Source organism: Alexandromys fortis, unplaced genomic scaffold, assembly GCF_014885135.2.
Source record: "Alexandromys fortis isolate MF-2015 unplaced genomic scaffold, M_Fortis_MF-2015_v1.1 scaffold_68, whole genome shotgun sequence".
In the NCBI taxonomy this organism is placed as follows: Eukaryota; Metazoa; Chordata; class Mammalia; order Rodentia; family Cricetidae; genus Alexandromys; species Alexandromys fortis.
In genome coordinates, this window is record NW_026067948.1 from 6,032,424 (window position 1) to 6,104,512 (window position 72,089).

The 72,089-nt window shown below is 41.8% G+C and overlaps 2 protein-coding genes across 6 annotated transcripts in view; both read left to right on the forward strand.

The window, feature by feature from the left end:
• The first annotated feature begins 15,626 nt into the window (after positions 1-15,626).
• On the forward strand, positions 15,627-46,005 carry Ptgfr (prostaglandin F receptor). Of its 2 annotated transcripts, none has more exons than XM_050149546.1 (3): positions 15,627-15,774; positions 17,269-18,138; positions 43,063-46,005. In XM_050149546.1, exons 2-3 carry the CDS (start codon positions 17,341-17,343, stop codon positions 43,363-43,365), a joined length of 1,101 nt encoding a protein of 366 aa, XP_050005503.1. In that variant the 5' UTR covers positions 15,627-15,774; positions 17,269-17,340; the 3' UTR covers positions 43,366-46,005. The 2 variants fall into 2 exon arrangements, with proteins under 2 accessions (XP_050005503.1, XP_050005504.1); XM_050149547.1 differs by lacking the exon at positions 15,627-15,774 and adding an exon at positions 16,759-16,891.
• Positions 46,006-68,437: 22,432 nt separating this feature from the next.
• The window catches only part of Ifi44l (interferon induced protein 44 like), a 13,682-nt gene continuing 10,030 nt past the window's right edge, over positions 68,438-72,089 (forward strand). The window contains exons 1-2 of one of the 4 annotated variants that reach the window (XM_050149509.1): positions 68,438-68,843; positions 69,126-69,264. The gene's annotated coding sequence lies outside the window, so the exon portion shown is untranslated. The remainder of the gene's footprint in view (positions 68,844-69,125; positions 69,265-72,089) is intronic. The other 3 variants (XM_050149506.1, XM_050149510.1, XM_050149508.1) reach the window with 3 other exon arrangements.

Genomic DNA, 72,089 nt, shown 5'->3' on the forward strand with positions numbered 1-72,089 from the left:
AACTCGGGTCCTTTGGAAGAGCAGGCAATGCTCTTAACCACTGAGCCATCTCTNTTTTTTGGAGTTGATCTTGTATCCAGCCACTCTACTAAAGGTGTTTATCAGCTGTAGGAGTTCTTTGGTAGAATTTTTGGGGTCGCTTATGTATACTATCATATCATCTGCAAATAACGAAAGCTTAACTTCTTCCTTTCCAATACGAATCCTAAACCTGTGCTGACTCCGGGTCTTGGTTGTTATGAATCATGCTTGATTAACACAGGGGGTTTCTGCATCTCTTTAAAATACTGGTTTCATTTCCTTTGATGGATACGCAGCAGTGGATCAGTGGGTCACACAATAATTTATAATCATTTTTTTAATTTTTCCATACTATGTTCACACTGCATGTGTTCATCTTCATCCCTATCAATAGTGTGTAAGTGTATCTCTTCCTCTGCATCCACACTAGTCTATTATTTTATGTCTTTTAGGGTTTTTTTTTGGTTGTTGTTGTTGTACTGGAATGACCCATGCCTGTGTACACCAGGCAAATGCTATACCCTAGGCTGCACCCTCAGCCTCTATTCTCTATGGGCATTGAGATGACGTCTCATTTTTGCCTTAGTTTTCATTTCCATGGTGACAACGGGAAGTTGTTTATATGATTTTTGGCTGTTTGTAGGGCCATTAAAAATGTAGTCCTATGATTTGTCCTCTTAATGAAATTAGCTCTTTTTGTAACTTTTGAGGGTTTGGGTTCCATACACCTGTTAGCCAAACGCTTTTCACTTTCCCTGTTCTGTTGTCTCCTCAGGCTCGACTGCCTCCTTCCCTGGGCAGCTGTCTTACTGTGATGGGATCCCTGCCCGTGTGTTAAACAGTTGATACCCCAGTTGGTGACCATAGGGTCATGGGCTATAAGAGGTGGGGCCTAATGGATGATGTTTTAGGGGACAGTGCCTTTGAAGGGGACAGTGGAACCTTGGCTTCCTCTCTACTTTCTGTTTGCTTTTTGGGTCACGAGGCAAAAGCTTTAGTCTACCATGTGATCTGTTGATCTGTTGTCTCACCATGAGCCTAAAGATAAGGGGCCATTGGATTGTGGACTGGGCCTACCCAACCTCTCTTCTTCAGAGGCTAACACTGAATAATACCCCTTTTTTGTTTAATTTGCTTGTTCTTTTGGGGGGGGGTCTCAATTCTTTGCTTGTACCACATCTCAAAGATTTTTTATTTTATTTGGACTTTCCTTACTTACCTTTCTCCCTCTCTCCTGTATCCTTCTCTTTCTTCATGGCTCCTGTATGCTGTAAGATACTGGAGAAAGGTTTACCTTCTGCCTTGTGGGTATCTGACTTCCTGAAAAGGGCTCTCTTTCATTCATTGTATGTTTATGCCACTTTTTCTGGAGCCAGCTGGTTGCAGATGCTTGAATTTATGTCTTGGGTTGGTATTTGTTCCACTGACCTATGTGTCTGTTTTTATGCAAGTGTCATGGTTTCCTGACTAATGCCTTCAAGCAATTTTTGAAACGAGGTTGTATAATGAGTTTTGCTTTGTTCTCTTTGCTCAAGGTTGCTCTGGTTGTGTGGAACATGTTGTGGTTTGCTACTTCTGTGAAGACTATCGCCGTTGTTTGGATAGAGACTAAACTGGGGTGATGACATTGGGCATTTGGAAGTATCAGCATGAGTCTTTGAATTCACAGGCCTGAGTGTCTTCCTGTCTTCTTGGGGTTCTTGTCAACTTCAGCCACTTTCTCTTAGTAATGTCTTATTACATCTTACAGGTCTTTGTATGTTGTACTTCTACTTTTATTTGTTTCAATAATTAAAAAGTTTCTTAGTTAATTTCTTCTTTTATCAATTGGATTTTTAGAAGTTGCTTAATTTCCAGAAGTTGTTTAGTTTCCTTGTATGTGTGTAATTTCTGCACTTCTCCATATTGTTTTCCAGAGTTATTCCATTGTGGTTGGAAAAGATACTTGATGTGATTTTAGTATTTAAAAATTTTGAGAAAAGTTTTGAGACAAGGTCCTTGCTACATAGCTACATAGGCTTTCCTCAGCCTCATGGTCCTCCTGCAGCTCTTGAATTCTGGGATTTTAGGACTGGTCAAGGCATGTGCTGTTGTAGGAGGCGCTTGTTTGTTTGTGGCTGCTCAGCAGACTCCTACTACAATGTACCACTACATCTAGTTTACACAACTCTTGGATACTCTGTTCCAGAGTTCACACACACACTGTTTTCTACACACTCAGTTTCTGATGTGCTTCATGAAGTCACCATTCTTTGACGGTTTGTGATGTGTATTGGTGAACAAAGCTGTTTATTCACTGAGGAATTAGGTACTTGTTCTTGTCTTTGTAGTTTGGTTTTGTACCTTTAATTCTAGTGAAGTTTTGACAGTTTCAGCTGTGTTAGTACTAGATGGCACCATACGTTAAAAAAAAGGATGGCCGCATGCATGTAAGTGGTGTGCTGTCACTGTTTGTACTGGAGGGGGCACCAAACAAGAATCAGTCCAAAAGCTGCAGTGGGTAATGACGTTCCAAATGAACTTGGAGTTCTTAGCAGGTTCATTCACACTTGAGAACTTTCACCAGGGCAGGCCCAGAGGCCACACCCACAGTCATTCATCTGCAAACAAGTGCTGCAGGAAGCTGCCTGGTTCTGGGTCTCAGTTGTGGAGGGACTTGGTTCACATTCCTATTTCCTGACTTGGTACCCAGCTTTCTTTCCTTTCACCATGTAGAGATTACTCTGCTGTGCTTCCTGAGGCTGGGCATGAGTAAGGTGGACAGTAACTTAGCCACTAATGCTGACAGTAAGCTTGGTTGCTTCTGAGTTCCATGGCTTCAGGAACCTGCACGATCTTGGGTTTGTGCCCCAGGCCCATTCCACAGCTGGGGGTGTGCAAGGTGAAACAGGAGACTTTTCTACCGGGGCACAGGTCTTTCCTTGGTACTCGGGCATGTCCAGAGACTGTTTATAAACACTGGCCAGCGGACAAAGTATCCCTGGATTCTGGATTTCACTGTAGTGAGCCTGACACCTCACAGCTCCAAGACAAAGCCCTGTTCTTACTTTTCCATCTTATCCCCAGCAGGTGTGAGTTCTGCCTGTGGTGTGTGGTGCTTCCTGAAGCTGTGAAGGGGGACTAGGAGCTGTCTTTTGTCACCTGCCTAATGTGAAACTGGGCAGGGGGTGGGGTTCGGTGGGGTTGAGTTGAGGGGCATCTGGTTCTCAGCAAGGTTTGCCTGGTACTGAGTTGTAAATTTATATCCTGAACTCACTTCCCTTCCCTCCCCAAACAGGGAAGGTTCCCAACCATCCTGCTAGTGCTTGGAGCTGGGGGACGGTCACGTGAGTAACCTTCCTATCTCTTCATGCAGCTGTCTTCTTCTTATGTGGAAACCAGGTCCTGGGACCCCTCACCTAGATTCCCAGGCTCTTGGGAAGATACTTTAGTATGTGAATGACTTCAGCTCGATGTTTCTATGGAGATCTGATTGATAGAGGAGGCTCTTACCCAGCTGACATCCTGCTCTGCATTGCTCTTGCTGTTAAACTTCTAGTTCTTCCCTTTGCCTCTGATAAACTGTGTTTTATAGCTGCCCAAAGAACATTTAATTGAAATCATGCATTGTTTTAGGATTTTCCTTTATAAGAAAATGGCTATTTATTTTTAGGTGGAAACTTTTTATTTTTCCTTTTTTTAAATTAGGAAAATGATAGTAATAATTAAGCATTTATCTGGAATCTTCTGGCCAGCTAGTTCAAAATATTTTAAGACTTGCCACTTCTCTACAAGAATGTGAGTGGCAGGACCAAGGCCATTCCAGGCCAGGCTGGCCCTGCTTAGTCTTCGGCCTGCAGCTGTAGGGAACAGCTTGACGGAGGTGTTTGGATTTCTGAATTTCTCTGAATTTCTTATTCTGCTTTTCTGGGTATTAGAATGATGTGGGTGCATGGGCAGTGTGGCTATTGTGTATTATCTGCTTTCTGGAGGAGATCCAAAACCTAAGCTTCAGATTGTATTAAGTTCTCTTACACCTCATAAAAATTCAAGATGAGTTTTTAGTGTCACGAATCAGACAATGTGTCCCGAAGTTCTATAGAGAGAAAATGATGCCAGAACGGAGTCATAGCCCAGTAACAGCTGGCAGTAGGAGAGGGCTTCTCATTGATTATTACTTAGTTTTTATAAGAACATGAATTTAGTTAAGTCATTGGGTGTTATCTGTAGCTCACAGTGTATTAGTTCATTTAGAACCTGTTTTAGCTTACTGTATGCCTTTCCTAGACACACGAACATGCTTACACACAGGTGCCCCACCGTGTGCTTTCCCCAGACACACAGACATGCTTACACACAGATGCAAAGCTTGTTTTAAGCTTAGACTTTGTTGGGTTAGATTAGTATTACTGTCATTTCAAGTATTTATTTTTTCAGTTTTGCATTGAGAATGTTTGTGATAATTTTGTAACTTGAAATACACAGCAGTCATTGTTACGACAGTCACCATGCTGTGCTATATGCTATACAGAACTTGTGTTTTGGAGGACAGATAGATGAAATAGTTTCTTATAAAATTGGAGTGTAAGCCGGGCGGTGGTGGCGCACGCCTTTAATCCCAGCACTCTGGAGGCAGAGGCAGGCGGATCTCTGTGAGTTCGAGACCAGCCTGGTCTACAAGAGCTAGTTCTAGGACAGGCTCCAACACACACACATACCTGTGCACGGGCAGTGCTGTTGTCTTTGTAAATTTTTTCTTTTAGCTTTTAAAGCAATTATTGTTTTGTATGCTGTGAGTGTGCATGTGGGTGTGTGAGTGTGATGGAACACTTTTGTGCACAGGGAGACAGTTCTCTCCTTCCGCAGAGTTAAAGACGTCTCTCTCTTGTTTCTAACATGCTTCTTGCTCCAGGCTACCTGGCCCATGAGCTCCCCTGCCTCCCATTTCTTTGCAGGAGTGTTGTTACTGCAGATGCACGCCGCCATAGCCAGCTCTTTCTTGGGGTTCTGGGGGAGCACTGGCCACCAGGCCGGCACAGCAANTCTGTGAGTTCGAGACCAGCCTGGTCTACAAGAGCTAGTTCCAGGACAGGCTCCAAAACCACAGAGAAACCCTGTCTCAAAAAACAAAAACAAAACAAAACAAAACAAATTGGGATGTAAATAGGTAAGAGACAGATTGGAAGCTGAATAAATTTCTTTCAATAATTTGCTCTTTTATTTTCAATAACATTTTGATGGTTTTCAGAGTTTGAAAACTTTGTTGAAATAACTTCTTAAATTTTTGAGCACACAGTTCTGGATGAGAGGAGCCGCATTTGGTATCACCTACGTGCATATTTGATGGATTTGAAATTGTGACTGACTCTTTGTGTGAGACCAGAATATCAAAAATAGGGCCTGAGTTTGGTTGGCCTGGTATGATCTGCTGGAGCAGCTGTCCTGGAAAGTGGAAGTCACAGGCACATGGTGGCTGCAGCCAGCACACAGCTGGCCCTGCGCTTATTTTGTATTCCAAGTACCTTGGAGCTTTCGGCTAAGACAGGGTTTACCCAATGTGTTTTCCATTCCACACCCTGGATGTGATTAAATCCTGAAATCACCTGCAGATGTGTGTAATTGGGAGTTCAGCCTCACTTTCTTCTTCTTGTGTTGTGTTTGGATTAGGTTTATCGGGCCTGTTCTATCAGCGCTAGCCTGCTCATTGGAAATCTGGCAAAAACAATCTCTGCAAACTCCAGACACTGTGTAGAGTTGCTGTATCTAGAGTTTTGCTCAAGGTAAATAAACAAGCATTTGTTGACGGCATGAATAGGCCAGTGTGAGAACTGGCTGGAGGCAGTGGGTTGGGGGGTCGGTGGGGGTGCCTGTCCTGGCTTCAGTTAACTTTTACGTCTCACAGCTTGCTGAGTCTGGTCTGATATGAAGGGAAGTCTCTTCAGTGTCCCACAGTGTTTGCAGAAAGGAGCTGGAGAAAACACTTCTTACATGGGGTATAGTGGTATATTATTTGCATTTTAATAAATAAATCTTGCCTGAAGACCAGAGGCAAAGCTGAAGCCACTAGAGGTCAGGCAATGGTGACCTTTACTCCCAGGCTTTTGGAAACAGAGGTAGGTGGATCTCTGTGAGTGAAAGGCCACCCTGGGCTACACAAGATCAATGTAGAAACAAATCTAGATGGTGGTGGGTCACATCTTTAATCCCAGTCCTAGGGAGGCTCACACCTTTGATCCCAGGACTGGAGGGAATATAAAATGAGAGGAGAGAGAGAGAGAGAGAGAGAGAGAGAGAGAGAGAGAGAGAGAGAGAGAGAGAGAGAGGCTTAGCTGCTTAGTCTGCAGTCACCAGCCTTGGCAGAGAGGTAAAACTTCTCTAGTGACTTGGCAGCTTTGCTTTTCTGGTTTTCAGGTTGAACCCCAATTTCTGTGTCTGGGTTTCTATTTTTAGTGCTACAGTGGATGCCCGTGTGAGTCCTAGTTTCTGCAGGTCTACTCAGCTGAGTCTTCTGTTACCCAACACATCAGCTGTGGACAAGCAGATTCATCTTTTGGCTTCTTTTATATGCCGAATTTCCTTGTGGATCTGGTGATACATCTGAAGTGCTGGGCCTTTTGGATCCCTGGCCACTTACAAGATATAAAGAAGAAGTTTCCTACAATAGGCTAAAGAATAGGATTGGAAAATTGTGTTGGGATCCATCAGAGAAACATAGTATTCTGTGTGTCTCTCTCTATATATATGTCCAGCTATATGCACATGCAGGCATATGTGTTTCTATGTATACACTGAGTCATTAGCGTCCTAACAGATCTGACTGCTCAAAAACCTCACTGCATACCCTCTTACAGAGACATGTGTCTTTACCCATTAAAACATTTAACTGGTATCTGTGCTCTTAAGAAATTAGTAGTGACTAGGGATAATAAGAAAAAAATCCATACATACACACATACACATTTATCTTGAAAACCACAAAGTTTTAACTTTGAAAGAATGAAAGATATATCTGTAGTTATTTTATGGTCCAGATTTCCACTTGGAAATAGGTAAGAGGAACATTTGGGTAAGGTTTGGGTGGAGAAGATGGTCACTAGATAAAATGTAAAGTATAGACAAGATTTACATGTAGAGAACTGAGGTAAGATATTTTAGGAGGAGCTGATGTGTGCAAAGGCACAGATGTCAGAAATCTAGGGTGTATTTGGAAGGCAGGTGGGTTTGCTTGCTGGTAAAGATAAGGAAAAAGAGAAGATCATGGCCTACCAGCAAAAAGCTTCAGCATGTTTGTCTCCTGCGTTGGATCCATGACTTCTTTCTGACTCTGCCTCCTTTCTCCCAGTATTGGGCTTAGTTTTTCCCACCTAAGTTCCGCCCTATCAACAGGCCAAGGCAGTTTCTTGATTCATTAGTGGTAATCACAGCACACAGACGGAAATCCTACATCAGCATCTGTACTGTAGAAGGAATCTATAAAAGTTTATTGTACTTATAAACTTAAAGTTTTTGTATGAGGTTGATATTTCAGTTAGCTACTATTAGGTAAAGCATATTGCTCTCACTAATGTAAACCTCATTTGAACCAGTGGAAAATGTAAGTAGAACACTAGGATCAGCCTCCTCCAGCAAGGTGGAATTCTCCTGGAGACTGTCCTCAGATTGGAGCTGGAATATCTACCCAGTCTATGGCTGATTGCAGTTGGGTGGGGAGGGCATCATTGATGCTTTTTGAACTCCAGTGTGTTAGGGTTTCACCTCCTTAGGTGAGTGAGCCAAATCCTTCATTTGTTTTTCCTTGTTTCACACACACACACCACACACACATACACAGCCCCACACACCATACATGCATAACACACAAACTCATACATAGCCCCCCCACCATACATGTATAACACACACATAGCTCACACATACCATACATGTCTAACACACACACACATAGCCCAGACACACCATACATGCATAACACACACAGAGCCCCCCACACCATACATGCATAACACACACACATACATAGCCCTCCCGCCATACACGTATAATATATACACACACAGACAGCCCAGACATACCATACATGCATAACAATACACACACAACACATATACACCATACATGCATAATACACACACAGACAGCCCAGACATACCATACATGCATAACAATACACACACAACACATACACACCATACATGCATAACACACACACAGCCCCCACACACCATGCATGCATAATACACACACACATAGCCCCCCATACCATACATGTATAACACATACACACACATAGCCCCCACACACCATACATGCATAACACACACACACACACACACACACACACACACACACACACACTTTGCTGCCTCTGTTTCTTAGAGAGCCTTAATAGAAAGTCTTAGGGATGGTTGTAGCTTGTCTGTCTCTCTTCCCACTGAAACAAGTTCCACGTGGCTCTCTGGGTTGCAGATAAGACATCTGAAACTCAGAGGGATCTGGCGACTTACATAAGATGATCAGGTTTTCAGGGACTGGAGAAGGTACTGATGATGACGGCTACTCTGACCTGCTGGTGATGTTGAAAGCAATGTCAGGAAGCTGTATCTATTTAAACCATTAACTGTGGCAGAGATATTGTGAGGCAGTAGACAGAGACATTTCTTGTGATGGTATCCAAGGAGAGAAAAAGATTTAACTGTAGAAAAGAATAGCTTCTACATATAAATTCATTTTTATTTCTCAGGTATAACATTGGGCATCCATTTTATTCCTTTTGCTTAGTAATTAATTGGCATGGCTAATCTTTGTAAAATGATGCTCTTTGGATATCAAATTGTACTCTGAAAGCAGAATTACTTTTTAACACATTTCAGAAACACATTTATTTTAATTAAGTGTATATGTGTGTTGTATGCGCATGTGGGTATGTGCAACTGAGTATAGGTGTCCGAAGAGGCCAGAAACAGATTTCGTGGAGCCAGAGCCAGGGGCAGTCGTGAGGCACCTGATGCAGGTGCTGGGAACACAGCTGAGACCCTTTGGAAGAGCAGCAAGCTCTCTCACCCACTGAGCCATCTTTCCAGACCCCACCCCTCTATACATTTAAAAATTTCATCACAATCTTGTGCTTCTGATTTCCAGCTTGAAATTTCCCAGTAGGAATCTGAGTTACCTTATTAGAGGAGCTGCCAGAAAGGGGTGGCCCTTTGCTACATTTGGAGAAGACACATTTGGAAAATTGGAGAATTGGCTGCAAAGTTAAGGATGAAAAGGCTTTTCTATCAATATTTTTTTTCAACCTTATTCTTTGGATGACTCAAGAATAACTTCTTTGGTTTCCATTTCTTCACTCTATACTATAGCTTCAACCTCGGGAGCTCCTTAAAAGGCTCTTGTGATAAGTTGTGGTACCCAGCCTATGCAGCTACCTAGAAGAGGTGGAAAAATTTAGAAGAGGCCTAATGGGAGAAAGCCAAGTCAATGGTTAAAGCATCATGTTACTATCATGAATTTACCGTCCGCCTTTACTGTACAATCCCAATTTAAATACAAATAGAACATTTCATTTGTTTTGAAAATCAACAGAATTTTGCAACTTTTATTCCATGGCTCCTCTTTCAAATATGCGACTCTTAACTGGTTAGAGGAGAAAGACTGAAGTCAGTGTTAAAGAATTTGGGAGGAAGAATCAGGAGTCTCACAGGCACAAAGCCAACAGCCAGCACTTAGAATGTAGGGATCCTCGTGGGGCCAACACTGATCCTCACAGGCAGCTAAGACTCCTGCTTAGGGATTTAGGCTGCATCTATGCATTGTTGAGCCGGAGGAATCATGAGTTTGTCTTCTAAGCACAGCATCCAAGGGAATGACTGTATGGGGGGCTACAGGGCCAAGCATGTCCTAATTTCTTGTCTCCATTGCTCTAACTCGTGTTGTAATGGTAACATCTGAAAATCTTCAAGCCTCTATGCCAGTGTCTAGGTGAGAGTGGACTCGAGAATCTTTCTCCCCTCCCCTGGCATGGAATTGCCACAAGGTATCTGTGGCCATGCTTAATGCTGTCCAGCTTGAGACCCTAACTTGTCCCCAGGGAAGGTCAGAAGCAGCTACTGGGCATGGGTGAGAAAGAAGAGAGAAGAACACACAGGGCTTTGGGAACAGGGAAGTCCTGGGGGCTCTAGGGAGGCCCTTCTTGGAGAAGCAGGGGTTCCAGGTTCCTTGCCCATGCTCTATTGTTCTGTTATCATTCTGCATACTTACAAAGTGTAAACTAAAATGCAAAGGATTAATATGTCAGGACGGTGACTGGCCAGTATCGACTTTAAACATAGCAACCATTGGTCTCCATGCTCATGGGCTGAATCTCAAGAATATAATAAAATTAACCAGTAAATCTAATAGCCAACAAAAGATGTTTGTTTTCTAGAGGCATGTAACCAAGTGCTACAAACTGGGTCATAGAAACCACATAAACTGAACCTAAGGATGTAGTTTAGTTGGTATGTTCATGTAACATGTATAGGACTCTGGATTTGGTCTTAGTACTGAACAAGACAGCACGCCTGTAACCCCAGCACTTGAGACATGAAGGAAGAGGATCAGAAGCTCAAGGTTATCCTCAGGTACGTGGGTGAGTCTGAGGAAAACCAAAAGTTTAGTCTCCTGTGGTTGCAGGCTAGAATCCCAAAGTGGCGGTGACAACAAGGTTAGGTCTTCTGAGAGCTGTGGTGGGAATCTGTTCCATGCCATGTTCCTGCCTGGGGCTTGGCTGGAGATCTTGGCTCTGTAGCTACATCACTCCAGTTTGCATCTAGATTTTCACTTGGGTGTGGACACCTCTGTGTTACACCCTTACTGGGTTGTCTATGGTTGAAGACCTCAAGTTACATTGGACTAGAAGTCTAAGTTATTCCAGTCATGATTGTGGTTACATCTGCAATAACTCCTGTCAGAATTACAGTAACAATCCCCTTCCTCATTGTCTCCAGTATGTTTTGGCTCTTGTCTGACATACCTTTCCACACAGCTAGATTGGTCTTTGGTATACCAGCCATGAAGGACACTGACCAAATTCATAATTCAAGTTTTTTTTCACACACGATGTTGGTATGTAACCTAAGGAAATTACCAGATTCCTTAATCTTTGTTTTCTTCCTTGTAATGATGAAAAGAATCACTATCCACACCACAGTCTTGTTAACAAGGATTAAATTAAGTAGTTAAAACGGTATCTAAAGCTCTGTCTGTAGTTGCTGTTGCTATATCTTTATATAATACCATGTGATTTTATTAGTCCCCAATTTACAATGGAAATACATTCCTGTTTCCTCCAAACACCTTCTTGGATTCTCAGTCCACAGGAGGTTAATACTTTTTCACATGTATCACTTTTGGGAAAGCTTTTAAACAAATGTTGAACAGAATTCTTTTAAAAAAAAATCAATCAAGACTGTCAATCTTCCAGAAAGTAGATAATGGTCTTAGGCCCCTCTCAACTCTAGACCCACTAAGAAGTACTATGTGAGAGGTGCTCTTGCCAATGCTTTCCTACTTCACCTAGCTTCCTGTTTAAGCCTTCTCGGTCCACCCAGCTACTTCTCCCCCAAGGCTTGCCTCTCATCCCTCACCCTTTGAAGGCTTTGCTTCACATCCTTAGCTTATGAAATATGCAAAACTTCATACAAAATTCTCTCATTTTTTTTTACAATCTTGCCCTGATCACTCAGACAATAACTGACTCCCAGTCAGTCTTCAGAGATCTGTATTGTACAGAAAGACTGATGTGTTGTAGGCTATCAATCATCATATTATTGGCACCTTTGTATGCTGTGATAGGTCTTTAGAAACAAATGAACAAATGAATGAGTTAATGAAGTGACTTAAACACAAGACATGTGACCCTAAGCACAAAGAAGTTAAGTAACTTAGCCTTTTTGTTTTGTTTTCTTTTTTCGAGACAGGGTTTCTCTGTAGTTTTGGAGTCTATCCTGGAACTAGCTCTTGTAGACCAGGCTGACCTCAAACTCAGAGAGATCCACCTGCCTCTGCCTCCTGAGTGCTGGGATTAAAGGCGTGCGCCACCACCACCAGGAAGTAATTTAGCTTCTTGAACAGCAAGCAGATTGTGAGGAAACCAAGTCTGTCTGACTACAGGCTGGTACTCTTCCCAAGTCTTCATGTAGCCCTGGGTTTATTAAAACATGGAGTGCTGTCCTCTATATCCAAGGTTGCTGCTGAGAACTAAACCAGAAGAAAGTCAGACATCTGCATTGTTTTGGTTTGGGTGCAGAAGGTTTTGTAATACCCAATCCACATTCTTTCACAACCTCTAAGGTCAGCCATGACATTTCTTCATTATTATTGTTAACTATATGTGGTGACAGTGTAGAAAGACTAAGAGATAAAGAGAAAGAAAAGTGAGGAGAAGTTGAGGAGAAAGATATTTCGGAGGGCAGGGAGGCTGTTCAACAGCGAAAAAAGCTACTTCCCCAGATTATCCCCTGAATTTCACGTGCATCCTATGATATGCTTGTGCTCAGGCAACACATCCTCCTACATGCACATAAAACAACTAAATAAATGCAATTTAAAAATAAACATTTCTTTTAAAGAAAGATATTTCGGATCTCCTGTCCTGTGGCCAGCCTGTGGTAAGCTCCTTCAGCTGACACATGACTGGCAGCCTGCACTGGTTTCATCCTCACACAGAGGGGAGATGGGGCAGAGAGCTGAGGGAGCAGAACTGTTTGCTCTGGGCCACAGCTCCAGGTGTGGAGAGAAAGGAAATGCTGACTCTTTCAATGTCAAATTGTAGCCCTTGTATCTGAAAGTCAAAAGAGTAGTGATTTCTTTGTCAAGGTCCTGCATGAACTGAGCCACTCCTCCAACCTACTTCGTATCTATTACTTGAATTACTTCTTCAGACTTTCATTCCTTGAGCCAGAGATATTCAGTTGAGTGTTCTTAAAAGTCCTGAACCACTACATGTGCCCAGACAGTGCCTTCAACTTCCAACTCTTTCTGCCTCATTCAGAGGAGAGTCCCTTGAAGGCCCTCTCTAACCTCGAACCCATCCTTTCTTCCCTACATCTGGATCCTGGATCCTAGCCACTCACTCCAGAGCCACGGATTTCTGTGTTTAGGTTGCCTGGTATGTGGTACTTGGTTCCACAACTCTAGGAAGCTAGCACATCCTTCATTAGGTTAGATCCATTGGTTAACTTTATTATGTTTTTAAAACTCACCACTCACAAATGTATTACATATATTAGTTTTTATGTATCAAGTATTTACATAATAAAAATGAAAATATTAGCTCTGTTATTTTCACAACAACCAAACTGCAGCATGTTTCCTCCTTTGATCTTGATGGCAAAGTCAAACCTTTGTGGGTAGTTTAATTAAAATGACAAAACTCGATTCTCAACATTCCTTCTTGATTTTTGTGGTGTTTTATTTCTAATTCAGTGCCACGAAGTATGCACACCTTCTGTCTAAATTCCTCCATATCTAGTCCTGAGTGATGGCTGTTCAGCACACACATGCAGTACGTTACGTCCTTGTCTTCTGAGTGGAGATATCAACGTTGTCTTCTCCATTCAGGATAGAGAGGATGCTGGTATTCTAAACCCCATCACATGCTTGCCGTGGGAGCATGTTCGCATCCTAGCTGTAACCATGCAGTACGGGGCTCTGTGCTTCCTCACATGGAGTTATGTTTGTCTCCTAGAAACAGTACGGGCAGAGGGCTAATTCTCACTGAATCTGTTATTGTATGTGCCGATAAATACCTTTATAGGAGTGTCATCTTCTCACAGGCAACAATAAGATTAGACCTCTTACCCTCTATTCTCTGGTCGGAAAGTTTTCCTTTCTGTGGATCTTCCGGTTTTCAGGAGCTATCTTTGGGGAATATAAGTAGGGGATCAGATTTGGGTTGCACATGGGCTTGGGGTGTATCATTGAAAGTTGTTCATTGTTGACTTTTCCACAACCGCTTGCCCTGATAATATTAATATGTCTGTTGGTCTCAAGAAGACATGTTGACATTTAGGACTTTTAGTGAGCACCCAGGTGAGCGATGTCTTGGGGGAAGGAACCGTGGTACTAAAGAAGGAATTCCAGTTACAGATGGAGAGCGGATTGAAAAAAAAAAAGGGTACAATTTATGTAGTACTTTGAAAAAGGAATCACCCTTGCTTTGATTGGATTAAGAGCTTCAGTTTGACACTGACTGAGCAAGCATGTTTCTTCCTTCTGTGCCCAGCGCCAGGGCAGCTGGTGTGAGATTCCCCTCTCTTCAAGCCGCAGAGCTGCGAAATAGAAACGCTGACTAGAGCATTTATAACTCAGTGGTTTGGCGGGAGGCCATTTGGTGTCCCAGGTGAGGACAGGGAGGATGGCTAAGACCTCTGTAGAGGTTCATTTCAGTGACGGAGGCACAAGGGAAACCATCCGCAGGCTGCACGGTGACTAAGGACTGTTAGTCACTAAGGGAAAGAGTGGCGCTCAGTGTCACATTTTCTACTAATTAAAATATTCAACTCTCTGACCATACCCCAGGAACAGTTTAAAACATGCTATGATAATATCGATTAAAAAGTTCTCTATCTCCACCATGGGTGGGGGGAATGTGCAATTGTTCTTTCCCACAGTTAATGGCTAATTTATTTTATCTCACGTTTGCGCTTTATGATCCCTTTTAAGTTTCAGGAATTCAGAAGCACCTCGTGGTTCTGGAATGGAGAAACAGATTTATCTCGATGTGGCACTGTTCCCCCCCCCCCCCACAGCTAGTGACAACATTTTACTGAATTCAGAAGAGCAGTAATAGAATTGCGTAAGTGTTGGGATGGGAAACGAGATGTTAACAGGTGTGGGGTGATCCGTTATCGGCTGAAAGCAATTGTAGTGGTAAAAAAAAAAGACTCGCACTGTACAAGTTCATTCAACATTACACATTTATGATATAACTGAGTTCAAGTAACAATTTTTCATGAAAAAGAAGCATGTCTTTATTTGATCATTAACGAATTTTTACAAAACCTATTAGGCGCACATCCTTTGCTGTGGATGTCACCTGATATTCTCTCAAGGTCTTTGATGCTACCAAAAGGCCAGCAGGTGGTCAGGAATGTTGGTCACACCCTCTCCTCATTCCCTTCCCAGGCTCCGGTGACAGTGGAGCCCAAATTTGTTCTGCTTACAGCAGCTCTCTGCCACGAAGTTCTCTTTCAAACAGGCAGCCCTTTCTTCCCGTACCCCTTTCTGTTTGGGCTTGGAATGAGTTTATTCTGTAAGCTGCATTCCACAACCGAACACATCAGGGTCGAGACATGCCTTGGTCCTTCTCATTCCTGTCTTGCAGACTCAGAAATGGCCCTTTTTATTTGGAAATGAGTTTAAAACAAAACTTTCCGTAGCTGTCCGGTGGCTGGAAGTATTGTCTGCTGCTGCTGGGTGGCCAAAGCATCAGAGGATCGTGCCTTAGCCTCACTCTGTGCGGAAAAGAAAAGGGGGCGGAGAGGAGAGAGAGACAAGGAAGGGGCGGAGGTCATTGAGTCCTCCACACCGCGGAGGCTGCGAGCAAGCATCGCTAGGTGCCTTGGAGTTCAGGGCACATTTGGGCAAGCAGGTCCTGCGGCGCAGAGAGAACATAGGAAGTCCTGAGCAGCGGAGCCTGAGGTTGCAGCTGCGCGAGGCTGGGTGCGCCATGGCAAGCGGGGCGCAGAGCTCTTCTACTCCGGACACTGCCACTCGGTGGCCCACGATGCCAAGGTAACCAGCAACCCGGGTGGCTGCATTCCCACGGCCGGATTCCCACGGTCCCTGGATTCCCCAGCCGAATCCAGAGTTGATAAACTCCTATGGAGACAGCGGTAGGGGTCCTGGTGGAGAGAGTCTTAATGGCAGTAATTTTGGACCCACTTCGTGGTGCACTGTGTAGAGAGTGTAGAGAGAATGGTGTTTGGGTTGGGCTGTATGGAAGGGGCTCGGTAGCAAGGATCCCTCCACTGGAGAAGCAGGCAAACCCGGCAGGCTACTCTCCTTGAGATTCCCGGCTGACCGCCCTTCATGGTACTTACCGAGTCTGCCCCAGACCTCTGGCGCCCTCCAGGGTGGGAGGGAAAAGAACTCTCGGGAGTTTGAGGAATTGCAAAAAGTTTCAGCAAGCTGGCTAGGGTTTGAGACGATGTTGCAAGCTGAGGCCCCATGGGGTGCGGGGTTTGCAACTGGCGAAAGTCAGCCTGTGAGTAAGACACGGAGGGGGTAGCCAGCCTTTCCCTGGGGCCCATAAAGCCACTGTGCTGTCGGATCCCCGGCCTCCGGGAAAGCTTCTCTGGGAAACCTATCTAATTAGCTACGGAGGAGTGGCTGTGGTCTTGTAACTAGTGAGGGTGCCTTGGGGGGTGGGGGTGGGGGGAAACAATACAGTACTTGTCACTGGGGATTGGACGAACCCGACAGCATCTTTCAGGCCAAAGTGTTGAGGGGACGATGCTTTCCCATTTGCTAGTCTTGCGTAGGGATTTCTGCCCTGGCAAAAGGAGAGCAGGGAAAAGCAGAGCCTTAACACTTTCTTCCAGGAGTCAAAGTGAGCCAGCGTGTCTCTCTCTCTCTCTCTCCCTCCCTCTCTCTCTCTCTCTCTCTCTCTCTCTCTCTCTCTCTCTCTCTCTCCCTCTCCCTCTCCCTCTCTCTCTCTCTCTCTCTCTCTCTCCCCCACCCCCACCCCCACCCCGGAATGAGTGTGTGTTTCTGTGTGTTGTCCTTTCCTGATTTAGGTTTTAGAAGCGTCCTATTTGGCAGGAGTAAGCTAGCTGAAGCCCTGGAAGTTTACATAAGCTGTAGCAGCAGGGCAAGCAGGTGCCTCACCTAGAAGCTCACCTACTTGCAGGTCAGTGCCCCATAAAGAAAATGCCAAGTGCTTAAAGGATTAGTTATTTAAATAAATGGTCCTGCTTCGAAAACTCATTGGATTGAAATCTAATCTTCACGCTTTAGGAAGACATCAAATGATTTAAGATGCCAGTTACACGTCCGAAGGGTTCTCAGAGATTTCTGTCTTTAGAGGGAAGTGAACTGACAGCTGTTAATTTGGGCGGCATCTTTACCTTGAAGAGAAAAAAGAATCCAGCAGATGCATGCTGGTTTCAAAATGCTGCCACCTGACTTATGATAGGCTGGGTAAATTCACCCCAGCCCAGGGTGCTGGGGTTAAATGTCAGATGACCAGCAATTTGGTCTTTTAAATTTCTGTCTTGTATGCTACAGATGTCTGCACTTTGAGACTACACAGTGGTGACGGAGAGATGACCTGAGGGGACTTCTTCTATCTCCACAACAATGTCCATGAACAGTTCCAAACAGCCAGTGTTTCCTGCCGCTGGACTAATCGCCAACACGACCTGCCAAACTCAAAACCGACTTTCAGTATTTTTTTCAATAATCTTCATGACAGTGGGAATCTTATCTAACAGCCTGGCCATTGCCATTCTCATGAAGGCGTATCAGAGATTTAGACAGAAGTCGAAGGCCTCCTTTCTGCTCCTGGCTAGTGGCCTCGTGATCACAGACTTCTTCGGCCACCTCATCAATGGGGGGATAGCTGTCTTCGTATATGCTTCTGATAAGGACTGGATCCGCTTCGATCAATCAAACATCCTCTGCAGTGTTTTTGGGATCTCCATGGTGTTTTCCGGTCTATGCCCACTTTTCCTAGGCAGTGTGATGGCCATCGAACGGTGTATTGGAGTCACCAATCCTATATTCCATTCTACGAAAATTACATCGAAACACGTGAAAATGATACTGGGTGGCGTGTGCATGTTTGCCATTTTCGTGGCTTTGTTGCCCATCCTTGGACACAGAGACTATCAAATCCAAGCATCCAGAACCTGGTGTTTCTACAACACTGAGCACATTGAGGACTGGGAGGACAGGTTTTATCTCTTGTTCTTTTCTTTTCTGGGCCTCTTAGCTCTTGGTGTGTCATTCTTGTGCAACGCCATCACGGGAGTTACCCTCCTAAGGGTGAAGTTTAAAAGTCAGCAGCATAGACAAGGCAGATCTCATCACTTCGAGATGGTCATTCAGCTCCTGGCCATAATGTGTGTCTCCTGCATCTGCTGGAGCCCCTTCCTGGTAAGATCCTAAAGTATTGCCCGTTTCTGCTTTCATGTTCCGTGCAAGGTCTGTTGTCTTTATCAGTGTTGCTGGTCTAGAATGCCAATCTTTTAAATGCTAAAATTGACTCCAAGCACAGCTCTGGACGACGTGTTTATTTTCCCATAGGCCCCCAAATTAAATGTGTTTCCAAACAAGGGTAATCATAGTCTTTCTTGCTTCCACGTGGGACAGTGTGAAGTAGCCTGAGTGGTAGTTTCCATATACCGGGTGTGATTATCCTCTAAAATGTTGATGGAATGAGTGGTGGTGATAGACCATTGTGTCAGAATCAGGTGGGTTTTGATAGAAAGTGACACAGATTTGAATCTGTGGGCGGAGTAGAGAAGCTGCAATGTTACTTCTAACATGTGAAGATGAAGTCACAACTTGCCAATTATGGGATGAGCTGGGCTAACTGACAGGTCAGCCAACCCTGTAGATAAAGAAGAGAAGATCACTAAGGCCGGAATGGTGCTGACAGTGTGTGTGTGTGTGTGTGTATGTGTGTGTGTGATGATTGACGGGTGATGCTGACAGTGTGTGTGTGTGTGTGTGTGTGTGTGTGAGAGATGATTGACGGGTGATGCTGACATTGTGTGTGTGTGTGTGTGATGATTGACGGGTGATGCTGACATTGTGTGTGTGTGTATATGGGGAGATGACTGATGGGTGACGCTGACAGTGTGTGTGTGGGGTGGGGGATGATTGACAGGTGATGCTGACAGTGTGGGGGGCGTGGAGAGCATGATTGACAGGTGATGCTGACAGTGTGGGGGGGTGGAAAGGATGATTGATGGGAAGGTCAGACATTCATCCTTTTACTTTTATTTCTTTAAAAGCTCTGTAGTCAACAGGTACATGTGACAGCTTGGTATTTTAATCTGGAAATAAAGGAATTTGTAAAGCTTTCATATTCTTTTCCAGATAGGAGACAGAAAAACTGTAAGAGAAGCTATGGCCCAAGCTCACTCACCAAATTCACTTTATCTTGAGAGGAATAATAATATTCAATTAGAGAGGAAATCCAAACTTCTGTAAGAGGAAGGGAGAGAGTCAGGTGGTTGCATTCCTTTGCCGCAGTGGTGGGGAAGTGGCTGGCATCCAGAGATGAGCAAGAATCCAGGTTGGACCAAAAGTCGAAATGAGGCAGGAGGAGAATCAAGGTGGAGCTAGAGGCAATGCTGGGTATGGTAATCACAAAGGATGTTAGCTGAAGGTCTGTTGGTCATGCACTGTATCCCAAGTATCCCAGCTGTCTGAGAATGCACAGCTCTGACACACAGCACAGACGGCTGCTGTGCACACAAAAGCTGGTGAGTACGGCTCATGCTCAGGGGCCAAGAAAAGAGACCTGTTTTATGACACTCATTTGTTCTCATTTTATGGCCTTGCAATCTCAGTTAAATTTCTTCAGTTGTTAAATCATTTAGGAATCTATCCACACTTTCCCTGGACTAGCCAGGTAGAATGGTCCACTTCAGAGTGCTGGGCGTATTCGTGACCATTCAGCTTCTGGAAGACTGCATGCTATCTCCCGAGTCTGGAGTCTGCTTTGTCCTTAGTAGCATAAAGTTCTAACTGAAGAACAAAGACTGGATAAAGCATTTTGAATTTCATCAGTGTTTCTTTTGAGTGGTTTAATGTAAGTATATGGTCCTTGGCAAAAGAATTTCTTAAGTTCTTAAACTAATGTGGTTTTTTAAAACACAAACGAGGCTGAGTGAACTGTTCTTAATTTGGTAATTATATGGAGGCAAAATAAAAAGAATGTGGGTAGGAATGTTAGGGAAACTTTGAGTGTGAAGGGTGAAGGCCATAGCTCATAAGCCCCGGCAACAAGAGAATTAAAGGGGACAAGCATTTCAGACAGACCAGGTGTCTTGAGGTGTGTCTGATTTGTCTCCAATCATCATGGAGGTTCTGTTTAGCTCTGGCTTTTGACTTTGAGGAACTGGAGTGGAAGATGACCTCCTGTAAGACCATGGAAGAGTGGAATCCTAGACTCTTGCCATGGATATGTTTACATTTTCTCTTTTCTTGCTGGAAATTTTGGTTTCTTTTATTGATTGGATAGATAATGTGATTTAATTTATATTTTGAATAATTTTCAATGGGTTTTATTTTTATGAGGTCGCTTTCTTCCCTCCTCAACCTCCTTCTCCTTTTGATCAGCATGCTAAGTAAGGCTTTCCTGAGGCATTCCCTTCACTTTCCTTTAGGAACTGTTGACATCCTTATGTGTTTCTGCTTCTAAGATGCTTCCCAGTGTGTAATTCCTCCTGTGTGGGGTGCAGAGGAGACACAGTGCACTCATCTCCCCACCAGCTGGTATTAGGGGTGCTTTCGGCCATTCGAAGGGTTTGCCAAGTGTCTGCCGATCACCCCATTCTGGCTTGTAACCAGGTGGTATGGGATATTTCATTTCATGGAGGAGGGAAATGAAAGTTGCTTTTCCGCAGGAATTGAGATTTAGAAGTCACGAATAAACATTGCATTTGCTTAAAGTATAACTTCCTAGTAACATTAGGTTTTGCCATATCTGTATCTCATAACCGTAATTAAGATGAACTCAGATAAATTCACTGAGTTAAAATTCCAGCCGACAAATGTAAGAAACCACACAAGGCATTTAGCTTAGAGTTCTCCATAGAAATACGCTCACTCCAATCTCTGAGAGCCAAACAACAATTATTAAATGATCTTTTGAGCGTCCTAGGCAAAGTACCTTTACCTGGAACTTCCTAGGTAGACCTGCTGTCCTTGAAGAACTTGTGGTACTGCCTGTCCTCTCCTGCTGTCACCTGAGGGCTGGAATGACAAGCATGTGCCACTGTGCCCAGCTCCAAGTAACCATTTCTTAATAATCTTTGTTTTGCCTTTGTATTTGTATATGCAATGATCCTTTCTAATGCTGTCTTCATAGAATATATAACTTTCAAAGGAGTTTAGTACAATTACTATGCATTTTTCTCAAATTTGGTAGGGCAATAAATACTTGTTAACTGGTTGATTGAAACTTAGGTAGGACGGAAGTCAAGAGATTGGCAATGATTGACCAGAATGGATTCCGAGTTTTGTAGGTAAGAGTTAAGGAAGTACCGAAGTCAAATGGTAAGTTTTACTGTGTTCTACAACGGGACCTGCGGCTTATGAGCTGCTGACATTCAGCTGTCTCTTGGTAGAGGCCAGGTGCTCATTTCACTACCTCTTCAGAAGGATAATTTTAGAGGAAGGAAAAGGAAGTATTTGAGGAACAAGATGATGTCCTTTGTATGGAGTTTACCCAAGAAATGCCTTCTTTTCTATATGTAGAATTGAATTTTATTTTTTTCTGAGGTTGTAACTCTTATGGAAATGCATCTAGTCACCTCTGTAGTTAAATATTTAGTCTTTAAGGTGATTATCATATAGATCAGTTGGGTGGTTAGTTTCACTTTGACTGAAACTGCTGAAGGTCCCAGTGTTATAGTCAGCAGGTTTTACAGAGTGGGGAGCCAATGATGGTGATGAGGATATCTACCCTGTGGCTATTTGGAAAGCCGATTCTCATCAATTTTTAAGAACACTGAATAGAAATCTCTATGTATCTCTGTCCTTGTTTTGGCACTGAAGGACTGTGGATGAATACGAATCTATATGTGTTAAGTGAAAAGAAAATATAGAAAATCCATAAACATGCATTTAGAGCTGGATCTTGGCCAAACATTTCTAATCTCTTCACATTCTGTGTAGATGACAGTCAACCAAAAATCGATTATGTGTAAACTTGTGCCTGTAACATGTGTGTATGTACATAAGTAGTGTGTATATAATGTATGTTCTTTAAAGTTTTTAGTTGTTATCTTCTATTTATTCATTGTGTGTGCAATATAAGCCATGTATATACAAGTACCCTCAGAGGTCAGAAGAGAGCATCAGAGTCTTTGGAGCTGGAGTTACTCAGGGCCTTTGGGAGATAAGCAAGCACTGGGAAATACTGAGTCATCTCTCCAGTGCCATATGTATTTTCAAACATATAAAATACACATTTGTACATCTGCATATACATATATTTATATACACATATGTATACATGCAGAGAGAGATCACACACAATTGTTAAATTATGTACAAAATTAAAACTATTAACTAATACACCTTTGTGTCTGGCCATGTCAAATAGAAGGGATTCCACTGAGATTAGGAGCAAAGTGGACACCAAGCTGCCTAACCATAAGGTATATGCAGAAGACAGCTCAGTCTCAGACAGGGTCAGTGCTTCTCAGTTCAGTGGGAGTGGGGGCTGTCTCTGACTCTGGGGAAGCGTGGAGGTGGGGGAAGGGACTGGTGGAGTGGAGAGAGGGAAAACTTTGGTAGGGATGTGATGTACGAAAGAATAAAAGTTAAAAAAAAATGAACAAACAAACGAAAAGAGCAGAATGGACTCCCACGCTGCTATTTCCTACCTTGGCAAAAGGTGTTTTGTTTTTGTTTCTGCTTGTTTGTGTTTTTTTTTTTTTTTTTTTTTTTTTTTTGTTATCATTGGAGGATTGCTGCCCATTTCCATTGTCTCAGCTGCTTTCCGTCCTAAATGACAGTGAGTCTGTAGAAGATGAGCATCACAGTCAGGTCCCTGGCAGAATCTATGACTCCCGGATTCCGATTCTCTACCGGTACCCAACACACACACCTGGGAGTTCCGTTCAGAAGAAGGAACACAGTAAGTGGGACGGGGCCAGCACCGTGTGAGCCATGCAGGTGAGGGCAGCCTTCTCACACTCGGTAGGCATGCGATGGGGAACAGCAAGGGTCACTGAGTGGCTGGCACAGCAGTGGATTGGAAACTCTAGGAGCACATTCCGACCCCGAGTCTTGGCATCTTTTGCCTAGAACACTTTCCTTACATTCCTGTGACTTTTATGCTGTTTTCTTATTGCTCAAATATTACATTTTCTGGGCAGTCTTAAAAAATAACATTTCAGCAGGGCAGTGGTGGTGCTCGCCTTTCATTGCAGCACTTGGAGGCAGAGGCAGGCAGATCTCTGTGAGTTTTGGGGCCAACCTGGTCTAGAAAGAGAGTTCCAGGACAGCCAGAGCTGTTATACAGAGAAACCCTGTGTAAAGAAATATAAAATAAACACAATAAAGCACATCTTCTCTCATCCCTTCCTCTGCATTATTTCCCTCAAAGCACTCAGAAGTATGTAATATTTCTTAGTTTGTCTGTAGTTATTTGGTTTTTGCCTCTCACATGTAAGCTCCAAAAGGTAGAGGGAGCCGAGCCTTCTTTATTGCTACATCCTCAGTTCTTAGACCTGTTTGGTGCCTGTGGTTGGTTTGTATAGTCTGTGCTAACAGAATATCATGCAAAGGAATGCTTACGGTGTGACCATATTGTCTCAGCTTTGCATTATAAACCATGAACTGGTTGGATTTAGACCTGCAATTCATGATTAGAATTGGAACATCCTGGGAGGAGGAAAACTTCCATCTGGAGGCTCCCAAGCAAGAGAACCTTGGAGAACCCCTGGACATTTTGAAGCCTGAATCTGAATTAGAACTTAGAATCTTAGCATCTAGAAGAATCTTATAGATGAATAAGGCTTGGGATTTTATTATTTATTATTACAATAATCTGTTATGTGTCATTTCCTCAACTAGTCTCAGTGGTCTTTGATGTTGTGCCTTATGGAATTTGTGTTTTAATTTATAAACACTGGGGCATTGGATTAGTCAACAAGTGTTTAACAAAAAGCTAATAAACCAAGCGCCGAATGAGAAGTACTGAGGTAAAAGAAAATAGTAAGGGAAAAATCCCAAAAGGTAGTATAATCTATCCCAATAGTTTTCATTGTCTTTCTCTTCCCCGACACCCTATAATACATGTAGGAATCTTGTCAGGGGGCAAGAGGAAAATATTACTTAGAATAAAGACTTTCAGATATGGCTTGCTCAGTGCCATAAAGTGAAATCTTTACTCTAAATGTTGAAATTTATCTAACATTGGGCTTGATATTGTCATGTCTCCACTGGCTGGTTGAATTAATATGTGTGTGTATTTATCTATTTACCTGCCTAGCTTCCTATTTATATCTTGATTTGTATATTTTTTGAGGCAGGTATTAGATATCCCAGGATGGTCTTAAACTCATTATGACTTCGAACTTCTATCTCCGCCTTCTGAATTGTAACATTACCAGTGTGGGCCACCACACTTGATTTACACAGAGGTGGGGGTCGAATCCAAGGCTTTGTGTATGCTACACAAGCATTTGGTCCATGGGTCATGTTTCCATCTCTTGGTTTGTTTAGTAAGACTAGAAGACAGGGCACATTTTATATTTAGGAACCAATCCTTAGAATAACCAGGTAGCCTGTGTCTGTGGATGGGGATGCATCCCATAGGGAGGGTCTCCTGGATGAGTCTTCCTCAGGGATATTTCCTTCAGGTGAGGGTAGCTACCGTGCCCATGATTTTTCCACTGTTTCTGTCTGTGGTCATTCTATATAGTAAATATATAGGCATAAAACTGGAGAACTCTCACTTGGGACATTTCCACAGGGCACTTCCTGCATTCAGATATGCTGAGGTATCAGCAGAGGGCTTTACTCATAATTTCTTGGCAACTTGTCTTCTGCCTAGTCTTGCTACCCTCATGGACCCACAGTTTGGAAAGGGTTTGATGTACAGACTTCCAACTCAATGCTAATTTCCTGGAAGTCTGTCTGATCCAGTCTTTTCTACATATAAAGTATTTGCCTATAGATTTGAAACAGGACCAGAAAAGCATATTGTACTCTGTATATGGAACTTAACTTGGTTGAGAAAAGTAACCTTCTTCCCCATGGAAAAATCTGCCTAGTGAATGTCAATTAGTTAAAGAAAAGACACCACGAGGCTGAGAAATTACACAAAAATCAGTTGCTTAAAATGAGCAGGGTGGTCCAAAAGATTGTGTTATTTTAAGTTCATTTGTTCTTGGCAAAACAAGATTTCTTGTTTTCAAGAAGAAAGACGTAAAAATGCCCAAAGATGTCACACAGAGACAATGCTTACAAAACATGACTTGAACCATTTAAGTATAAACAAATCAGAAACATGTGAATTATAGTTATGTCCTCGGGTTTTCTGATTTGCTGTGTGGGATTTTCATACATTTAAGGAACAATTCAAGATAAGAATGTTTCCAGATCTTTCTGGATTCACAGACATAATTTTACATGCTTGGACGTATGTGAACAGTAGGTATAGGAAATGCAATCACATCTGTATTTGTTGGGAAGGCCTTAACAGCCACGCCAATTTGTGCTGGCAACCATGTTGTTTATCTGTGTTCGGGAGGGAGTGGGAGAAATTCATCTTTTGATCCTTGTAAGTTTATCTTTCAACGCTTGTACAAACATGTCACTCTGTCTGTGCTCTGACCTGGATGTGAGGGTGTTAATGCCACAGAGGACTGGACACAGTTATGGTTTACACAGATGGGGAGACAGTTTCCTCACTCCTCCTCAAATGAGAACCAGACTGTAAGATGCTGAGAGGGGGTGGGGCTGTGGTGTGACAGTGAAGGGGATGGAGACAATTGGATTCTGTAGGTGCAATCATCCTAGCCTTTTGAGCTGTGTGGAAAACCAAGCCTTCCCTTGAGGGCAGTTAGAGCACAGAGACCGGGAGCAGGACCGTGCACATCACCACCTCTTAGCTATTGCCTTGGAGTGACCCTCAGCTAATTTTGCGCTTATGGGAACTGAATGCAATAAGAATACTTGTTTGAGATATTATTGGGGCAGATCATATGACTTGCTGAAAACCATAACAGAGCCATCGGCACACAGTAGACAGCAACAATAACAGCAGCAGCAACAGCAACAACACTCTGTGAAGCCGTTGCCGTGGTTTCTGCTCACCGTGCTGATGAAATGACTTGTGTTTAATTCAGATGGATTTTTTTCATGCTTTTTCCCCACTGAGAAGGTCTGATTGAGGCACAGGAAAAGGGTAGAAGGTTTTACAGTTTCAGGGAAGTGTTTTGGAAATTTTTACTTGTTCCTGATCCGAATCTTTATTTCAGTGTCTCATCCAAAGTAGATGGCTCCTGCCCATCACTTGCACATTGCTGGGCAAGCCCCCTGTTCTTCACCCTTGGCCGTGTGATTGGAATGATCTGCTCTCATACAAAGTGGGCATCTCAATAGCACCCGCTTTATAGTTTTGTGGCAAAGCTGGGTAGATGAATATGTGTGAAGAAGCACTTAAAAGCGTGTCTCATGTACCTGAAGTGCTATGTGTTTTCAGTTATTATGCTATTATTTTATTGATGCTGTTACTATTAAATGACAATTCTGTCATATAGCAATTTTGTTAATGAGATAACCTAAGGGACTTTATAATCACCGAGTTAATGATATGGGTGTGACACGAGGAGCTGTTTCTCCTACTTTGGAGACTCACTAGTACTTAGTACTGATTTGACAAATTCTTATTAGGTGCTTATCATGTGGCAGGCCCTGTTATATTATTCTTGAATATCAATTGCTATGATTCAACTGTTCCTAAAATTTATATTCTCAAACAAGGGTATTCAAATAAGGTGGAGGGAAGTGTCAGAAGTTGATATAAAGTAATATGAGGTATTTTATTTTGTATGAGATTATCTTTGACAATTTGTACAATGGAAAAGTGTCTAGAGTATGTCTTTTAGAAAGAAAAGTTACTTGACATGGAAACCCAAAGCCAAGGTATGTATGTGTTTAAAACCAAGAAGAGAAAAGAATGTCTACAGACGAAAGGTGTGCGTTGGAGACAGTGTCATTTGTGCAGGTTGTACATCATTAGAATACAGTAGATTGCAGAGAATTCATATTTTTTAAATTGAAAATATATTATTCTCTTATACAAGTTTCCCCTCCCTCCACTCATCCTGGCATGGGTCTGCTGTGAAGTAATATTAATAGATATTTTTCAAGAAATGAAATGAACACTAGAACAATTAAAACATAATAAATATTGAATGATAAATTAATATTTCATACAATCTTTGGATAAGTGACATGACTCAGAATGGAGAAGACACATAAACCATTTGAGAAAAGGGAACTGTAGCAGTTTCTACAACTTTATAAGCATTTAGTCTTGGAAAAGACTAAAAATAATAATTAAAATTTCTATAAATTTTAGTAATAGAAATTGTGAAGCTAAGAAAGTACTTAGATTTTTTCCCTTACTTACTAACTCCTTCACTGCCCTGTTCCTTTCTGAGGGAAGGACTGGGTGTCTCCCAGGTAGGGGCAGAGAAGGCAGTTGGAGAAACCCCCTTGGAAAACAGTTGCTGTGGACTCTCAGGAACAGACTTGCCAGCTTCTTCACAGGCTGCGCTAGAAAGTGGTGAGAGCTTTGCTCTGAATGTAGAAGGTAGAAAGTAAATCCCTGTCCTGAAAAAATATTTGTGTGTAATGAGACTAATTTCTAATGCATGTCTACAATCTGTCTAGTAAATCTAATTGCTACACACAAATCCATTTTTAATATGGGATGGGCATAACAATTTTTCTTTTCTTTCTTCTTCTTGGAACAAGCAAGAAATTAACTGCTCACCAACCATGAAGCCCTGGGTGGAGCACAGACTTACATGCCTGAGCACCAATCATATGCTCGTAGCAGCTACACAGCAGTGACTAGCTGTTGTGGCTATCGCATGTTCATCATTTGGCTTTTCACATTTTCACCTGGCTCAGGTTCAGAAAAGAGAAAGAGAGTTTGAAATGGGTGGATGGCTGGGAGGTGGAAGGCAGGGATGGAGATGGAGAACACTATGTGGGCTGAAGAAGCCTGGCAGTGCATGCGTGTGTGTGTGTGTGTGTGTGTGTGTGTGTGTGTGTGTGTGTGTGTGTGCAGGGCCTGCTTAGGAGCACTGCTGGAAAGCAAGGCTTCCCTCACATCCACAGCTGTTATCACTGAAGAACAATCAGTTTCATGAAATGCATTCTCTTAAGCTACACGGGGAGGCTTCATTAGCTACAAAACCTTTGTTAAAAGCACCGCAGACTGCAAGTCAGATTTTCTAAACCCCGCTACTCTGAGGGAACCACCTTTCATAGTCTACTTGCCTTCTTCTGCTCAGGTAGCATGGGTGGTTGTCACTTTAGGTCTTTGATTAATGGGCTAAAGGTTCTCTGTCCCACTGATTGCTAGGTCTCTTTTGTGCAAGGGCGTATGTATTTTTCTAAGTGGTTTTGAAAAGCTCTTTGGATAGCAAAGAAAAGATAATTCTGATCTTTAAAATAATTGGAAAATGAGTTACACAAGGTTCAGAAATATTTTTTGATTTTTATTGCAATTGAATTTAGTACTTATTTTGTAGGTAGGAAATCGATCAGTCTCTTTTGTGGTTATTGACTTTTGTTTGGTGCGTAGGAAGTGATTTTCTAAGAAAAACTGATGTGACAATATTTATTGTATTCTCTTTTCTAGCACGGACCCTTTATTTTTATATATACTTATCTATAGCCCCATTCATAACTATGTCTTAATCTATGTATATGTCTACATACACATCACATCTGTATCTCTGTCTTTCTATGTGGCCAGCAAGCTCCTAGACTATGCCTGCCTCTGCTTCCCAGTGCTTGGATTAGAGCCTTTTGTAGGTAGGCTGCCTTTCTCCTTCAGGGTTTGGGCCTCATGTTTCCATAGGAAGGACTCTTGCCACGGAATCCTTTCCATAATCCCCATGATGTTTAGGTTTTAAATACATTTACAGCTCAAACTGGCTTGATTTGAAAATTAATAATCTGAGTTTTATTTTGAATAGTTAGCTGGTTGTCCTCAAATAACTAGTGAGTGTATATGGAAGTTTTGTACAGTATACATTATGATCTTGTCAAACCTGCTAGCCAATTCTATTTATCTACTTTCCTTTTTCCTCCTCCTCCTCCTCCTCCTCCTCCTCCTCCTCCTCCTCCTCCTCCTCCTCCTCCTCCTCCTCCTCTTCCTTTTTACGGAAAGGTTTCCCTTTGTAGATCTAGCTGTCCTGGAACTTTCTGTGTAGACCAGGCTGGCCTCAAACTCACAGAGGTCCCCTGCCTTTGCCTCCAGAATGGGGAATTAAAGGTATACACCACTGTGCTCACACATTTATCTCCCTTTTATCCAGCATGCGCATCTTTTCATTCTTTCCTTCACAAAATTCTACGCAATTTATCTGAAGAAATCTGATGTCCTGTTTTTAGCGTACCGGTTGCATTCTGGAATTCGGTAATAGTAGTTTCCTGTGTGCTTGGAAAGAGCATGGGTTAGATGAGAAACCTCTTTCCATATGCTTTATTATAGCCAGGGTCACCTGTGCACAGCCCCTATTTCACCTTGGCCCTTGTCGGTCTGAATGGCAGCTATGGCTGCCTTTATCACACCACAGACAGTCAGGGACCGAGTTACTGTCCCCCATAGAGTGCCAGGGCCCACTTTACACTGCGGTCCCGTCTCCCTACCACTGAGGCCCTCAGCGCTCTTTGCACTTTCTTTGGCAAGGCTAGTAGTAGACGTGGAAGGTGGCACGAACTGGCCGTGCTGATGGAATCAGGGCATGAAGAATGAGTCACTTGCGTAAACCACATAGGTCGTTGTTTCTCAAAACTCACATTTCTTTCAATAAAAACTGGTTTTACAATGTCAAATTAATTTAATATGTGATTTTTGCCAATGCGGTAATTTTGTCTGTAAGTTGCTGGAACGAATAGCATAGCCACGTAGCACTGAGTTGGCTTGCAGACTGTCCCAAGCTATCTTTGTGTTTGGGATAGACATTCCTGAAACGCGTCTTTCAAGCAAAACAGGTCAAGATTTTCTTTCCTCTTCTCTCATCTCTCATGTCTTCAGTGCCTTTTGGTTGGTGCTTGAGGCTGGGAGCAAAAAAATGAAATATGACCAGAAACTTGCTTCTCTTACACAGCTGCAACCTCCTATCCCCACGCCACAGTCTGAATAGATGCTTTCTCTGCTAATTCAGAAAATGGGAAGGTAAACTAGATGGGGGTCAGAGAGCGGAAGAGTGTGGATAAATCCCATTTTAAAAGGTTGTTTTTAAAGAGCTCCGGGAGCTTGGTGCTGACCACAGTGGTCCTCAGTACCTGGAATTACCCCGTCCCTCTCGTAGTCCTGAACAGTTTGGGTTCAGTGTTGCCCAAGACCTGTGCATTAGTAAGACACTTCTGAGAATTCCTCCCAGTGTGGCACACCCTAAGGGGTTGCTGAAATAAGAAATGTTTCTTTTCAGAAAGGCTTGAATAGAATTGCTCATAGGAGGAATAAAACCGTGTGACGATCTCCATGTCCCTTATTTCCTAGTATTTCAGTTCCTTTCCTACGTGTAACTAAGAGAGCAACAGAAAGCTCTGTTGTCCAATGAATGGCGAGTGTTTCTGATGCGGTTTAGTGTCATATGTTTCCAGTGATCTATTCAACCTTTCTATTCCTGAGATTGTAATTTAATTGCATTTCTCTCTTCCCTATAATTTTACCACTAATTGTTCCCAGAGTTTACAGTGTGTGATCCTCCTTTCCCTATTCTGAGTTCATCTCAGCTCTTCATTTTTGCCAAGATTGGTAGACTTGTATGGTGTTGATGATTTTGGTCACACCAATGAAGTTAGGGCAAGAAGAAAGACCCACCTTAAACCGTAGAGGCCATATTTATCTCCAAATGAGAAGTACCCACCAACCCAAAAATTAAAAAGCAAAACAATCAGTCAAACAAAGAAACAAACATCTAAAGTCCTTATAAAAATCAGTAAGTTCAAGGACTTCTGTATGGTAGATGGTGGTTCCTTTCCCCACTGAAAGCCCAAAGCAGCTAAGGCCAACTCTTTCTTATTTCAGGGGAACACAAACAACTACTCTGGTAACAAAAAAAAGATGAAATAATTCTAAATGTGTGACTGTGGGCAGAGGGCTTTGCTTTTCAACACTGACCATTCATGCCAAAAGTGTTTTCTGGGTATGAAAGAAGACATGAAAATCATCTCTAAGAGTTTATTACCTTGAAAGGTAGAGGCAGGAGGATCAGGAGTTCATGGTCAGTCTCAGATATAAATTAAGTTTAAGACCAACCTGGCCTACCTGAGATTTTGACCAAAAATAAAACAAAAAAAACAAAACGAAATAAAATAAAACAAAAGCCTCTCCCCCAAAACTGTACCCACCCAAACCAAACCAAACCAAAAACAAAAACAACAAATAAAACAAAATAAATCAACAAACAACAAAATAATATGTTGCTACAGAACATTAAATTAATTGAATTCTTCTTTTGAATTGTAATCCTGAAATTCTTGATTTGCCTTTTATTACCTTTATTGTATTCTCTATGGAACCTGTGCTGATTTTTCTAGCTTACATTTATCTCACATTGGATGAAACAGATCAAATTTGATCTGTTTCTAGTGTGTTTGTTTGGTGACTGGCTGTCTCTCAAGTTAGTGGAAACTCCTTAGTGACAAGCCAACGTCATCTGTTTCTACTTTGCTTCCTTTGGTGCCTCGTACGTGGTTTGGAAAGGCCCAAGGAAAACACAGCTCGTCCTTTAAAATCCTTTAATAACAAATAAAAATCCATGAAGGAAATAATATCCTTATGGCAATGGTTATTAAGTGTCCAAGATGTCATATAAGGGTTTTGCTTGAAAAATATTTTTTGTAGAATGTTATAATGTTTTTGAAATATAACTATAAAACTGTCATTGCGGTGATTGTTTTGTTTGTAAAGTTCTTGTTTAGAAGTTTTGTTCTAAGAATTCAGAATTAATGAATGTATTAAGAAACACCCTGCATGCCTATCTCCTATTGTGTACACAGGCAGATGGGGCTCAAAGTACCTTATAGATGCCAACCTATTGAATCCCACAGTGTTCTCATACTTGTCCTCACACACAGAGAGCATTAGTGAGTATTTGGAGGGCTTAACCCAAAGGATGTAACAACTTACAAGGTCTGTATTTAGCACTGTTACATATTATCCAGCACATTAGTCACTCATTATATCTGAAATTTTAGTTAAAAATAAAATATCCCCAGACATAAGGCCAAAGGTGTTCTGACACAAGAAAAATATAAAAACTTTGATTTGACTGTGATTTGTGGAGAAAAATAATGTGACTAAAAAGAGTATTCATTTCTCATTCTATTGTTATGATAATTGTAGGTCTGACTAAAGGGTTGTTGGAACAAATCTGCTAAAATTAGCACTTAAAATAATTAAAAAAATTATTCTCTTCTCCTTCATAGACCATGACATTTCCTAGTCTCTCATTTTTCCCTCCTTGATCTAAACTAGCCTCTAAGTTACCTGAGCAAACCTAAAATTTCCAAATTTAAAAATAGGCAGTCCTGTTAGTTGGCAATGGATATTAAAATCACTCTTAATGTTGTAAGGAGTATTTTGGTCTTCGAGAAACATCGTTACCTCTGTAATTGGAATCTTAAAACTCCGCACAGAGGTCGTAAGTCCCTGTCATGGGTTCATAGTCACCCAGAGGTCACAGGTCACTCCTATTTGTTCACAGTCACCCAGAGGTCACCCTTGACTGTGTTCATGGCAGACCAAGACCTGCCAGACTGTGATTAAAACAGAGGAAGCTGTGAGGGGCCTGGTGTAGCAATCCTTTCTCCTGTTGTGTTCTTCTCACTTCGAATAGAATGCTTATTGACCCAAGTGTCTTGAACGTCTGATGGCTTTAGAATCAGCACACCACTGCTTGCGTTCATACCTAGATGTGTCTGTACTCAGAGAACATCATAGTTCTTTGTGTGTGTATGTCTTCTATGCATATCCATATCTGTGCATGGGGAAGCCTGAGTTGCGAGGCTGCTCTGTCTTCATCTTGTTCCCTTGAGGTAGAATCTCTCACTGAATCTGGAACCAGGATGGTGGTCCATGAGCCCCAGGGATGCTCCTGTGTCCCTCTTCTGAAGTGGTGGGTTTATAGGCATTCATGGCAGCACCCAGCTTCTTATGTGAGTTCTGGTATCTGAGCTCAGGTTCTCACGCTTTCACATCCCCATCCTGTGTGCATGCATGCGTGTATGTGTGTCTACATGCACACGAGTATAGTGTCCCTTGTAGATCAGAAGCTGGATCCTGAAGCTAGAGGTACAGACAGTTATGAACCACCCGATATGGGTTCTGGGAACTGAATTTGCAATAGCAGTACTTGCTCTTAGTTGCTGAGTCATCTCTCCAGCTCCAAGCTCTTGATTTTTTTGAGTGGATCCAAAGGTATGGCCTTAATGAAAATTTACCATTTTTAAAATAAGCCAATGAAAACACATATGTAAATTTAATGCTTACAAAAATCCACTCATTTATTCCCTAAATATTTCCTCAATGCATTCATTTGTCCGTGTTTGTTCAAGCTAAGGCTATGCCGTGAAGTGGTCAGTATCTTTTGCCTGTGAAGGGTAGGCTCTTCTGTAAGTGTTGGTCACAAAGTGTGATGGCCAGTGTAGAGAGGGACAGGGAATAGGTTAGCACACAAATTGTCAGGAAGGTTTTCAAATTATGGTTACCCTGAGTTGGGGTTGGTATAGGAATGTCTTAGGTTAGATGGCACAGATAGTGCATGTCTAAAAGAGCACAGCTCTGGATGACACTGAAGATTTATTTTTAGAACACCTTACACTATTTTAATGAGTTCCCAAAAGAAGCAAACGTTTCTGAAGAGAAAAAGAAAGATGGTGCTACCACAATTAGCCTTAGCAAATTCTGTCCTGAGGTCTCTATGGTTTCTGAACACTTCATTTCAGCTTCTGCACTGGGGAGAAAAGGCTTGTATTCATTCCCAGAGAAACAAGAAACTCTGCTTTTCCTACTTTGGTCTTGCATTCACCTACCAAACATTTGACAGTCACTAAGTGCAGAGAGACCTTAACTGTGTGATCTCTGTCACTGAGCCTTTCTGTCACTGACTCCAAGCCTATGAATACACTCAGTCCATCTCAGTGGGGGTATGAGTGAATCTCCTTTGCCCGTGTTTCAACCTCCACACCCATGATGTCAGTTCCTATAGCTTAATGTATGCTGCAGAATTTGCTTACCCCCAACTGTGAGCATACTAACCACATGTCCCTTAACAAATTATTAAGAGTCTGTGTGAAATTCAGTTTGGATAAAGATGGATTAAGGACCATATGTGTTTTCACATATTATCCAGCGAAGCATCTAATAAATTAAGTACTGCCTACTCCTTAACACTATTATGACCCTGGTTGTAAAATTCTGTGCTAATTGAAAGGCAGTGACCAAATACCTCCTGCTGACATTTTCGCATGTGTTACATGGACATATAAACATGATTAAAATAAGGTCTTAACTTCAAAGGAATGTGTAGCTTATTTGTGGAGGTATGGGCAGGACTAGCTCTGTTACAGAAGACCCATGGCCTTTCAAGGAACTCATTTTCAGAGGAAACTTCCTCCATAGAAAGTCAATACTGTGTTCTTGGCCATAACCCTTGACATTGGGCTCATTTAGCCTCTGTTTTATGAAATGAGTTCTTACCTGTGTTCTCTTTGAGAAGGACCTTTTGAGTTGTATTGTTAATTCATGAACTTTCTTTTCTTGCATGGACTAAATGGCCCTGTCTTCTCCTCATACATTTCTTTCCACAACTGTAGCAAATGCCATTAGAAGTTCATGCCGTATCCCAGTTTTTTTTTTTTTTTAATATGAGCATGCTTAATAAAATCAAATCTTCTCTAAGGTGCCAACTAGATTCCATTACCTTTCGGGAGTTGAGACTTCTGGGGGTTCAGGATTAGAGGGATTTTGTATCTCATACTAGACACTAGTTAACTCCGTCGGGGAAATCTGGATGCCAATCCACTTCATCATCCGTATTAGTTGACTGGAATCCAAGGCGTTGGCTCTATTTATTTTCTCTTGCATGTTTCTAGAGAAACCATATTGTTTTAAGTGAGGCCATTTTTGTGGCATTACTTGCAAAACCTCTTAAGAATACAATATCTTTCACATAACTGCAGAGCAAGGGCTTGGCTTTCTGTTGTCACAAATAATACCACAAGGCCTGGCAACTTGATAGAAAAAAGTAGCAGAAATAATATAACGGAAAAAGGCTGGTAGGACTTGAGGTTCAGTTTCACACAGTCGTGCAAGAAAGAAACTTTCTGATATTTATTGATTTCTCCAGAGGAAGAGAGACTTAGTGTTACGGAGTGACAGGAGAACGGTGGATACTGATTGCTGGCACTATGCTTTCGATTTGGAAATGGTTATAAAATACACACAAAGGTTTCTCTGCTGCCTTTCTTGAATGTCTTCACAATTTAAGAACGATTTGGAACTGAAAACTGTTTTTTCATGTTTATTTACACAGCATCACTGTGGTAAACCGTGTCAAGGTTCTGGAGAAAGATATTGGGCTTTGACACTGTCTTTTGATTGCTCCCTGGGGCCCTAGTGTGAACTTCCAAAAGAGCCTTTTTAACTCTGTCATTTCCCAGTCAGAGGTCAGGTCATGGCGAGGTTTCCAGGGCGCATGTGTTTGGAAGAAGTCCGAGCTCATATATAGAGAAACATCTAAGCTGTAGTTTTGACCCTGTACCCTCAGGCAGGATAGGAGGGCCATCCTGCTGGTTGGGTGCTGGCTGTATAGGTTAACTGCCTTTTTAAATCCCCTCCACCAGAGCTGTAGACCTGTTCTTTATTCTGTTATTCCTTTTTGTTCTCTGCAATCTCTGGGTTGTCTAAACCTTTGTGCCATAGTTGTGCTGTTTTCCCTGACTACAGGAAAATCCTTAGATGGGAGAAATTATTTTTTCTTTAAGAAAGTGTATGTGTTGGGTATGTTTATATATGTGTGTCCACATGTATGTAGGTGCATGTGCACATGTTACACACCTGTTTGTGGAGGTCAGAAGTCAACTCAGATGTCATTCCTCAGATTCCATCCACCTTGGGTTTTTTTTTTTTTTTGTAAGATAAAATCTCTCTTTTATATCTGGCTAGGCAGCCTATTCCTCCTGCGTAGACAACTGCCATTGCCCTCTGCTGGGTGCCACCAGGACTCTGCAGCCCAAATCCGGACAGCTGAAGTAGTGCAGAGTGTGCTCCTTTGCTCCTCTGCACACTGTTGCCTAGAGGCAGGGTATCTCACTGAACCGTCTGCTCTTTCCGCTAGGCTGGTTAGCTTGTGAGCCTTCAGGATCCACCTCTCTCTGCCCTCAACTTATGCTAGAGTTAGAAATATGCCCAGATTTTTGAGCGTATACTCAGATTTGAACTCACGTCTTCATCGTTGCTGAACAACAGTGCTTTTCCCCACTAAGCCATTTTCTTAGCCCCCAATGACATTTCTCGGAAAGCATTGCTATAATTTGGATCTTAATGTTACCCCAAAGGCCTATTTGTTAAAGCTCCGGTCCATGGTAAAAGCTTTGGGGATGGTGTCTAGTGGAAGGATGTTAGATAATTGTAGGCATACCTTTGAGACTCTAATCCCTGTTCTGTTACTCCTTGCTCCTAGATGTCACTAGGTGAACAGTTTTCTCTGGTTTGCCACCAAAAGTCTTGGTACCTTATGACCATGGATTGAAACCTCTCACCCATGTCTGTACTGTAGTAACCACTGTGAACTTAGATATTTCATGGAGATAGACTAAGGGTAGTATTCCATGGCCAAGTATTTTAGACTATATGTACTTTATACATATATAAATTTAGACATCTATCTATATCTATACATAGATAGATAGGATGAGTATTCAAAGTGCTGAAAATTACATAGGCAAAGGCAAATTTTATCAAAGATTCAAGTCAGCAAGTAGTAATCTAGAAAACATTAGAATCTATCATGAGTTATGACTCTCAAAGAAGAGGGATTTCAGCTTGCTACTCCCCTCTGAAAAAAATTAAAAGCACAGCTGTAGGAGTGCATGGTAACACTCCTGAAATCTCAGCATTTGGGGAAAAGAAGCAGGAGGTAGACACAAAAAGAAATTCAAGGCTAGTTTCAGTTACATGGTAAGTTTGAAGCCATCCTTGGCTACCCAAAACCTTGTGAAAAAAATGAGAAATAATCAAAGCATAACTATATGACCCTAAATGGGTTAGTTCAGATGCTAAACACCAATAGCTTATATTGTCTTATCATAGTTACTCATTAAGTAAATGGATGAAATAATCTGAAATAATCATAACTAAAATTATTTAAATTAGTTTGGCTGACTGATCAGCAAGGGCCACTTCCTGGACAGATGCTTGTATGTATTTTGTTTTTCACTATACTTCAGTTCTGTTTTAGAGTCAAGCAGTCCTCATGTCTCATCCTGGCCCAGCTCCTTCCAGCTGTGCAATCCACTGTTCCATTTCCTTGTCTGGAAAGAGAATATAAAATTACCCAGAGAGCTGTGGAGAGCACATGTGGTCTCTGAGCTTGGGATGGCTTTTTGAAATCCTTCATTTCTCTAAGATTTATGACTGTCTTTTTATTTTTAATGAGACACCCATTTCATTAAGAGTGCCCATCAAACAACAAATGATTGTATTAGAGCTTAGAAATGCTTTGGGCAATTTTTTTTTCAAACTACTGCAATAACAAACCACTGGGGCAATTGGAAATTTCTCTCTGGAAAAACATTCTGTGTTTCAGGACAGATGGCTTACCAAAACACCTTATTGGTACCGTCTGCTTTTGCTATACAAGGCATGTTGTAAACAGTCCAATACAGTAGGATTTGCTCATGAAACAAAGCCTTTCTAGTCCTGTGACCAGCTTCCAGCTTGTCATTTTCATCGTAATTCATACACATGGTGTTTGTGATCGCTCTGGTTGTGCCATAAAAGATAAACACTTCTTGGTTAGGATGAAAATGCCTGTGTCTATATTTAGAATATAAACAGATTTTTATATTAACTGTGGGTTTAATAGCAGTCAACATTACTGGAAACCAGAATTCACAGTGCCATAAAATGCATGGTTAAAAAAAGTGCCTCAAATTCTGGTAGGATATATGCTAGCTTTCTTCTACTAAAACTGATTTTTTAATTGGCTTTTATTGAGCTCTACATTTTTCTCTGCTACCCTCCCTGCCTCTTCCCCACTCCCTTTAGCCATCCCTCAAGGTCCCCATGCTCCCAATTTACTCAGGAGAGCTTGTCTTTTTCTACTTCCCATGTAGATTAGATCTATGTAAGTCTCTTTTGGTGTCCTCTTTATTTTCTAAGTTTTCTGGGATTATGATTTTCAGGCTGGTTTTCTTTGCTTTATGTTTAAAAACCATTTATTAGTGACTACATGTGATAATTGTCTTTCTGTGTCTGGGTTACCTCACTCAAAATGATGTTTTCTAGCTCCATCTATTTTCCTGCAAAATTCAAGCTGACAGAGAAAGAATGATCTGCTCAGGTTAAGATAAACTATGATGTGAAGTCAAGCCTGGCGAAAACTCCAGTCTTACTTATATTTTCATTGCTGTGAAGAACACCGTGACCAAAAGCAACACAGGGAGGAAAAGGTTTATTTCACTTACTTTTCCATGTAACAGCTCGTCACCGAAGGAACTCAGGGCAGGAATTCAGAGGAGAGGACCCAGTGACAAGAGCTGATGCAGAGGTCACAGAGGGACGCTACTTACTGGCTTGCTCCCTATGGCTTGCTCAGTCTGCTTTCCTATAAACCCAGGACCACCACCCACAATGGGCAGGCCCTGCCCCATCAGTCACTAAGAAAATGCCCTATACGCATGCCTGCTGTCAGATCTTACGAAGCGAATTTCTCAGTTGAGATTCCCTGCTCTCAGATGACGCTAGCTTGTGTCAAGTTGACATAAAACCAGCCTGCCTAATCTGCTTCAATGACTAGATGAGAACTCTATGTAATTTTCACAGACGTCATTCATATGGAAAGCACTCTTGTGACCATTCCACGAAGGCCTTGGTATCTAAGAATAGGGCATTTCTCCAGGAAATGATTTGATTATATATTCACTTAAATCATTTAAAAATGTTGTGCCAGGGAAAAAAATCAATTCTACATCTGAAGGATGCGAAGTTCAGAACGGCTCAAACAATAGCGGCATTTTTTCTTCTCATGTGTGCTGGTCAGTTCCAGGATCTCATGCTTGCTCTGTACGTGTCTAACCACTCAGCTGCAGCTCCAGCTCTTTAAATTAGTTAAGCGGGAACAACTGATGAGCTAATGCAGTACAGCATTCCAAAGACAGATGTACTTTCATGCTGGTGTTTATAAACAGCTCTCCTTGTAGCAACTCCCATGTCTTTACCGTACTACATGCAGCATTTTTATTTGCTTGTTTGCTTTTGAGACAGGGTTTCTCTGTGGAACAGTTCCGGTTGTCCTGGAACTCACTCTAGACCAAGCTGGCCTTGAACTCACTGAGATCCGCCTGCCTCTGCCCCTGAGTGCTGGGATTAGAGGCGTGCGCCACAACCGCCCGGCCACGTGCAGTATTATAACTGCGTCATGTTGGTCTCTCCACTTAGAGACGTTATATGTCCCAATTCACCCAACCAAACCCGATTATCCTACCATAAATCAGGTGCTAGATGAGAGTCCCAAATTGGTCAGACAAAAGAATGCATATTTGAGATGACAATAATTTAGTGTGATGATTGGCTAGATAGCAAAGCTAAGTTAATCATTTGTTTAAAAGGATTTTCCTTAAGTGTTGCTTCAGTATCATGGCAATCTTGCAGAACACCTGGACAGTCTGCAGTGAGATCCATTCACTGCTAGATTAGTGTGTTTCTTGGAAGCTCGAAGAGACAGAAACGTAAACACACTTTTGAAATTTGCCGTCACTGTCTGATTTTGTCTTCTGTTTTGGGGACAAGGCTTTACCACATAACTCAGGCTTGCTTACACTTGTGATGTAGCCCACGCTGCTCTCACACTTGAGATCCTCTGGGTCCAGCCTTTCGAGTGCTGGGATTGTGTGTCATCACGTCTGCTTTACCACTGCTTTCACTTCTAAATGGCCATTGGAGTCCTGACTCAGGTCAACACACATGCAGACACAGAATATATGTTGCTTTAATATTTTCCATAGCAAAACTTTAGCTAACATGGACTCAGTCCCCACGTGTTCTTATTCTTTAGTAAAATTGTTATTTCCACGAACTCCCAGAGCTGCGAGAGGTACTGCTTAGTAAAGCAATGTGTGAGCCCACTAAAATATTATTAAATTACACAAAAAACAAAGGAAAACCAACGAAACATTGATAAATACCTCTATAGTTTTTATTGCATGCATAAAATGCCATTTCTTTTTCAGAATTGAGATCATATAAAAATCATTTGGTGACTTACGTTCTTTATGCTAACACTAAATCCCAACACCAATTCCTGCGTGTAGTCCATTATGACCACAATTTATCCTTTGTTGGACACCATGATTGCTGTAAACCATCAGTGATGTGCTATTATCAATAACATCATAATTGGTGTTCTCGTTTACAGGAATAGTCTGCCTATATTTTTCTTGATGACTACCTAACTAATGATCCAGCCCTGGAGTAACTGCTCTTCGTGGCTGAGGCTACCGTGTAAAGCGGAGTTACGGATGGCTGGGCACTGGCTCTGTGTTCTAGAGAGAGGCTAGGACACGGGCCCTTTCTGCAGATGACTGACTGCCTCTTCGCAGTCACCTGGTGGCCAAACTACTGTTCCAGTAGAGAGGCGAGTCAGAGGGGGGCCGCCATGTCACAGGCTCTCTCAATGTGCGTGTCTCCAGCACAAGGCTGGCTCTTTGATGCGATCGCATGGAGAACATTTGCTCCTGGATGTACAGGGCTGTGTCTGGCTGAGCTTTGAGATACCAGGAGCACAGTTTATTCGCTAATAGAGAGCATATGCTTTTTATATTTGTAAGGCAAGATAAATATTTACTCATTCGTTCTTGAACCAAAACCAAAATGATAAAATTCCCAGACAGGTGATAGATTTCACAGTGTCTGCATTACTCAGCCTGTGCTCAATGCCTGGCCGAAGGAGGTAAATGGGTTTTGGATGAGTGAAGACGAAAAGCAAAGTGAAAACACCGCATTCCAATGGCCCATCAAGTCTTGGCCCTTTTCTGTGAGGCTTGAGACCCCTGTAGGTAGGTTTCTTCGGTCATATTGCATGGTTAGGGGAAGCAGTAATGGAGGCTGCGTCTGATCCAGGCGCTCTCTGCAAGATACACTTTTCATTTCGTTTGATTGCAGCACATTTAGGTCTGCAGCTGGATTCATTATTTTCCTGGAAAGGAAGCTGTTTCCCAAAGGATCTGCTTGGGATGAAGATCCTGTTTCTTTTGAGGGGTATCAAACCACCCTGCAATCCCCATTAGTTTATGCTGCTGCAGAAGCACTTAGAAAGTTTAAACAACTCAAAATACTGGACCTTTGTGAGGAGTGGGCCAAGGTTTCTCGGGTGATCAGTTGGCCTGTGAGGTACAGCCCCGAGGAATAAAAATGTGAGTTTATGAAGTACATTTTAAGTGTCTACTTTGTACTCAGTAATAGAAATAAAAAGAACTCAAAGGTGCATAGATCAGTTCAGGATTGGCATGTGTTGTGAGTGGCTAAGTAGGCATGGATAGGAACCAGAACTACCTCCGCTCCAAATTCATTTCGATGGGATGATGAATGGGAGGTGAGACTACTCTCAGGTGGAGGTTGTAGAATGGGTAGGAATTAGTGACCAGAAAAATATGGCAGTATTTTAAAAGAAAAGCAATTTGAGCTGATGCTCAGAAGGGTGCTATACCCCTGGGACCAGTGAGGCCTCCCAAGCAGTGAGAGCAGAGAGTTTGTCCCTGTGATATGAGGTTGTGAGGGTCAAGTTTTGGGTGCATCATGCAGCAGCCACTGTGGAGTGTGTTGTGAGGACAATGAAGGTTTGGTTGAAGGGCCCCACTCTTCAGACATTGATGCCATTGATGTGAACAGAGACCTCTCTCTCCTACAACAGTCTTGATATTTTTTTCATTTAGAATGTTCAGGTTTGCTCTATAATCTTGTAATCCAGATGGCTCAATGGACCAAATGTATTTATACTTTTTTTCTGAATTCTCTTCTATTAATTTATTTGTTACCCATTTTCATAGACAGGATATTTTCAGTATTCTCTTATTTGGTACTTTGTGTGTGGTAGTCAAAGCTAGACTTGGTGATTTGTCTTATTTTAATATATGGTGACGACCAGTCCCACAAATGGTCTTTACAACAATGTGTACGTGAAATGGACACAGGACACCAAAATAGACGTTGTTATGGCCAAGCCACCATTGATGTAGGTAGTTATTTCTACAAAGCCTTTGGAAAGTTCCATGCAAACTCCTGGGAATGTATGCTGAGTAAAGATGGGAGATGAAGAAAAGTAGGATTGGTGGTATCAGGTGAAGAGGCTGGTAATATTGTAGCTACTAAAGGGAAATTCTAAAGTTCTTTTTTATTTTCTTCTTGAGACAGAGACTCTTTATGCAACTCAGACTGGCCATGAGCTCATGATCCTTAGAATACCAGTATTACAGTGTCCAGCAAAGTTCATTGTTTTAAAAACTTATGTATAATTTATTTGTTTAACTATACTTTCATTTTCTATTGAATAAGCAAATGTGTATTTATTTAAAATTTGTATTCCCAGAAGTATAAGGCTAGTTGCTGATATCAATATTTGTTCCCCCATGAGTCTGTTTTATACAGTGGAATATCATTTTTGTAGTGTTCACGTCAATTTGAATTAAAATTGCATGCACAATTTACACCATATTTCCCCAGTATTTTTCAACATAGCAGCGCTTTGTGGGATGCGGTACAAAGGTCATGTCACATCTGTAGTCAAGTTGAAAACTATGGGACCAAAGCAATGCCTGTGACCAACAGCTTTCCCTGTTTTTCTTGTTTTCTAGGTAACAATGGCCAACATTGCAATAAATGGAAACAACTCCCCAGTGACCTGTGAAACGACACTCTTTGCTCTCCGGATGGCAACGTGGAATCAGATCTTAGACCCCTGGGTCTATATTCTGCTGCGGAAGGCCGTCCTTAAGAACTTGTATAAGCTTGCCAGTCATTGCTGCGGGGTGCACATCATCAGTTTGCACATCTGGGAGCTCAGCTCCATCAAGAATTCCTTAAAGGTCGCCGCTATTTCTGAGTCTCCAGCGGCAGAGAAGGAGAGTCAGCAAGCATTTAGTGAAGCAGGACTGTAGGTCGATGCAGAGCTGGAAGGAAATCCGGGGGAGTTTGGAAACATCTCAGTCGATCAGATCCATAGCCTAACTGGAATATTTGGACCGCGGTGTATAGTTCGGGAGTACACTGGAGGGACGCAGCTTCTGGGTTTTGTTGTACTGGCTGCTGCGTGGTTGTGTATTTTCACTTGTTTTTGTCAACAGGAGGTAGACGGATACAGTGCGGTGGAGTTGAGTGGAACGCAACTTTTGAGTTTAGTTGTGTGACTTGTGTTTTGGAATAAATGAATCTGTTGAAGCCCGATGCCAATGAAATTTACCTATTTTCTAAGATACCTTAATGCTACCTATCCCATGAAATGGTCATTTCATCGACTTATAGGCGAGGCTCAAAATGACAAAAGACTCAGTTGTTTGTGTGTGGGGTTCTTTTGGTTTACCAGCCCACATGCCCTTGGTCAATGTCTGCGTGACCATGACGTGTGGGATGCACAGTGACTTGTGAAGACCACTACACCTGCCGGGTCAGCCTGACCCAGTGAGGCTGGTGAGCATGGCCCTTTTTGTCACAACTGGCACGTGTCCTTGCTTGCGCTGGTTTTTATGAAGGCCAATTATTGTTTGAAGAATTTTTTTTTCTATAAAGTAATTGATTATCAGTGTTTAAGTGATCTTCTTTTCCTCTGAAAATTGTAGAGAAACATAGGCTTGATCTTAGCTCAGATTCAGCTCCTGGTAGCACACCCACTAAGCCTTATCGTGGTCTCTGTAAACCATCTAGATCCCAGTGGTACATGCCAAACACAGGGCAAATATTGCTTTATCTGAGATGTCATTTCTGTGTCAGAGAATAAAAGAAAACCAATCAAACAAAGTCTGTCTGCAGCTAGTGTGTTTCTGCTTCACAAACACAGGCATAGGGAGTTCTGCTGACGGCAGTTCCACCGTATCTGCTGGATCACATTTTCAAAGGCCCGTGTTATCAGTGTTGGAGGGGAAGGATCTGAGATTAGGCTGAGTTGGGGACCTATTGTTGTAGTTAACCAGAGACCAAGGGACAAGACTCTGTCCCCAAGTTTACCAGTCATAATTCACACTTCTTTACTTGTTTGTGGAATTCAACAGAAAGAGTTTTGTTTTCGGTAGTCATCTGGAGCATTGTAGTTTCACTGGTCACTAGGGTTAGTGGTTATGTTTGACAAAGAAATGCATTTTTATATTTACAAGTCCTTGCTTTCATCAAGTTTGGCTGTTTTTAAAAATATGACTTCCTCCTCCTTTGCTATGTGTATGGGTGTTTTGCTTGAATGCCTTTCTGGGCATTATGTATCTTTCCGGCGCCTATTGAGACCAGAAAAGGGCATCCAATCCCGTGGGACTGGAGTTCCAGATGGTTGTAAGCTACCATGGGGGTGCTGGGAATTGAACCCAGGTTCTCCGGAAGAGCAGCCAGTGCTCTTAACTGCTAAGCTGTTCCTCCAGCCTCCAAAACTTGCTTTTATCTGTAAACATGATTTCGGATTCTAGAAATTCTGAGAATTTAATAAAACTAAATTAGTACCTTTATAAATTTCTTCTTTTGATTGATAGTTTACATTAGTTATGATTACTGATTTTGGTAAATTCTCATGAGTAAATTCAAAGAAAATCAGCAAATAGCCTTGTTGAAGACATAAAGGAAATTATTTGTAGTGAATTTACAAGGAATACATACTGTAATTATGCAACAATCGTAACTTAAAGACAATAAGAACATCAACAATACAATTGATTCTCATGTAGAGAATGTGTCAGATAATAGACAACAATGTCCTTGTGCCAATTGGACCTGACTTTGTAAAAGGTTGTGCCCAGTTTAAACTTAAGCTGACAACCATGTGTTGGTTATTGTGGTGTACATATGTATACATGTATGTATGTGTGTTCAAGTGTAAATGTATTGTGTGTATGAATTTGTGTGTCTATGTATTGTATGTGCACATGTATATATAACACATATGATTGTAAAAAGCCATTACAATTTGTGATTGCTGTTACATTACATAAATGTTATCATGTTGAATTTCAAGAGCACTTACAGCTTGGAAAAACTTCTGGATGGTTCACTTATTTTCAGAACCGATATTTGTTTCCGATAGCAATAAGGTATCGGCATCCTATAAACCGCAACACGAAGAAGCCAGTCTCCATCTGCCCTCGGCGTAGTTGGTGAAGCTCTGCAGCACACATGTCAGTGCATTTCAGCTGGGGAAAGACACAGAGAAGAACTTGCTCTGAGGCCCCGGGTCCCTTCTCTGTGAGCCCCTTTCATGGCTGTGCTGTCCCCCTGGCCGTGTGCATCTGCAATGAGACCATCCTGGAACATCGTCGTGTGGTGGAGGCAAGGCTCCCGGAAGTGGCAAAGGAGTTAATCTCTACAGGTTTTGGATAATTTATCCATACTCTCTAAGCCTACTTTTTGGGCAATTTAACTGATCTTAAGATGAGGCTAAACACACAGTGTAAATATTAAAAATTGGAAAAAAAATTAATGTATACCTGAATCCAAAACTGTCCTTGTCGCTGTTGTGTTGGGTAATGAGCTGAGCTATCGCACAGTGTGTTGGGTAATGAGCTGAGCTATCGCACAGTGTGTTGGGTAATGAGCAATGGAGAGAAGCGGTCACTGGTAACTCCTGAGTTATCAGTGTGTAAAGTGAGTTTGTTCTTATTCATATAATAAATAGTAGAAATGTCTCCAAGAAGCTCACAGATGTGAGTGTGTAAGCTCTGCTTTGACATTTACAATCTGTCTCATGAGGTCACCTACTGTACGTACCTTCACACACTATCCAAACACTGGTTTCTGCAGAATAACATTCTTACAGGCAAACAAGCACTAAACATGTCCGATCTTTTTGGAGTCTTTGTAATTGTTTAATGAAAATGGGAAAAGAGGCATATATCACTTTTTTTCCCAAGAGAGCATACTGAATTGAATTAGTTGTGGGTACTGACAGAAAACTTGCTACTTGCTGGTGGGCTTCATGAGGTGACAGAAATACTCTAAAGACAGAACGTGCTTTTAATTGTCTATGAAGCAGGAAATTCCTAGATACCAACTTGCACATAAATGAGTATCTGTTATGCAGCAAATAGTTTTATTTTCTCACTTTTAGTCTTAAAAGTCCATTCTGCCTTGTTTTTGTGCTGAATGTGAGGTTAGGAGCTAAATAAGGGTACTCACTAATATATATATGGTGAGATTTTATGGAAATGCTGGGTTGCCTGCTTATGAACTGCTTTCTAGGATCTGAATATAAAAACTGGGGTTATGCATTTTCTTAATTATTTACCCGGTTATCAGAAGGATTTTTCACTTGGTAAGTAGTGTTGGACTTCAACTCATTACTCACACGTTCCAATTGGAGAAGAAACGAGTGGTTCCTTTGTTATGTGAATGAATGGGTTTTGTGCTATTCACATTTGTTGTAAAAGAGTAAACGATAATGATATGCATGTACTATTACTTGCATCGTTAATGCTTACATACTATTACTTGCATCAGTATGAGCTGCATGCTGTCTAAAAGCTTTGGCTGGCTTGAAACTTTAAATGGCTTTGTGATAAGCATGGGCTAATATTCGTCACAAAAGGTTAGTTGGCTTTAGGAAGACATACAGATGTGGGACTCTTGTAGGGGAATTTCCATTGATATTTGTTGTTACGTGGTGAGCACTTCAATTTTCTTTTTATGCTTTAGTTACTAATTCCACGCCCACTCATCTGTGTCATTTCTGGTTCTCTTATCTGAGCCTCACTTCCCCTACAGAAGTCCACCATATCAAACAGCTTCAAATGTCAGTGCTATAACCCTTACAAAGGCTTGCACCTTGCCCGTGGCTCCTGTCTAGTAAGCAATCTAGTCATTGGACTCACTTCAGAGAACTCAAACTTGAATTGCCACCATTATACACTACTATTCACATCACATGGTTTGTCGTGAGACAGGGAAGTATTTAGCTTGCTGGACCTGTTGTAGCAAAGAGCCACACTGAGCCGAGCCAGTGACGTTAGCTGGACGTTTTCTTATGTTTGCAGAAGCTTAGAAGGATCAGTGTATGGTTAGGGTCTGTCTCCTTGTCTTATAGATGTGTCTTTTCCCCTTGTCTTCATGTGGTCATCCCTCTTTGAACATCTATGCCCCTGTTTTTCCTGAGGAGGACAGCCACAGACAAACTTTAATAGCATTCATTCTTGTTATCTTTTTGACCTTAGTTACCATAGAAAGATCCTACTAACAAAAATAATTATAATATATGACAATTGGAAGGTCACAATTCAGTTTGTAGCAGCAGTACAGACAGTGACATCGAGATGCAGCTACAGTGACTGACACACAGGGACCGAGTTTTAAATATTGGTGTGCATACCTTGGAGATCTGCTGTATTGACTGGTTTGGTAAGTTTGGGGTTGTAGAAGAGAAATGTATTTTGTAATTGGATTTCAGATGAGGGTATCAGGCAATGCTAGTCTGAAGAACACATTTTGGGAACCATTGGTATATTTCTCCTTGAGCATGCAGGTAACCAGCCAAATGTTGCAGCCTGAAATGCACAAAGAACAAATAAATGATCTATGCAACAATGCGAAATTTCATCGCTGTTTCCATACTGGCTGTTTCATACCTAGCCTAGTTTTCTCCCCAACTCTAAGCAAATTGATTAGGAAAAAAAAAGTCTGCCAAAAGAATATGGACAAGAAGTTGTATAAAAACAACCCAAGCAGATAGTGAGACAAGGTTTAGCTGGTCTCTGGTCTCTTACTAGTTTTAGAAGGATTGTTCAGAAAACAGATGAAATTTCATTACTAAACTCTTAGACTATTATTTAAAGTTTGACTTCATAGCTAAACGTTTCCTTTTTGGGTCTCTCCCTCCTCCTTCCTTCTTAAAAGAATCCAAGGCCATTTGGATTGATTTTATGTTTTCCTTCCTATGATTCCAATGTTTACAATATTTCTATTCTTCTTTGATCATGGTATTTTCCACTCTTGTTTGAGTTGGTTTTAAAATCACTTCCCACCAAACTAAAACATTTTTTAGTTGGTTGTTGGCTTTCTAGATGAGGTCTGAGTATTTATTTCCAAATAAGATGAGAAGGGGGTTAATACTTTTGCTCCATGGCAAGTAAATTATTAAAATGGATTCTATTCAATGGGATTAAAATGGCAATTGAGATTAAGTGGATAAGAACAAAATAAAAACACATTGATAATCAGGTCCATTTATTTACTAAAGATTTGTTTGTTCGTGTTCTCCAAACAGGATTTTTCTGTGTAGCTCTGGCTGTCCTGGAGCTCTCTCTGTAGACCAGGTTGGGCTTGAATTCACAGACACACATGCACATACACACCGGAATCTATAGACTCAGAAACCCAGGCTACCCTTTTGCAAGACTCCACTCCTCTGGGGATGTTCCTCCTCCTGAGGGGAATTTATAGTTGGTTACTATGCATTTTCAAAGTTTTTTTTTCAAGATGAGGTTTCTTTGTGTAATAGCCCTGGCTGTTCTAGAACTTGCTTTGTAAACCAGGTTGGCCTTGAACTCACTGAGATCTGCCTACTCTGCCTACCAATGCACTGGGATATCACCTGGCTTGTTTAGGAGTTTTTTTTTTCTTTTTTTTCTCACATCCACCTGGGATCTCAGGGCCAAACACACTAGCTTCTAAGTTTGAGTGATTAGGATAGCTGAAATAGCAATCAGAGTTGTTTTTCTAGAATTGTGACATTTGTGAGCTCAATTTATAAGGAGATTTCCTCACAGAGACACCGAAAAACAAAGCTCAGGAGTGACCTGGGAGTTAAAAAGGCTTTTTTTCATCTAAACTAGGCAGGTGGTAAAATTTAGGATGAGCAAAAGTTTTCTACAAAGAGCCCAGTACTTTGGGCCCAAGGAAGAAAGCACAGGATTTGTGTAACAATGTCCACCTAGAAAACCAACTGGGTTTCATTTTCATGTTTCCTAAATACACAACTGTTGTAGGAGGCTGTTTGTTAGTTTCCAGCTACTTAGTCCTGAAATAATCACACAAAAACCATATTATTTGCAATACTGTTTGGCCAATAGCCTGAGTGTATTTCTGGCTAACTCATATCTTAAACTAACCCACCTCCATTAATCTGTGCATCACCACAAGGTCGTGGCCTACCAGCAAAGTTTCAGCACGTCTATCTCTGGCAGGGGCTCCACGGTTTCTCCCTGACCCTAACCTTCTTTCTCCCAGCATTTAGTTTAGTTTTCCCGCCTAGCTCTGTTGTACCCTATCAGGCCAAGCCAGTTTTTTTTTTTATTATTATTATTAACCATGGTATTCACAGTATACAGAGGGGAATCCCACATCACACAGTGAGTTCATCTTTGACCCCAGTGAGACAGGTCATTTGGATCTTCATAAATTTACTCTTATTATAACTTACATCCAATGAAAATAAAAATTTATTGTGTACCAATTTGCCGAAATTTATTTCAGAGTTAAGATAGAAGTTTCTTCTGAACTAAGGAAGTAACAACCACCAGTTAGCCTGTTGACTAGAATTAGCATCACCCACCTGATCTGTGTTTAAGAACTTACTAGATTGCTGAGGTACAGAGAGGGAAAGCATTGGAGAGCAAGCAGGGAAGATTTTAATGTCAACAACTTCTGAAGAAAACATGAAATCTGAGAGCAGAAGCTGATCTAGCATTGTTAGAAATCATTTGTTTCTCAGAGGCATTAACAATAACTCTTTATAACATGATAAGCTCTCTCTAAAATTCAGTATTTTTACTCTAATTCTGAATATTGTTTACAAGTTAGTATGAAAGCCATCATGATAGAGGTTGCATTTAGAGCATCCGTGTTCAGTGGTACTTTGATTGATGCCAGCCATCCTTTGCTCCGCTGTTGAGAGAAAGACTTCTCTACTCCCTCTTCCTTGCTTTGGCCACTGCAGGTCAGGCATGGCTACATTTGCTTGATGTGTAGCTGTGGTTGTTGTATTTCCTCCTACTCTCTCGTGAGCAGTTAGTACTTTGACTTTTCACAACAAATTTAAAATTTGATTCATGAAAATAAGAATTGTTTTACACCTTTGCTTTGAAATTTGTTTTTATTCTTCATTGCCCACAGGATCAAGTTCAAACTATTTAGTGTTTGAAGACAAAGAGAGGTCTTCTTTTCTTTGCCTCGGCGTATCATCTTGGGGGAGTAAACAGCCCCTGTCCCAGGTATATCAAACTGAAAGTCATGGACCCACATGTGGTTGAGGGCAGCTATGAATGTGACCCAACACGAAACTGTGAGATTACTTAGGACATTAGTTTTGTTTTGTTTCACAGCTCCAGTGTGGAAGCTGTGAGCATAAACCTTGTAGATGTCATTGCCGTGTTGCAATGACAGTGTAAAGCCTCCTTTCCTCTGTGAGATTCCGGTCTCTTTCATCCGTGCCAAGGGTGTTCACCACTTCCCTGCTTCTGTGCTAAGACGAAGTCGATTTCCCTCAGGCTTCATGAAGCCATGAAAATCAACCTTTTCCTCCGAGAATTTTAGATTCATGTGCTTCCAGTTCTCTAATTTTATCTTTATTATGACGCCATTTTGCCATTGTAACCTCATATCACTTTAAATAGACGAAATAGGAACTATTACCTAAAATCACAGCTTCCAAGAATCCTGGCTGCACTACAGGTGGGAAAAGAAATTTAAACCATCACAGTTTAACTAAAGTGTCAGACAAACTGCCTGCCTCGTAAGGCTCAAAAGGCTCTTGTATAAGAACCATTAATGAGAATTCCAGTTACCTAGTGTTGGGAAAAAGTGGGGTTCCTCACCCACAGACTTCACAGCTGGGTGTTTGGCCAGTCAGAGATCTAAAGCATTCTTATGAAACAGTGCCGATGTGTTGATCATTGTGTATACATCTTTTTTTTTTTTTTTGGTGGGTACAGTAGAGGCTATTATTATTATTTAATTATTTACTAAAGATTTCTGTTTCTTCCCCGCCACTGCCTCCCATACCCCTCCCCGTCCCCCAGTCAACTCCCCCTCTCTCATCAGCCCTGAAGAGCAGACCAGCAGACCTGGTCTGTGGGGAGTCCAAGGACCTCCCACCTCCTTCCAGGTCTAGTAAGGTGAACATCCAAATAGCCTAGGCTCCCACAAAGCCAGTATGTGCAGTAGGATCAAAACCCAGTGCCATTGTTCTTGACTTCTCAGCAGGTGTAGACATCTTTTTATTGATATTATTTCTAAGCAATACAATTATATAAAGACATTAAAAAAACCTAGAAGCGATTTAAAGGATGATGTCTTGATATGAATATTATTTTGTTTTCTACATGATTCTTGAACACCTGAAGATTTTGGTATCCCTTGTGAACACCAAGAAATGACTATGTCAGAATTAAGCAAATCTCTTACGTTCAAAATCCTGACATAGATGTTACTGTGTAAAGAATATTACATAAACTCTCTCTCCCTCCCTCTCCCCCCCCCCGTGTGTGTGTGTGTGTGTGTGTGTGTGTGTGTGTGTACGCCGGGAATTAAACCAGGGTCCACATATGCTGAGCAAGGCAACATAACATTGTGCTATGTGCCTAAAGCTAACTAATTTCAATGCTGCCCTGTATTCACATCAGAGTTTCTCTTCTTTGTGATAGTTGTATGACCCTCCTCTGATTATGTAAATAAACGCCGACTAATCCCAGTTAGGGCACTGAAAATAGAAAAAGGAAACGTCTCTAGCCACGTCTAACTTCCAACAGATAACTTTGTTGGGATTTTTCACTGTAGCACGGGTGAGAGGTGACCAACAGGAGCATGAGTCACTCAGAGACGTCCATGCTCACAGCATGGGTGGTGACTTGAGAAAGTTGTATCCTTGGGAGACCTGCTTAGTGGCTCAACATCTGGAGAGTCTTGTTCTCCTTGCAGTTGGCCACTGCTTTTAAAAGCTTGATGAATTGTGTCACTTCTGAGCCAGAGAGGTCAAGGACACCTTGGGAAGGCCCACACAATCACTGGACTAACCTGGACTAACAGAGGCTTGAAGTGATTGAACCGACACAGGGAGCCTGCATGAGACTGACCTAGGCGCTCTGCAGATGTGTTACAGCTGTGTAGCTTGGTCCTCCTGCTGTAACTGTTTTACTGGCTTTTGGGAGCCTGCTTCTCATACTGGGTCGCCTTGCCCAGCCTTAAAACATGGGCAGGTGCTTAGGCTTACTGGAACTTGATATGACATGTTTTATTGATACTCATAGGAGACCTGCCCTTTCCTTGATGGAGACAGAAGAGGAGGACATTGGGGGATGGGTGGGAGGAGAAGAGTGAGGGAGAGGGTCTGGGAGGGGAGGATGGCGGTGGGAAGGCTGCAGCCAGGATGTAAAATAAATAGATAAGCAAAACATATAGATAAATCAAAAGAAATCCTAACTAAGATGGTTGTAAATTACATGTGTATGGATAATGGATTTATAAAAGATAAATCCATGTGACTTCATGTAGCTAATCTCCTTATAAAGTAATTTTGGTGTCTTTGTACTGTTCCTATTTAATCATTCATGAGAAGATTTATGCAAAATATGTTTTAGAATACTCATAAAGGTGCATGAGTGTCTAGCCTGCTTGTCTACCTGGCCCAGAAGAGGACAGCAGAGGGTGCTGTATCTCCTCAGAGCAGAGAGAAGATGCTTGTGAGATCCTGTATGGGTGCTCACACGTGTACAGCATCTAATGTACAGTAATCTAAAAGCCGGAAGACTGAACCCTCTCTGCTGGAGAGCAGCCAATGCTGTCAGCCGCCGAGTCTCCTCTCCACCCCTCTTTTCTCTTCTTCTTTTCTTTTTTCACTTGGTTTTGTAAGACTTTAGAATGATTTTCCCGAGTTCTCCTTCAGTGGTGCCCTGTTAAATGATCCCTTTGTGTATAACAGTCCTTGTGCCCACCTGTCCTTCTTACCCTTTTCGCACAAAACTGCAGCAAAATCTCGGGAGTCATAGGAAGCCAGCTTTTCAGAAAGCATCGTGCAGAGTCTTATAATAGTCATTTCTGAATAGAGTCTAGGGAGCTTTCGGGGACCCCATGAAGTGACAGAGGCAGAGCCTCCTACAGAAGGTGAGAAATATTAATAAATACAATGTTTTTCCTCATCAAATAAAAGCTCGCCACAAAGAACCATCTTCTAACCTGGAGAGAGAATATTAATGTCTGAAAGCTCTACATGAAAACTTATGCTACTTTTATACCTCAGTAATGTTAGGTCAGGGAAAACTCAAGATAACTCAATGTTTAAAATAAAATACATGTTTAATATGCATAAAATATATGAAAAATAAAATATCAAGATATTCTCTAGTTTGTGAGTGGACATAAAGGACTTTTAGTGAGTTTGTGTTTTTCCATCTTTATAGTTTTGTGGATATCAAAGGGCTGTATTGATGGTTACATGGCTGAAATCCCTATGTGTAGTCCTATGCAGTAGACAACCCTAGAAACTTGGCCTCTTCATTTTACTTTAAGTTACTCAGCTATGAGAGAAATATATAAACAAAACACCATAATCTGTAAACCTGAGATTTCAACCAAATCTATTTGGCATACTACCCACTTAACTGGTCTGTTTCTAGAGAAGCTTTGGGAAACCAAAACTTAAAATAAATATTGCTAAATAATACCAACAACAGTGTTATAAACTGAACCTTGAAATTTCCCTAAATTCAGGTACTGAAACACCAAACCCCACTCTGACCAAAGACAGAAGTGGGGCCTTTGGTGGTAATTAGTTACACAGGAATGACCAGGGTGGAGCCCCTAGAGTGGCTTTAGTACCCATATAAGAAAGGACAAGCTGGGCAGTGATGGCACACACCTTTAATCCCAGCACTCGGGAGGCAGAGGCCAGCGGATCTCTGTGAGTTTGAGGTCAGCCTGGTCTATAAGAGCTAGTTCTGGGGCAGCTAGAACTGTTACACAGAGAAACCCTGTCTCCAAAAACAAAGCAAAACAAGGAAGGGATGAGCGAGGAATTGCTTTTCTCTAGCCTCCTCTGTGTGAAGAGTCATGAAGACGATAGCTATCTTCAAATATGGGCACAGACCTTCGCCAGACACAAGATTTATGTGTAGCTTACTGTCAGGTTTTCAGCTCTCAGATGTGTGAGAAGTGATTTTTTAAAATTTTTTGCTACCATTCTATAGTAATATAGTACAAAATCTTTAACAGACTAAGAGGAATAGTCTAAATAAAGATTTAGTCCGAGGTTTGCTACTGAGAAACAAAAGGAAACAGTTGCAGAGAGTAAGGGAAGCAGAGGACGGGGTCAGTTCCTTCATCATTCAACCAAGGTCTGCTTCCATTGCAGTTACACAAATAGTCACACAGACGGGTGGCCTGCGCCCACATCCTCACATAGCCCTCCCTCTGTGTCTGTATTCCTTCTCATTTATGGTCACCACTCACGTCTGGGTTAGGGTCCACCTTCTCAATCAGCTTTAACTTACTTACCGCATTAAAGACCTTTTCCTTGTATGATTATACGTATTTCTTTCCTCTTCTCTAAAGAAGGGGTAATGTCAGCACCCAGAGTAGTCCATGCAGACATATACTGAAGACAGTGCAGACTTCCTCTTTGCCCCAGTCTCAGGATGATTATATGCACCAGGGTACACTGCTCCTCCACACCTCTGTCAACCGTACTGGATATTTCACAAAACAAAAGATACACTTGTTTTAACCATGAATATTTCAATTAATTATTTTTCATATATTATATTCTGATCATGGTATTCCCTTCCTCCAACTTCCTACAGATCCTCACCACTTCTCCATCCACCCAAGTCTATGTCTTCTTTCTCTTTCTCTTTAGAAACTGAGTCCCAAATGGGATGTCTTCATCAGACCTCTCCTCTCGGGGTTCAAGAAGCTATGGAAGAGGGGGAGGAGGTGGAGAGTTTTGAGCTGGTTTTGAAGTTGGTTTTTGTTTTTTATTAGGCAGTTATTTACCAAGAGTACCATCAGGTTAACTGAAGCTTTTCAGTAAATAAATTGCCGAAGAATGCAAAACCTCCCGTTCCTTAGGAATACAGGGGCATACCTCAGTGTGTAAAAGATTTGGTGGTGCTTTTGTAAACTGCTTTAAGTCAAAATTTAAAAATAGAAGAGCTTTATAAAGCTTTTCCTTGCTATAAAATAGTGACATTTCAGGCAGACCCTCATAGGAGGCACAACATACATGACTGTTATTCTATTTTAGAGATGACGAAACCCAGATCTGTGACCTTGTCCAACTTCCCAGGCTGGAAAGGAGCTGGTATGACGTCAGCAGCTTAGCCTGGATGCCCTCGTTGTCCTGCCTCTCGTTGCTCCACAGTATGGTTCAGAGGTTGGCAAAGCATTCAACAACAGTCCTCTTGCAGCCGCCAAAGCTCTCAGGTGTCCTTTTCAAGAAGAGATAATGACAATAACTCGAATCCTGTCATTAATCACTTTATACAAAGCATCCTAGCTTCAGGGTTTTCCGATGCTTCATTATGCCTGGGGACCTCTGGCATCCAGTTTGAATTTCAACGTTTGCAGTCTCTCCTTCAGAATACCCAGCATGACTTAGTCTCTATCTTTCACCACAAGTAGGAAGTTTAGACTTTCAAACTAGCAAAACGTAGTAATAATTCCAGTGCAGCTGGAGACTCAGAGACATGCCAATGCCAGACGTTTGTGACGTTCATGTCAAAATGTTGACTGATGATTTCTTTCTAATTTGGATAGAACAATTAACTTGGATGCAAATTATCTCAAGTAGCATGGTACTCTTCCAACTTTCCTTTATTAACTAGGTATTTATTGGAGGGGGTAGTGAGATGGCTTAGTTGGTAAAATCCTTTCCAAGCAAGCATGAGAAACCAAGTTTATTTATCCTAGCATAAATAAAAACAACAGCAAAACAACAACAACAACAACAACAACAACAACAACAACAAAACCTCAACCATATTCATAGACTTGGTAGAGTTTGCCTAGAATCCCAGTCTGGGCAGGCAGAGATTGCAGGATCCTTGGGGCTTGCTGGCCCATCAACATAGCCAGATCAGTGAATTCCAGATCTAATAAGAAACCCTCTTCAGAAAATAAGGTGACAAGAGATTGAGGAAAGGATCAGATGAATTTATTTGGTCCTGGTTGCCATGGTACCTATTTGTAGGCGGAGGCTGCTCATTTGTTTCCCAGCCTCCCAGACCTGAAATAATCACACAGAAACTGTATTATTACAACAGTGCTTGGCCTATTTTCTCACACTTCTTATTGGCTAGCTCATATCTTAAATTAACCCATTTCTATTAATCTGTGTATCGCCATGTGGTTGTGGCCTACCGGTAAGGTTCTGTCCTTCGGCATCAGATGTCTGTCACCTGCATGGCACATGACTTCTCTCTAACTCTGCCTACTCTCTCCTCCTCTCTCTGCTTGGAATCCCTGCCTTGCCCTATTCTGTGCTGCAACAGGACCAAAGCAATTTTATTCACTAACCAATGGTATTCACAGCATACAGAGGCAATTCCACATCACCCACTGTTGTAGGTACTAAGGATTTTTTTTCCTGAAAAACAATGATTCCAGTTTTAAAGGAACAATCACATGTTTTCCTGTGAGCAATCAATTATACTGCCACAGGAAGAGGTCTGAGCACATTGTCTGTCTCTTCATTAGTTCTTGCAAGATTACTAAGCATATGGTTTTTATTTCAATCGCATGTCTTAGAGGTCATAACACTATGTGTTTTGGTTTGGCCATAGTGTAACTCCTGGTATACAGTTTTCTGTTGTACCGGGTAGGTTTTGTAACTTGATACAAAGTAGGGTCACTTGGGAAGAGAGAAACTCAACTGAAAAATTGGTTCCATCATATTGACCTGTAGGCAAATCTGTGGGCATTTTCTTGATTGATTTGGAAAGGCCCAGCTCACTGTGGGTGGTGTCACCCATGTGCAGGTAGTTCTGTGTTGCACAAGCTGAGCAAGCCATGGGGAGCAGTCTAGTAAGCAGCACTCCCCCATGGCCTCTGCATCAGCTCCTGCATGCAGGTTTCTGCTTTGGCTTCTCTGATGATGGATGTTCCTCCTCATACTGCTTTTGGTCATGGTGTTTATCACAGCAGTGAAATATAACAAAGATGTCTGCTTTTAGGATAATAAATCTCTTCTTAGGCACAAAGGTATTTTTTTTTACTGGGCATTGAAAGTGTTGAAAGATTTATAATTATTTGAAGATAATGTTTTATCCATAAAGTTGAAGTGGTGGAAGGAATGGGAGAATCAACATCTGTGTGAGTAGATAAAACCCCAGAAGGTGTCCTTTCACTAAGCAAGTGTAGAAACAGATTTCTTGGTTGGTTTCAGTGATCTGCTTCTACTCCTTTCACAGAACTTCACACAGCTAAGCATGCCATGAGTAAAGTTCTCTGAAAGCTCTGGGAAGCAGTTTAGTCATTATTAAGAAAGGAGTTCATTCATCATTTGAAGTCAGCTTTACTGGGATTGCCTACAGGAAAGGCCAATGATTACACCTTAGCATTTCTGCTGAATCCATTCCCACTGAATCTACTGGAAGATTCGGCAGTGGACCAGAGCATTAATAGAGGAGTTGTCTTTTTCCACTAGCAGAAACAGCGAATATTAGCTACTGATCCGCACATGCCATACCTCTGAAACCAGATGCTCGGTTCTACTAATCACCCTGTATAAATTGTAAGATAATAGCATCTCTAGGGGAGTGCCGGTCCTTCCTTCCCTTTTAACAAATATTTGCTGAGCTACTTTCAGTCCATGCTAGTTTTTAAAGGGACAGATTAAAACTGCATATTAATCATTAAGCTGTGGGAACATTCCCTTCATAATAATCCATAAAGCAGCAGTAGGAAAGTATAGATTGACTATAATTAATTAGAAAATGCATGATAGCCTTTATCCTTGATGAAGTTGTACTTAGATTTTTGTAAATTTTCTGAAACTCGCTGATTAATCTATGAATACCTCTTTCTTTGATTTGTTCAGACATAAGTACATTATTCAAACTCCCAGGAACTATTTTTCATATATAAATTAGGATGTTCCTGATTTGCTGATATTGCTCCATATTTTAATAAATAGTAAAGCTGTATAATATATTAATGTCATGAAAATGTTCCCCCCTTTCCTACTGGTGACCTCTAAAGTGTTTCACATAGTTTTCTGGCAGTTTCTCTAGGAGAAGATGAGAATGAAGACCACAGGGAAAGCCCAGCCTGGGCACAGAGATGGGCGTGTTCACCGGTGACACTTGGGCAAGCATGTCGTGTTACGGTACTGTAACGTCGGGGCTCAGGTGGGTACAGTCAAAGACAAGTTTGTACAGTCTGATGGGACTTGGGGCCTTAATAAATTTGACATCGTTCCCAAACAATAGAGGGTCACCCAAGTAGTTTACAAAGGAAAACAACACAAGCTTTGGATTTTTAGACAGACACTTCTCAAAAACTAGCAAAATGGTTCAATGGGTAGAGGCACTTGCAGGCAAACCTAAAGATGGAGTGTTATTCTATACAATCTATTCATGATTCCTTATGCAGGCTCCATGCAGTCTTAGCAAGGATTTAAAGTCAGTAAAATCCAATGAAGTATTCGCAGAACTCTGAGATTTCAACCTCTGAATTTAAAATTAGAAATGAAATGGAATCTGTCCTGCAGTTAGCAGGTTAGTCGCGTCTGTGTTGATTATATAAAAGGGAAAATTGGCGTCCACATTTTGAAAAATCATAACAAGAGCTGTGCTGAATAAGAATTAGTCATAGATATGCTGAAATTTTTTATGGAGTGCTGAGTATCAAGCTTAGGATTTTAGGCATGCTAGGGAAGCATTCTATCAACTTAAACCCAGCCCATCCATATATCGAAATTATAAGGAAATTAGTCAAATATATCACATAACTGTAATACTTACTATGTCATATGCTTATAGTATAGCATATGCTATACACTATAAAATATTTAAAATATAGAGTATGAGCACCCTCCAATAGAATTGTAAGGTGCCACGACATTTCATTAACTGATCATTATGTTGAAATATGAAGAGGCATTAAGATTATACTGTGTTGAAACATACAGCCCACGTAAAAAGTTGGACTTTTCCTGGATAAATTCTACATCAGACTGCTCTTCATTAATTCTAGATACAGGACTGGATGTGAGCCAGAAATCATGTTAGGGGCTAAGATGTGAGAAATCTAGATGGAGAACAGAGTCAACTTAGCTGAACATGCCTGTTGTGCACCCCTGAGAGTCAGGGTCTTGAGAGAACACCGTGAGGTAGAACAGTAAGCAATACTGTCAAGTGGCCGGCTGCGAGGTGGTTACAATCATCTTATCATGCTCCATAATTTACCAGCATGCTATTCTCTACAGGCATGTGTGGGGGTCAAAGGGCAAATATTAGGAGTTGGCTCTTTTGGTTCAGGTAATGAAGTCAGGTCAATAGCTTGGGTTGTCAGTCTAGGTGTAAGGGCTTCTTCTCATTAAGCAATGTCATCAACTTTTATTAGTCTCTCTCTCTCTCTCTCTCTCTCTCTCTCTCTCTCTCTCTCTCTCTGTGTGTGTGTGTGTTTGTGTGTGTGTGTATTTAGGGAACAGTGTTTGGTCTAGAAGGGTCTGATTTTTCTTTTAATTCCAAGAACTAAATGATTTCATGCCAAATTTTTAAAAAGAAAAAAGAAACTTGTATAATAGGAATTACGTCTTTCTGTTTCTCAGCTCATATGTCAAAATCTTCACCCCAGGGTGAGGGCGTTAGGAAATGTGGTCTTTGGGAAAGGCTGCGCAATAGGATTGGAGCCCCTTGTGAACAAGCCCTTTCCAAAGAGGCCTGGAAGAGCCCTCAGTTGGAGGCTACTGGGAAAACAGCTGCTCCTGAGAACACCAGCCCTCAGCACACAGCAAGTCTGATGGTGCTTTGACCAGGGTTTCTTAGTTTCCAGAGGTGGTGGAAATAGATTCCTGTGGCCCATAAGCTGTTGAGTCTATATGTCCTGTTCCACCAGCTGAGAACTGGAATGGCTAAGACACTGAGCTGAACGTCTACAACCCTGGCTACGCATGTCCTGTCCTGCGGTCTCTCTCCCTGCGAGCCAGGCTCCCTTTCCTCTTGCTTCTCCCCATGACCCCATTCCACAGTTGACAAAAATCAACACATGGATCACTACAGTTCTCCCTCTAACGTGAAGTGGAGTCGTGTGGGGAATGGACCTCCCGGAGTGGTTCCAACTGCCCTTCAGTGAACCTTTCTCGTTGTCAGACAGGTTTAGTGGTGAGGTTTGATGTGAACTCAGAGATTAGTGGAGAAAACAAACACAGAGGCAAACAATGGTGATCTGTCATTAAAAAAGAAAAGCTTGATCCCCTTCTCCTCCTTTTTTTTTTTTTAAATTTGTACTGTGAGTTGGCTTTAAAAGTTTTTAAATTGTATTTTTAAACTAATTAATTGTTCATTGTTGCTGCTTAGAGACGGTCTCACCCTGCATTCCTGGCTGGCCTAGAACTCTCGGCATAGATTGGGCTGGTTCAGAAATTGCTGTAACCTTTTGACCTCTACTTTTCCTCCCGTGTGTGAGTGACAGGACAGCAGGAATGTGCCGTCGCATCTGGCTACTACTTGACGTTTTGAAGGTGCTGTTTTGTTTACATGCTCTCTGCACAGTGGCTACGTTCTATATCGTTATTAGCAGTGGTTCAGGCCTTCAAGAACAGTCAAGAAATAGTGTCTGCCTATTGATTTTTTTTGCTGTCTGTGGCGACAGAAATGGACGAGCCTGTCTGGCAGAAGTGACACTGCCCTCTGCTGGCAGAAGAGGTTCAGGGAATGTAGGCTGTGAGACAGGGGAAGACTGGAGTTGTAAGAAAGTGTCTCAGGGCTCACTGGTATTTAGGAGAGAGAGAGAGAGAGAGAGAGAGAGAGAGAGAGAGAGAGAGAGAGAGAGAGAGAGAGAGAGAGAGAGAGAGAGAGAGAGAGAGAGAGAGAGAGAGAGAGAGNAGAGAGAGAGAGAGAGAGAGACAGAGAGAGACAGAGAGAGACACAGAGAGAGACAGAGAGAGAAACACAGAGAGAGACAGAGAGACAGACAGAGAGAGACAGAGAGAGAGACAGAGAGAGTAACTCCAAAAGCACCTTTTGGTCCTGTTGCTAAACCTCGTTTCTTCAGTTTCCCTATGGTTCATAAAACAGTGAGTTTCTTCAGCAAAATGTTTAGTTGGCCTTTTTCCCCCTTCCTAGTCCCATATACAAACCACTGCAGAGTTTTTGCTTTATGTCCAAAATATTTTTGTGAGTTTTCACTTGTTTTTATCCTTACCACTATGACTCTAGACCAACCCGTCACAGCCCACTTGAATTGGCACCTACTTTTGCCAATCCCCTACTTTCAACCCACTTTCTTCCAGTAGCCACAATGATGTATTTAATAGGAAACCATAGCATGTAATTCATCCAACTGGAATTAAATGTAAACTCGCTGATGTGGCTGCAAGCCCCCATCTGGGCTGGTGGCACTGTGCTCTCCTACCACATTGCTCCCCATCTTTAGCTTCTCTCTCTCTCTCTCTCTCTCTCTCTCTCTCTCTCTCTCTCTCTCATTTTCTACCACACTGAAGACGTTCTTTCTCTTCTGATCTGCTTGCCACTGCCTCAGAAATTGATTACCATTTTTATGAAACCTTTTCTTGGCTTACTTTCCCAGACAGTTTCTCACTTTTGAAGTCTTAAATGCTCCTTTCTCAAAGAGATCATCCTGGACCATCTTATCCAAACAATTATTTATCCTTGTAACTATACAGCAACACAAGCTTGCTTTTCCTATTGTGACAGATCTATCTCCTATGTGAAATTATCATTTTATTCTGATGTTGAAAATGAAGTCTCATGACAGTCAGAATGGTGCCACAGCCAACCCTTGCCTGCTCCATCTTTTATAAGGAGGACTGCACACCATGCTGGTGCTCCGTATTTGTTTGGTGAACCAGTGAAAAAACATCATCATCATCATCAGCAGCAGCAGCAGCAACAACAACAACATTAATGAAAAACAAATTGAAAGTTGTGAGTAATCCTCATTTCTGAAACCAGGATCTGTCCCATTAGACGAATTCTCTTCGTAAGCAGAATTTAGTAGACCTTAAAGAAAGCAATTCTGCAAAGATAGCAAGTGTACATTGTAGAAAAACAAACATATTTTAAAATATATTTGGACAAAAAGGAGAACAAAGAAAAATAAGTCAACTTGATGGTAGCTCGGATGTGCTGCTTCTGATTAATGCTATTGAAGCCCTGTCACATACTGGCAATGTTACGAGGTAGGAAATAGTGTATTTGTATATAACTCAAGACATGAGGAGCCCAGCTTACTAAGAGTCATGGTGAAATTGCTGTGCTAGATAGGAATTACCTAACTTTAACAGAAAGTTAATAAGGATTAGTGGAGCTCTGAAATGTGAATTCTATAAATGGTTTAAATGCAACAACATTTGAAAAAAGTCACAGGTGAGTGCTAGCAGCTAGAGGTTAAGAATAGTCAGAGGCATGAGGCCAACAATGAAAACGCCTCTCTTGTTGAACTGGCCTTTACACCTGTCAACAACACAGTCATTGGGTTCTAAGAGTCAGAGCAAATACAGATGTCAGGAGTTACACTGGAAGACTTGAACATCAAGTTAAGATGAACTTTTTAGCAATAAGAAGACAGTTTTCAGAGAAACCAGTTTCAGTACTTGTTGAATGGCCATCTGCCCAGTCATCGTGGGGGAAGTTTTACCCTTCATAGTGTGTAAATTGTATCATGTAGATGACAGTTTCAGCAGACTGTGGCCTTGTCCAGCTGTCAGTCAATGATAGACAGGCAAAATGTACCCCAACACTCTCTAGAGAAAAGTGGTCATCATGGGTAGTGGAGTGTGGCAAGGGAGCCCCCTTGTGGCAGGACAACATTCCTCTCAGGGGAAAAAAAAACCTGAGCAGTTGTTTTTTGCTTTTGTTCTTTTTCTTATCTTTGTTATACCCGGTATACACGAATTTTAAGTTAATTAACCATATTCATCAATCCTGTTTTCTTGTAGTAGATGATTTTCTTTTCGCTCTTTTGAGCAATGGTTTATCGGTATGTAAGATCCACTGTTCAGTTGAGAAGTGGTAATTTTTCTATAGGTTGATTTATAGGTGTCTTAAGTACTCTCCTTGTAAATGCTTTATGCAGTTAATCAATAGAGCGGGATACATTCTCGGACTTCTGCATGCTGCCGAGTATAAGGTCACAGAGATGACGGACCCAGCCTCTAATAGGGATCTACTTTAGGTTCACAGCTGGCACCTTCTATCTGTCCTCACAAGACGCTAAGGGGGGCGGCTCTCCAGAATCTCTTTTCCATAAGGGGAAACGATATCATTCACGAGGTGCACCTCTAAATACTATCTCACTGGGGGTCAGCTCCCCTCATTTAAACTGACAGGGAACAAATGTTTACCATAGCATATATTTATGATGCTTTTCTGCTTTTCCAGCTGCTGTTCTTCCAATATTCTCACTTTTCCTCCTGCTCTTCCTCCCCTACTCCTCCCTCTCCTTTTCTCTCTTCTCTCCCACTCCTCCTTTTCCTCCCTCCTCCTCCCTCCTCTTCCTCCTCCCTCTTTTCCTCCTCCCCCTCAACACCATCATATCTTTCTCTCCTCCAGTTATCCATTGATTGTCTCCCAGCTCTATAGCCACTCTTCATCGCTCAGGCTCTAAAAATGTCTCTAGGTTCTTCACATGTATTTTAGTTCACATGCTCACATGAGAATAAGCCTTTCCAGCAGAGGGCGCTGAAGAGATGCTGCAAGAGAAAGGCTTTGTTCTTGGGTCCCCCAGACTCTACAGGTGTGATATCTAAATACAATAAGATACTAATCCTATGGCTAATATTTCTTATTTTAAGAAGGATAAATTATTTCCCCATGATCTAATTAGATAAGCCCTTTGAAAAGTTAGTTTTTCTAGGTGTTGGGACCATTTGGAGTCCTGGCCTCCAGCTGCTCTTCCCTGCTAGAGATCTTTACTTTCCTTTTTTTTTTTTGAGAATAAATTTTATTTTATTATTTTTTCCGCATCCTCCCCGTTTCCCATTTCCCTCCCCCTCCTCGCACACATCGCCCCCTATCCCTCTCCCCTACCCCCCACTCCATTCCCCCTCCCTCTCGAGAATGAAGAGCAGTCCAGATTCCCTGCCCTGCGGGAAGTCCAAGGTCCTCCCACTTCTATCCAGGACCAGGAAGGTGAGCACCCAAACAGGCTAGGCTCCCACAAAGCCAGATCATGTATTAGGATCGAAACCTAGTGCCATTGTCCTTGGCTTCTCATCAGCCTTCATTGTCTGCCATGTTCAGAAAGTCCGGTTTCATCCCATGCTTATTCAGTCCCAGTCCCGCTGGCCTTGGTGAGCTCACAATAGATCAGTTCCACTGTCACAGTGGGTGGATGCACCCCTCGTGGTCCTGACTTCCTTGCTCATGTTCTCCCTCCTTCTGTTCCTCATTTGGATCTTAAGAGCTCAGTCCGGTACTCCAATTATGGTCTCTGTCTCTGTCTCGATCCATCACCAGATGAAGGTTCTAAGGTGATATGCAAGACTTTCCTTTTGATTTGAGTTACTGAAAGCTGTGTCAAAGTTGTTTACCAGCTCTGCTTCACGAGCCCGTGTTGCCTTGCCGTGAGGATCAGAGAATAAGGTTTTCACCTGTTGGTCCACCTGACCGTGTTGGGTATATAAGCCTCCGTGGTGCTATTGAAAAAGGGGCTTCTTACCAGTGACTAGAGGTTCGTGCCTCTGTTTCTCCGTCTGCGTCTTTGTGTGTTTCAATCCCCAGCCCCTTGCCTGAAGCTCATGATCAGTGTGGTAGCGCATAGAGTGCAGACAGGCCTTGTGCGCTACACTAGGAGAGATGCAAAGGAAATTTGATGGGTCTGGGGAGATTCTGCACCTGGCCTTGGGAATGTCTGGTGGTGTCACCTTGGATGAGCACTGGATGACTGTGAAGGTCAATTCCAAGGCACTGGGAGTATCATCTAGGAGATTAGAATGTCTTAGGGTTGTTCAGTAATAAGAAAACAGAGGACACAGTCTTACACACACAAGGAACAGAGTTCTTCCCGTAAACTGAATGAGCTGGGAACCAGATTGATCCAGAGTTTCAGGAGAAGACCTTGAAGAGCAGACCTTGGGAGCCAAGTGTGGTGGTTGACCCTACCTTAGGAAAAGCTCTGATCTACCTCATAGTCAGAGCTTCTTTTCTACAGAGACTGACACAGGAAGGTGGCTATGAGATCAAGACAAGATTGCTCTGTTATTGAGGGTAAGACTAGGAAAATAAAACAGAGTTAAAGGACCCTGAACAGAAAGTGGAGCTGAGCCACCTGGTTCCTTGACCCACAAACACTGAACAGTAATTCTGAGGTATTTTAAAGCCTCTAAATTTGTGGTAATTTTACAAAGCAAGAGAAAATTAATATAAGTTTTTTTTTCTAAGCCATCTCCTGATACAGTTGTAGCTTCCAACTGTCTTCATGACAATTCAGCTTGGAAAGTTTTGAGACCTCCCTAGTCTCGGTGCTGTAGATAGGATGTTCTCATTCTGTTTGTCAGTGAATCATTTCATCACGGCGCACTTGTGTCTCCCTGTAACACTAGAACTTTTGTGAATGACAACAAACTGGCGCACTTGTGTCTCCCTGTAACACTAGAACTTTTGTGAATGACAACAAACTGAAAGGTTACATGAATTTCATTGACCTTAATTCTCCGAGTACTCCTGATTTTGATTTTGTCTATCAGAGATTCTTCTATTAGATTCCAACCTTAATTATGAATAGAAACTCCCAGGTATTACACCATACCACACACAACAACATACAGAACATAGCATGGCAAAGGAAGGGTTAAAGAGAAAAGGTCCCAAAAGTCCCTCTAGGGAGCCAATACAGACGCAAAGAGTCATTGCAGGTGCTTGAATAAGATATTTATATAAGGAATGATGTCGCTGAAGGGTCAGGACAATGAGCAGCTAAAGCAGAGCTGGGGCAAAGAGGAGAACCGATTCAAGGTGCACTTAGGTCAGAGGAACTGTCGTTTCACGTGGGTCTAATCTTGTAGACAGGTCACACTGAGCTCAGTGGTTGTTTGTTAGTTCCATGATGCACTTTGAGAAATGGTCTGAGGCCAGTCAGGTACCTTCAAATTGTAGTGTTGTTGAACAGTCCTTTCTTAAAATGCAGATGGAGAGTTGCATCATGGGTTGTCTGTTGTGTTTGCCAAGCTCAAGGACCTGCTTTTTCTGATACTCTTTTTATATCTTCATGTGTTCATGTTCATAACAGCTTAAGTCCTTATAATTATAATCCATTTATTCCCTTGATTTTCACTTATTTATTCATGTGATACAACATAATGATCTAAGGCCTCCATCAAAGACAAAGAAAGCCACCAATGATGTTGAGAACTATGACTGTTTTTCTTTATAGTCTGCACAGGTCTGTCATTAAAACTGGGAACTAGTTGCTGCAGACTTAAAGGCAGAGATGATTTCATTTGAAGCTCAACTAGCTGGCATCTGGTAAACCAGGAGTTGAATATAGGTTCCTGTTTCCAGCTTCAGTTCTATGTTCTTCTCTTGATCCAATGTGTATACTTTAAGTCAAAGATATTAGATAGAAATGATGAAGTGTTTTTTGTTTGTTTGTTTTCTTATTTTTTTTATTAAAAATTTCTACCTCCTCCAATTTCCCTCCCCCTCCCTCTTCAGTCCAAAGAACAGTCAGGGTTTCCTGCCCTGTGGGAAGTCCAAGATCCTCCCCACTCCCATCCAGGTCTAGGAAGGTGAGCATCCAAACTAGGCTCTCACAAGGCCAGTCCATGCAGTAGAATCAAAACTCAGTGCCATTGTCCTTGGCTTTTCAGTCAGCCCTTATTGTCAGCCACATTCAGAGAGTCCAGTTTGATCACATGCCCCATCAGTCCCAGTCCAGCTGGCCTTGGTGAGTTCCCAGTAGATCAGTCCCACCATCTCAGTGGGTGGGCGCACCCCTCACGATCCAGACTTTCTTGCTCATGTTCTCCCTCCTTCTGCTCCTCATTTGAACCTTGGGAGCTTAGTCTAGTGCTCCAATGTGGGTCTCTGTCTCTATCTCCATCCATCGCCAGATGAAGGTTCTATGGTGATATGCAAGATATTCATCAGTGTGGCTATAGGATAAGGCCAGTTCAGGCACCCTCTCCTCTGCTGCCCATGGAACTAGTTGGGGAAATCCTCTTGGACACCTGGGAATCCCTCTAGAGCCGAGACTATAACCAACCCTAAAATGGCTGCCTTTGTTAGGATAACTTCTTCCCTGCTCCCATATCCACCCTTCCTCCATTTCAATTATCCCATCCCCCCAAGCTCTCCCTAACCCTCCCCGTCTCCCTTCTCTTTCCCCATCTCCCCTTACCCACAATCCACTCTCACCCCCCTGCTTCCAACTTTTGCCCAGCGATCATGTCAACTTCCAATATCCAGGAGGATAACTGTATGTTTTTCTTTGGGTTCACCTTCTTATTTAACTTCTCTAGGGATCATGAACTATAGGCTCCATGTCCTTTGTTTATGGCTAGAATCCACTTATGAGTGAGTACATACCATATTCCTCTTTTTGGGTCTGGGTTATCTCACTCGGTAAAGTGTTTTCTATTTCCATCCATTTGCAGGCAAAGTTCAAGATGTCATTGTTTTTTAGGGCTGAGTAGAACTATAAAGTATATATGTGCCACACCTTCTTTATCCATTCTTCTATTGAGGGGCACCTAGGTTGTTTCCAGGTTCTGGCTATTACAAATAGTGCTGTAATAGACAGGAGTCATTTTGCATCAGCATTGTTGCTTTATGAAACTGGGTCACGTGGGGGTAAGAACATCTACTGTTCTATACGGGCACACCCCTCACACCACATTCTATTCTAAAGCGACTGAAACACTGGCTTGGGAGGTCCGGATGACGGTTTGTCTCTTATTTTATTCTGTGTCTCCTTCACTTCATGCTTTGGTTTAAAACCTGGTTTGGCAGGAAGACCTTTCACAAACAGCCCCGATTGGATGAGGCCACTGTCTCTTATTCTTCTTCCTTTTGTAGCTCTTAGCAGCAGTCACATGTGTAGCTGCCTGCCTAGCTGGTTGTCTCCCGGAACACACCTCGTCTTCCTTAACGTCACACTTTTACCTGGTTCAGTTTATCTTTTCCAGGGCTAGCATTGCTGTGTGAATGGGTGTAAGCAGGAAAAGAAGCTCAGGGGTGCAGCACAGAGTCAGGAAATGTGGAAGCACTGTGTACTTGCTCCAACGAAGAGAGTCTCGGTTTTGAATTGCACCAGCTGTCCCACCCAGCAGAGCTACTAGCAGGTATGGATGGGGCTGTTCTAGGAACAATCGAGAAAGCATTAGCAATATAGTGCTAAGGACAGGGGCAATCTTACAGAAAGGGTTTTTTATTTATTTATTACTGTAAGTTTTCTTGAGTCATCTCCATTTCAAGCAGGTCTGCATATAGTCAAGCTCAGGATAATTTTATTTTTATTCTGCTTGACTTTCTTTTCCTCATATTCTTTTTTTTCTACTGGGGAAAACAAAAGCTAAGGGAAATTGGCATGCAGCCAACCAAGCCTTTCCTGCTTTGAATTTCAGTTTGGTTTCTTTTCCTGTGCCTCTGAAACCTACATTAGCCAAAGAAGTTTCTGTTTTCCGACTGCTCCACAACTCAGAAAAAAAAGGGTCTCTACTTAATTTGCCCTCTGTTTCAGTTTGCTCCACGTCTCAGCAGCAGGTAAGCGCCTCTTGCCCACCTGCTCGGTTCTCTTTGATCTCCAGGGTGAAACTGGCAGGGTGACCACAGACTTCTCATTTACTTCGGGGCATACTTTAATGAAAACTTCACACATTGCTAACCAAGTTCAGAGAGAGTGAACTCTAGAACCATTTTCTAATATTTCTATCACATGTCAATGATGATTTGCTTTACTTAATCAGATTTGCTTTGGAAGAAAAATGTTGCATGAAAAGTAGAGCAATCTGTGACTCTTTCCTTTGTCCCCTTCTTTACTTCTTCCCCAGAGGGAAGCATAACCAAGACATCTGTGTAGATCATTGCCATGCATGTTTCTGTGTATCTTCTGTGTGTATAATGTTTGAATGTAGTCTTTGGTGTTGCTTCATGGTAACATTTTAGATCGGTGACACCAGACCTAATTTCTCATGCTTAGTTTGTTTTTTAAAGTAAAAGGAAATTATTTGACCTTTATCCATGTTTATAAATATAGCCTTCATCTTTTGACCTCAACTGCTGTTAACTTCATGATGTAGAACTGCCAAAATGTGTCTACCTCATCTACACACGTCTTCATAAACAGCGCAGGTCTGAATGTACTTTCTGCTGAACTCTATGTGGCCATCAGGACAGTGTCAACAACTTTATTTAAAACATTTATTTTCCTTGTGGGTATGTGTGTATGCCTAAGTGTTCATATGTGTACCCACATATGCAGTGCCCATAGCAGCCAGAAGAGAGCCTCAGACCCCTTGAAATGGGAGTGTCAAGAGGTTCTGGGCATGCTGCAAACTCAACCCTGGTCCTCCAGAGAAGCAGCAAGGTCTTTTAATCATTGACCCATCTCTCCAGCCCCTCACACCAGCTGTTGGCACTGCTGGATATTTATTCTGATGTGAAATGTATTCAGCATGGAGCTGTCACATTGTACAATATTTATCTCTTTTTCTGTGTTCATTAATCTTTTGGTTCACAACATTTTTGATTTTGCTCTTCACGTTCTTGGACTATTTTTTTTTTCTGTGTGATTCATTGTTTACTTATTCCTCTGTAGGATAGCTTTATAGAACCTGCATTATATAATTCACCAACTAGTTTTTTTTTTTTGGTGTATCTTGTTATAGGCAATCATTTGTTTTCAAAGTCAATTTTATCTTTTCTTTATAGCTTGTATCTTCAGTTTCTTATTTCCAATATCCAGTAATTAAGTTGCCATGCAATGACCCACACTAGAAATACTGCTTATCTTAGTGCAGCAAGACTGCATCTATTGGAAGAGAAAAGAAATTCTGTGTACCTCCAGTCTGTAATTTCTCTTCCAGATCTTTTCAGAATTCTGACCCATCACCCATGGACAAAGCTCACTTAGTGCTCTTTCTGTCATTTATTCCAAAATAAGAATTCTGTTTTAGTTCTGTTAGTCTAGCTGGAGCTTTACTTAAATTTTCAGCATTTCAGGTGGCTGCCACGTATGCGTGCATGTGTGTATATGTGTGTGTGCGTGTAGGTGCACATATACCACAGCATTTTGGAGTTCAGAGAACAATACATTGTGCCTGTACTTCTTGCGGCGAACTCCCTGACCAGCAGGAAGGAACAGCCACCAGACGAGGATTCTTCCCAAATCACGCTTTATTGGAGCCTCTTGGTTGAAGGGAGAACAGAAAGCAAGGGGCCCCGAGCTCTGAGCTGCAGCTACTTATATAGGGAGTCTGACTAGCAACCTTTGATACTTTGATACTTTAACTGCTTGAGACCCACTAGTAGGAAAGAAAGCAGGGGAACATCCCTGTCAATTACAGACCACAAGGAAGTTCCCCTGCCGGTCAGGGGAAGTGTGGTCAGCTAGATCACAACAACTCATCCTGTTTTCTAGTGGAAGAACTGCAACCTTATCAAGCGAGGCCGGGGTCAAATGCCATCTTGTAATGGCAGCCACTCAAATCGGCTCCCAGCAACTTTTCTTCCATTTTGTTTGAAGAAAGGTTTCCTGTGCACTGCTGCATATAGTGAGCTACTTGATCTACATGCTTCTACCTGGTCTACATGCTCCTACCTGGTCTACATGCTCCTACCTGGTCTACATGCTCCTACCTGGTCTACATGCTTCTACCTGGCTTGCACACTTCTACCTCACTCATAGGCTTCAGGAGATTGGCCTACTTTTGAATCCCTTTTAGCCATAGGAATGCTGGTCTTACATATGAGCACTATTGTGGCTGGATTTACATGAGTTTTGCAGATTTGAACTCAGGCCCTTGTACTTACAAGGCAGATACTTTTCTCACTGACTGTTTATCGTCCTCCAAGGTAACTCTTTGAAGTTAACTTGTACAACTTGTGCTCAGGGAAGTGTAATTCTAAACATCAAGTTTGCTCTTCTGTGCTAACTCTTCTGAATCTTAGCCAATAATGTAATTATTTACCAGACTCCTATTAATTAGACTGGTTGATTGTCTAATGATTTTTATTATACATTACATATTATATTATAATATAAAGGTATTATACAGTTTATACCTTTTTTTCTATTCTAGTAACTAGTGTAATGGCTGTGGGATTCGCTGTCACTGAGAGACTTACATAGCTGACACCTTACCTATTTCTGTTATTTCCTTGTGGACTGTTTTTTGAACATATTTTTATTTTCCTCCTTTAGTCCATGGGTTGACAAGTTGTAGTCCACATGAGGTAAAGAGTGTTTTGTTGACATGCAGTCATATTCATTTGTTTAGATAAAGAATTAGTTTATTTTTGTTACTATAATAAAGTATTTCAGACAAGCTAACTTTATAAAGGAAACAGACCTCTAAAGCTATTTTGCC

Bases quoted from the DNA above. Each gene is read 5' to 3' on its own strand.
- Ptgfr (XM_050149546.1), top strand. From the start codon at position 17,341: ATGTCCATGAACAGTTCCAAACAGCCAGTGTTTCCTGCCGCTGGACTA. The intron at 18,139-43,062 runs GTAAGATCCTAA...CTTGTTTTCTAG, and splicing joins TCTGCTGGAGCCCCTTCCTG to GTAACAATGGCCAACATTGC.